The sequence below is a fragment of the Cyprinus carpio genome, chromosome A10 (genome assembly GCF_018340385.1).
Source record: "Cyprinus carpio isolate SPL01 chromosome A10, ASM1834038v1, whole genome shotgun sequence".
Lineage (NCBI taxonomy): Eukaryota > Metazoa > Chordata > Actinopteri > Cypriniformes > Cyprinidae > Cyprinus > Cyprinus carpio.
In genome coordinates, this window is record NC_056581.1 from 1,279,844 (window position 1) to 1,351,932 (window position 72,089).

Below are 72,089 nucleotides of genomic sequence, written 5' to 3' on the forward strand. Positions count from 1 at the left end.
GATTGGGATATATCCCACAAAAGCCACATCCTTTACCGCACTTGACTGTTGTCCTTGGCAATGAGAAGAGTGGTTTCAAGTTCATAGATTGCTTGAAAGGTCAGTTTCATAGTAAAGGATGGGAAATGATGAAGAATGGTTTGTTTTCAAGGGGAAAAAAAAGTGGAGAATGGGGAAATACTTTTTTTTTTATTGTACTTTGGATTCTGTTCTTTCTGTTCAGTCCAAAAGTGTTACACTACATAAATGTTTGTAAGAATTTTGAGTATGTAATGCAGTTGTTTTTACACATTTAAATTCTAGTATTTATTATATATTTTAATAATAATAATAATAATAATAATAATAATAATAATAATAATTAAATATATATGTTTGTGTGTGGTGGGAAGATATATATATATATTAGGGCTGTCAAATGATCACGATTAATCACATCCAAAATAAAAGTTTTGTTTACATAATATATGTATGTGTACAGGGTATATTTATTATGTATATATAAATACACACACATAAATTATATATTTAGAAAATATTTACATGTATATACATTTATATATTTATATTCTTATATTTTATATTATATATAAATATATTTAATATATAAACATAACATATTCTTCTTAAATATATGCATACATGTGTGTGTATTTATATATACATAATAAATATACACAGTATACACACATATATTATGTAAACAAAACTTTTATTTTGGATGTGATTAATCGTGATTAATCATGTGACAGCCCTAATATATATATCTTCCCACCACACACAAACATATATATTTAATTATTTACATTACATTACATTACATTACATTATATATATATATATATATATATATATATAATGTAAGATGTAAAGATTGTGTATATCTTGCGATTCTAGTTTATATTTCACAATTTTACCTTTCTTCAGAATTGTAAGAAGAAAAAAAGTCTGAATTATGAGATAAAAAGTCACAATTACCTTTATTATTATTATTATTATTATTATTATTATTATTATTATTATTAGTAGTAGTAGTAGTAGTAGTAGTAGTAGTAGTAGTAGTAGTTGTAGTAGTTTATACAGTTTTTATTTTTCTATATTTGTTTATTTTTATTATTAATAATATTTCTATTATTAACTTATTAACATTTCAGTAAGTTGCCAAAATTTCAGTTTTTCATCTAATATTTATATATGTATATGTCAGATTTTTAATAAACAAGCAAACAAATTTGAAGAAATACAAATTTTATTAATATACTGTATTATATAAATATTTTATTTCTTAATTTTAGTTAACAATAACAACACAGCTCTGATACCACAATATTTCCCGGTCAGTTTGATCCAGCCTGACACATCAACATTGTGTCAGCCAATGGTGTGAGTTTGGGAAATGTTAATATTGTATGTCTTATTGATGGAATTATATATTTAATATCATCATTGTCAAAGTTGCATTTGCTTGTTTTGTTTCTGCTATCTTGGTGTCAGAATAGTGTAGTTACGGTATTTACCAGCAGGGGCTAACCGGTCAGGTTAACCAGCCAAAACTAACCAGCCAGACCCACAGTCATATTTGCCACCAAACCACTGCTACTTTTCAAATAAAAGCTGGGCTAAACGTAGATTTTTGCTTACATGTTATGAACAAGGCATGCATTAATGGCAGAACTTTCATAAACAGCCACTTCTGCTTTTCATCGGCAAGATAAACTGTCTGCATTTTTCTGGGACAAACTCGAGATGACAGAGGACCACAGAGGAGTTCAAGGGATTTTATTGGTCTTTTGGGTGGATCTGTCTGCCTGATGGGAAAACACTGAAACCTTGGAAATAAAGTCAAATCTAGCATCTGCTCAGCAAGAGAGCCGGGGAAGAAACAGCAAACACACACACAACACAACACACACAAACACTGTTTTCCTGTGATGTGGTACAGACGTCACCCGCAGGCTCACTGTGCGGCCTTTAACCAGAAGAATCATAAAATCCCACATGTTGCCCTGCCTAGAGCATTCAATCACTTTCCCATCTAATACACCTCAGACTGTATAGAGCTCTAAACAAATTAAGACAGTTTTAGTACAAATCTGCTTTTGAATGCTTAAAAACCTGTGGGTTTATGGTAATAAGACACTCCTCTCAATGTGTCTATGTACAGACTCCATTCAAAGCTGATATAACAAAGTTTTTACCTTTACAAAACTTAAAAGGATGGTTTAACCAGAACTGAAATTCTGTCATTTTTTTAATTACTGTACTTTTGTGGTTTGGAACAATATAATGGAGAGTAAATGATGAAATTTCATGTTTGGATGAACTGTTCCTTTAAGGCGAGGCATCATCTGATTGGGCAAACGTTTGTTCACACCCCTGAGTGAGAGTTGAGTCATCAATATATTTGGCTTACTCTCCTTGAAGAAAAATGATTAATTTAAAATCTACATTTAAGGTGAGAGTTATATTGGCATATTATGGAAACCTGCTTCCACTACTGAATAAAAAAAAAATAATAATAATAATAAATAAAAGGGTAATTGCTATTTTTATCTCACAATTCTGACTATTTTTTTTTTATCTCATAATTGTGTTTACATTTCACAGTATATAAAACATATATAAACTCACAATTTTTGTGAGATATAAAGTCGCATTTCTGACTTTTTTTCTTGTAATTAATTAATTAATTAATTTATTTATTTATTTATTTATTTATTTATTTATTTATTTATTTATTTATTTTTCTCAGAATTTATAATTGTGTTTATATCTCATAAATCAGAGAAAATCATATATAAAAAAAAAAAAATAATAATAATAAAATAAAAAATCCACAATTACATTTTATTTATTTTTTTATTCTGAGGCTGAAACGGACTTCCATAGCTTATAGATGGGGAAATAATAATAATAATAATAATAATAATAATAATAATAATAATAATAACTGTGACTTTTTATCTCACAATTTTGAACTTTCACGCAATTCTGACTTTTTTTTCAGAATTGTGAGTTTTTATTTCACAATTTTGACTTTCTCTGAATTGCAAGTTAATGACACTTTTTTTTTTTTTTTCACAATTTCCCTTTCATAGCTCACAATTTTAAGTTAACATCTCAATTCCAACTTTTTGTGAACTAAATGTTTGAATATAGAATGGAATGAACCAAAACTCTTAAAAAACTCTCATACAAAGTATGCATTTCATGACACAGATAAATCATTTTGTTAATGCTCATTAAAAGAGCTATAAACTTTTACAGAATTACAATTTTTTTTTTTTAAATCTCCAAATTCAAAATCGTCAGATATTTTATTTTATTTTATTTTATTTTGGAAGAAATTGGCTTCTATAGTACTTCTTTTAATCAAATTATAAATGATAATTGAAAACTTGCACATCCATTCAGCTTTTTTTGGCAACTTCCTCAATTTCGGATTTTTAACTCTGCTTTATGCGTCTCTAAACATCGCGTTATCAAGCACTGGGTTCAGCACTTCCAGCCCCACTGTGTGTGATTATACATATTTGCAATACCCAAATCAAGAGATGAAAAAATGATAATGGCACCGTCTAGACTGGCTGGGAAAGATTCTGGACAAATAACTACTACGCCAATGGACAAAACAAACACTAGAGCAGATGGAAGTAGGAAAACTGTCTCCTCTAAGTGGGTTATAAACCCATCCAAAAGCTTTTTCACTCTCAGTACAAAGTTCAGGAGTAGTCCACGTTGAGTGAGTGCACACTGTTCATTTCTTGTTTGATTTCCAGCTTTGTTATTTTCTGTTTAGAATAATGATTTTTTTTTCTCTCTCTCTCTCTCTCTCTTATGTTAAATACTTGCATTCAGACATAATTCTGATCAAATGTTGGTGATGTCTGTCTGTGGGTTTGGCGGTGTCTTTTTCTGCTTTCCTACCAATCCAAAGTTAAGCTGGAGAACTCCACACAAACAAGCGGACGAGGGACGGATTTGACACCGCATCCCTTCATTTGTCTCCTCTGCCACCCTGCCTACAATCTCAGTCTCGCTGTAATTAGGGATTCCGTGTGATCTTTCTGAGGTGTCTAAATTTGAACGGTCAATATTTAGCTATGGTGTGGCAGATTTAGTTTATGGCTACTAAGGTAAATTTAAAAAAGGAGTCTTTCAGTGAATCATAAAAAGTGTGTGACAGATTTTTTTAGTACTGTCCTCAGGCCTATTTAAACTCACTCCAGACACTTACTGTAAATATTTAAAAAGTTCAGATATTACATTTTTATTGTTTTATTAGCATACTTGTGTTCTGTGTATTATATATTCTCAGTGGTTATTCTCATTGCTACTTCCTTTGTAAGTGGCTTTGGATAAAAGTGTCTGCCAAATGCATAAATGTAAATGTAACTTGGTTATGGTTACACAGTATTTGTTTTTATTTATGATTTTTATCAGCATAAATTAAAAGCAGTACATCAAATCCTACAATGATGTATGTATGTAAATATTTATTTATTTATTTGTTTATTTATTTATTTATTTATTTATTGTGACAGTTGTGTGTGTATATATTCTCAATACAAAAAAAAAGTCAAAGGTTTTGGAAGTGTTTTATTTTTTTTTAAGATAACATAACTAATATAATTTAAATGAAATAATATATGAATATATATAGTTTTACATTTGTTATTATTATTAATATTATTATTATTAATTAATTATATATTTTTAGTTATTTATTTTATTGTATTTTTGTGATAAAATATGTCCTTTTTTAATTTACTCATAGGATGTTTTACATCATAAATAACAGTCAGTTATAGCTACTTTAAGGAAATTAATAATTTATGTGTTAATAAAATGTTAACTAAAATAATAAATAAAAGTTATTTTATCTAAACCACACTTCTATGTTTATGTAAATAAAATTAAAAATTACAGACTTGCCCATTTTAAATTACTAAAGAAAAAATTCAAAAAAAGTTCCAATGGCATCAGGCTTGTTTGGCTCAAACTGGAACATTTGGTGGACAATGGAGAAGACTTCTTGCTCAGATGTTTGCTTACTTAATCAAAAGCCGAATGATAAGAGGAGTAAAATAATGGGAAATGGGCTTTAGGTCAGAGAAAGTGAAAGGGCTAATGCTGTTTTGAGTAGACTGATTTGGAGGTCAGGTTTTGCATTCAGTCATCCTGTCCCTCTGTAAAAGTTCACACTCCGGCAGTCCAGCAGATGTTCTGATGTCTGCACTCTCACTGATGGTTTATTAGCAGCTGGGTGCTAAGAGCAAAGCTTTGATGTCAAAACAATAGCTGGAGTGTTGAAAGAGCCCTTCATACTGCCCACTGACAATGTCAACAATCAACAGGAACAAATGGCAATGGAGTTAACAGAGACTGAGTGAAATCCTGTTCAGTCTTAGTAAAATTAGGAGAATCAAACCAAAATTTTGTGATTTTTGCAACTCTATTGAAGTGTATTTCTGCCATGGAATAAAAATATCTGAAAAAAAAAAAAAAAAAAAAAGTAATTACAACTTTTATCCCGCATTTCTACGTTTTTTGTAAATTTTACCTTTACATCTTGTAGTTTTGACGTTTTAATTTCCCCCTCAGAATTTAAACTTTACATGCATTTTTTTTTTTAATTTTATTAAAAATACTGATATAGGTGATATTTTATATATAAATAGTCAGAATTGTCAGATAAAAAGTCACAATTACTTTTTTTTTTTTCTATTAAATAAGACACATTAATAACTACAGTAAACAGTGGTTAAAAATATTGGTCGTCTGGTAGGAGAAAGTTGTCTTTGCTCACAATGTTCCCTTCTGAAAAGCTAGGAATAGACTCCAAACATAATGTTTAATGTGTTCCAAACCATGTGATATCCACATCACTGAAACGGGCCACATTTTACAAAACCTCAGACTGCCAAGATTCCCATTTATGAAAAACCTGAGTCTGCTTTTTAGTGCTTAGAAGCACAACAAGGCTTTCCTTTCTCTCCCGCGAGCAGAGTCTGTCTGGCTAATGCTGGAGGAGCGTTTGGGAGCCAAGGGTCCCGCAGTCACTGCTGACTTCAAAGCCGTAACCTGAGTCTCTCTGCAACTCCACAATAAATCAAATAAACCATTCAGTGGGTGTTCAGAGGGGCGGGGGGTACTGAGACAGGCCAAACGCAAAGACTGAGAAAACAAGCAAGTGCAGTAGGGGAGAGAAAGAAACAGACAAACCCAGAAGAGAAAAAAAGAGAGGGACAACAAAACAAAAGAAAGATCAGAACAAACCGAGGAAATACAGGATGAAGTAACAGAAAGCAATTAATTAAAAAGAGAAAAAAAAGAAAAAAAACTCAAGTGATATCTCATATTTTTCTCTTATGAAGCAATGAGACTACAAAGAGAAATCATGGAGAAAACTTTTTTCCTAAGAGAGAGAAAAAAAGACTCCTCTAAATCAAAGGGATCAAAATGACAGTATGAGCAATTTCATGTAATGGTAAAATATATGTATTTATTAAATTAAATGTACATAATCAAATTTTATTTCACCTTTATTATCTGAAACAAAAAATATATTAATTAAAGGTTATTCATAACAGTTACCAATAGATAAAAAGAACAAAATAATATATATTATTATATATGATATCATAAAGCGGGTAATTGTGACTTACTGGATGAGGCACATTTTAAGCTGTTGTAAAGTAGCTCCTATACACACACACACACACACACACACACACACACACACACACACACACACACACACACACACACACACACACACACACACACACACACACCTGTGATTGTATATTAATGTGACAAGTTATGACATTGCTTGATGTAAACAGCTTGGCCTAATACCCCTTCATCCACATCTAGACTTGTTAGGGACAAATCCTGCCCATGTTTCGTTTAGTATAAATCTCTATCAGTTGCATATCTCTTTGGGAATTTTAGGAGAAACATTTGATTTGATAACTGAAATTAAATAAAGATCAACACCTTACCTCTGGGAAGTGTTTATCCAACTGCACAGCTAGTCTGAATACTACAGGTCATCATCAAAGGTTGATATCCTCAGGGTTCACGCCACAACACCTTGAGGCCAGGAGGCTGTAAGAGGTTAAGGAAGGACATCTCAGCGAGGGGGAGAGCGTCCCACTGAGCCTGCTGGAGAATGCAAGGTATTTCTCGTCTTAAGAATATTCAAGAATGCAAGGGAGCTGGCTCCCCAAAGATAACATCAACCTTATATCTTGTTCATGGAGATGGGCGATTATAAGAGGCTCGTAATCATCAAGCTGACACTTAAGTCACAGTTTATCAAAGTCTGAACACTGATCTTCATACTGGGTCTTTATTAGTTTGATGGATGGGAGTGACCTTTCTCAGGTTTTAGAACAACACACACAGGAAAACGAAATGTATATCAGACACACAGTGGCAAAAAGTGTGAGGGGAAAAATCTAGAGTGCTTTATATGGATTGCAAAAGTTGGTTGGACGTGAGCCTCCTCCGCTGAGACCTCCACCCTTCGTTGGTTCATTCCCCTTTCTCATGTCCCATAATTTTATAGTTCAGAGTAAGAATGCAGCCAACTTCTGCATTGCATCACAATAGGTGGTTGGTCATATCCTTCTCTTTCACCCTCCCTAAAGAGACTCTAAAGAAATACAGACACTTAACCGGTTTCACTAAATTGAATGTGCTTAGAATCCGGTTTTACACACCTTGGGCTTGTTTTAAGACTGACTAACATGTTATAACTTCGACATTGACATTGCAGTTAGGATATGCTTGTGTCAAGTCAAGTCACCTTTCTTTGTATAGCGCTTTATACAAAACAGATTGTGTCAAAGCAACTGAACAACATTAATTAGGAAAACGGTGTGTCAATAATGCAAAATGACAGTTAAAGGCAGTTCATCATTGAATTCAGTGATGTCATTCAGCTCGGTTCAGTTTAAATAGTATCTGTGCAATCATTTGCAATCAAGTCAACGATATCGCTGTAAATGAAGTGTCCCCAACTAAGCAAGTCAGAGGTGTCAGCAGCAAGGAACCAAAACTCCATCAGTGACAGAATGGAGAAAAAACCTTGGGAGAAACCAGGCTCAGTCAGGGGCCAGTTCTCCTCTGGCCAGACGAAACCAGCAGTTCAATTCCAGGCTGCAGCAAAGTCACATTGTGCAGAGGACTCAACTGGTTGCTGTGGTCTTGTCCGGGTGGTCGTCTGAGACAAGGTCTTTACAGGGAGTCTGTATCTGGGGCTCATCTAGTTGTCCTGGTCTCTGCTGTCTTTCAGGGCTGTAGAGGTCCTTTCTAGGTGCTGATCCACCATCTGGTCTGGATACGTACTGGATCCGGGTGACAGCAGTGACCCTCTGATCTGGATACAGACTGGATCTGGTGGCTACGGTGACCTCAGAATAAGACAGAAACAGACTAATATTAGCGTATTTTAAGATTTACAGTATAAAGTAATAGTTATCTTTCAAATGGACTACAAAATGCTTATGGACTACACAAATGGTCATTTTACGCCAAATGTCATTAGACATTTCAACACTCTCATGGTCAATGCAATACTATTTTATAACATTTGAAGTAAAAGTTGGCTAATTAATATAAATTTGTACAATCTCTTTTGTATGTTTTTGTACTACCTACTGAAAATTGTACACCCCATTGAAGACTGGGTTTAGAGGTCTTCATGCTCACTGTTATTCTAAAAAAAAAAAAAAAATGTATGAAATTGCCACCTCGTAAAATAGTCATATTGTAAGATTGAGTTGGGCATTTTAATATTTACAGTATAAATTAATAGTCCGCCCAAAAAACTTTCAAATGAACTGCAAAAGTCTTTTGGACCACAAACATGGCATACTGATGACAAACATTTATTAATAATGTGAATTTGGACATACTTTTCACATATTGTTTTAAGCCCCGTCTACTAGTGTGGGTTGGAAGGAAAAAGAGGCTTTCATGTCCTGGGTGGCTTGTTTAGCTTGCATTGAAGTGCAAGAAGATAATGACAGTTTATTGCCACAGTCCATCAGGGAATTATTTGTCTGAAAGTCTAGCACAACCATAGGCAAGAATCCATATTCGAACACAGCACGTGACCAAACAACATGTATGTCAATGCTACCCTATTTGGTTTATGAAGAAAATTTTCAATAAATAGAGGCTTAAATTCTGGACAACTAGGATATTCTTCAAAGAAAGAAGAAAGAAGGTTATATGGGTTTGGAATGACTTAAGTGTGGTGAGCAAATGATGACAGAACTTTCATATCTTGGCGAATAAAATCAACACAGACATCCATCTGAATGGATGTGCATGACTCCGTCTTGGAAAACAATGGTAGTCATCCAGCTGTGTATGGTTGTGCAAGTCTTTCAGACAATAACTTCCCTGATGGACTGTGGAAGTAAACGGTCATCCTCTTCTTGCACTTCAATGCAAACTAAACAGGCCACCCAGGACATGAAAGCCTCTTATTCCCTCCAACCCACACTGTCAGAGCGTTTACTGAACAGGCCTCCCAGTTGAGATCTCTGGCCATTCTCCAAACAACCAATAACATGTTCTACCCGTCGAGCTCCCCTTGTCTCTCTTATTTATGTATCAAATATATAACTGAGCTATACTCCCTGCAACATAATAGCATTCATCACACCAAAGAGGAGTAATAGACCAATTCTACGACTTTGATAAGGAGCCAAACCAAATGAGACAGTACAAACTGTACAAACTTCATAAAAGTCCCTATGTAAAGACTAGTCAAATAGAGTAGATTTGTGGTAATGCTCTGTTTCTTTGCAGTCATGTTGTACCACATGCAAACTCTGCAAGTTAATGTCTCCCCGGGCCCAGGGAAGCTGTATGTCAACTTTGCGTGTTGAAGCCATGTGTATTATGGTGGGATAAGGAGAGACGTCATACCAAGAAACAAGCCTGAGCTGTCCATCCTGTTGGCTGGTTAATAGGAGGTCTACTGCATCAGTGAGCCTCTGGGTAGTACAGTCACATCCAGTTATTTAGCTAGCTTAATCAGTTTGGCACATGTTGATATGACATAATTTGAACCATTTGCCAGGGTAAAATTTGTTGCACATTACTGGAACTAAACACAATACCATCTCAATTGTTTGGGATTTCCAAACTAGGCTCATTGGAAAAACATGTATCTTTTGCAAAACTCCAAAAGCGTACAATACATACAATTCACTGCTGTTTGTTGCTGAAATGAACACCATTGGGAGTAAAACACACAAATTATGATTACAGTAGAATATTATTAATTAAAATTGACCATTCATTATTTATTAATTCTTTTTTGCGTTTCCTTGCACAATATTATGATATGGTATCAAAACACTTTTACCATAGTACATGACTTGTCTACCCAAGCTCACTGGAAAAACGTGTCTCCATCTACATTTCCACAAAAAAAAAAATAAATAAATAAATAAATAAAAAATTATACTTACGAATTGCTGCAGTTTCCAGTTGAAATGAACACTAGAGGCAGTAAAACTCTGATTTACAGGGCCAGAGTTTAGATTAAGAAAACCTAATTTACACACTTTTTGCAAGATTTGAAAACTGATAGTTTTGAATGTCAGCATCACATATACACCTTCATATGTATGGGTTTTCTAAGTGCATTGCAGTTGTGAGGTGAAATGCTCCGTTACGAATCCCATGGAACTATGGTTCAACGAAAAATTCAAACCCACATAGAAGTTAAAATAACATGGTTGCATCAGCGAATGTGTTTTTATATAATTTTTGCTGTCGTTAATGCTATCGGGTAGGTTTAGGGTTGGGTTTGGTGTAGGGGATTGTTATTTTCCAACACGATAGGGCATTAACCATTTAGCGACACTCACCGGACATTTGAATTCTGAACTGCAGCAATACATACCTAAAGCAACATAATAAAATTGTGGCCACAGTCACATATTGAATGTGTATTTTAGCGCCACTCACTGGACATTTCACTTTGAAACCGCCGCAAAATGTGCAATGAGGTATGTGATATCAGGATTTTAGAAAAGTCAGGACAAGCATACATTTTCAATAAGGCTGGGTTGTGATTTGTTAATGGAAACTTTTTAATGTTTGCGTCATATAAGCAGCATGGCTTTTCTGACAAAGTAAAAATGCTTGTTAGCTCACCTGGTACAGCACTGCACTTGCAATTAAAAGCAATTAGGTATGAGTTCAAGTCGCAACGCTTGATAAATGAGCTCAAAGACTTGTAGAAGCAATTTAAAATGGCATTATTGCTTCAGCAAATGTGTTTTATTTTGTGTTTGCTTTTGTTAAGATTGTCGGTTTAGGTTTTGGGTCGTGTTTAATCTAGATGTTATGTTATTTTTAAACTCAATACAGAATTAACTTTTTAGTGCCACTCACTGGGCATTTCACTTCTGATCAGCTGTGTTACATCGAACAACCAACATAAAACATATAGTCCAATTGCTTTAAGGATAAAACTAGACATGCTTTTAGTACCAATCACTGGATATTTCACTTTGAAAGTATCAAGAAACATGCAAAACACTATAATATAATTTTGTTAAAATGTCACAGGCATGTTTTTCAAATTGAACATTTTCCAGGGTAAAAAAATGTTTCAGTTTACTGGAATCAAACTGAATACCATCTCAATCATTTGAGAATGCACAATGTGGACCAGACTTTAGGCTGACAGTCAAAAGTCTGGCTTTGCAAAGTTAGATGCTAGCTTGTGAGTATATTAGTATAGGCGCACACAAGGCTAACCGCATAGATTTACACCAGGGTGGGACTACACACAGCAATGAAACACTACAAGCTGTCAGCACAGCCAGAAAGTGACAGATGTAACCAGGCCCAGAGCAAAATGTGACACAGCTAGTGTTTTGGCTATAGCCTCCTGTCAGGAAATTTAACTTGTTAGAATTGATCGCCCCAAAAAGAACATTTAACTCCCTTACGGTGCACTTATTCTTCTCACTCTTTTTTTTTTTTTTTTTTCAGAAACTTTATAAGGATTGTGCTTTGTGTTGTTGGACCATCTGCATAACACATGTCCAAGGGTTAAGAGCTTGTGATTTTATACAAAACACTTCAGTTCCCATGCAAGAGCTTTTAACATTCTTCTTCAGCTTGGCGTATTACAAAGATGAAGTGTTATAAAGGTTGTTAAAGAAATATTTGTTTTGAACAAAATGAAGCTTATTATATTATCTGTACGTTTGGAGATGAGGTGCATCAAAACTGGCTTGCATAAACCCAAGACACTGTGACTGATTCATGGTCCTTTGATCTGACCTTGATTGCGTGAATCAATACAAAGGTATGCTTGTTTGGAATGGAAATGTGTCATGAAAGAACTCTCATGAGAGATCCACAATCTGGACATCCTGTTTGTCAAACTGATAAATAGGATCCAGAAACCATCCTCATACAGTGAAAGAGGGTAAGTAGAAGGGCATTGTGAAAAATAGGAATTACTGATCATCTTATATTATAATATCAGTACACAGTAAAAAGCTGATGTCAAAAATGCCAAGTGGTATAAATATAAAGTAATAATATATTTACTATTTAATATGTGTTATTTTCTAAAAGCTATAAGAAAAAAAAAAAGAATAGTTTCTGAACCGTAATAATTTTTTAAGGGTTATACTATTTGATTCTAAAGAAAATCTCAAATAAAAACTAAAAGTAAATTAATTAATTAAAACATACTATTTATTTTAAAGTAACTAAACCATGTGTTTGTTTACTGAAACTAAAGGTAAACTTATTATTAGGTGTTTTCATTAATTGAAATATACTGAAATAAAACAAAACATAAATATTTTATTATTAAAATTATTATTTAAATAAAAAATAATATTGGCAGCTAATTAAAATAAGATGAGTAAAAAATTACTAAAGCTAAAACTGAAGGAAAAAAATAAAAAAAATTAAAAATTAATAGTTAGCCTTATCTAAATAATAAAATATAAAAGCACATAACAAACTACAAAATTAGTTTAAATTAAAATGAAAATTGAAAACATAAAATAATATGTGTGTGTGTGTGTGAATACTATAAAAGTATATAAATAATGTTAAAATAACTATAGCCAAAATCATTTTATTTTGAGTTTTTAATTTGCCAGTCAAAAAATAAAAAAATAAAAAATAAAAAATAATTGTGACATTGACACATATATATTGTTTTTTCTATCATAATGTAAAAAAAAATAAAAAAATAATAATAAAAATAAAAAATACAGATGCTCAGATGTTGTTGTTATCAGGCTGTAATACAAAAGCGCAGATGTGGTGGTATGTCTACTGCCAACAAGTTCCTCTGCTCTCTCTCCAGGACGGCCGAGACAGAGGTAGAGTAGGGTAGGGGGTTGGGGCTAGAAAGTGAGGTTAATTGGTTCCTTATGTCAAACTACACCAAGTTCTCTTCTAAATAACAGGGCTTTTTGTTTCAAATAATGGCTTTTCCATGCTTTTCCATTTGCAATGATAGAAGGAGAAACAACAAACTCAGGAATGAAGCGATCAGTAGTTCACATTGCTTGTTGCTTCTTCTGTCAGGTTAATTTTGGTGTCACAATGCAGTGAAGTAAAACTGGATTTTTACATTTTATGAAGAAAGTGAGTGTTGCAAAATGCACTGCTACAATGCTAAGATTTTGTGGATGGTTGCCAGGGTATTGCTGTGTGGTTGCTATGATTTCTGAGTGGTCGTTTGGTGCTTGCTTACTAGTCCAAGTTAAAAGAGCCCAACTTCAAGGATGTTTTGAACCATTGATAGTCTGATAGTGGGTGAAATCTATGAGTCTGACTGCTTCAAAGAGTAATTAATGTGTAATAACAATGCAATTAATATAATAACTAATACAATAACTGTATTAACAGTAATTCTTGCTCAAAAGCAACCAGTAGCTTTATTTAAAACCAACACAAGGAAAAGATTTTTATTAGATGGCTGGATAGCACCTGTTTGCTCAGCTTTTGACTTGATTGGTTGATCAAAAACATGGTAAATACTTGGGGTAATATAGACCAGACCTCAGATGTCTTTGAAGATCCTGTTTTATGCTTTTTTTTTTTTCAATGAAGCGTCTCTCTTCAATTTTTCCCCTACAGAGAGAACAAAGAGATAGAACGGTAAAACCGAAGCATCCCGGTTTATGCGCACTTATATGGAAGGCATTAACTCAGAAATTCCTTTGAATCTGTGAGTAAACTGACAAGATGGTGCGACTGGGAGTTGCAGTTGGCTTCAAAGGGATTCGCCAATCCTGCCATGACCCCCAGGACACACCCATGGTGAGGTATCGCTAACACGCAGTGAAAATGTGATTACTGACCTCACAGACTCAATAACTAACATCTGTAGAGAAAGAGGCTCAGTGTGTCACTCAGCCGTTCCTCAGCTGGGAGAAATGGTTCTGCCAGACAGCTTTTAGTGATTGGCCACATTTCAGTGAGAAAATGACAACGCAGGAATTTCTCAATGTTCTCAGCAATCCAAGCACTTCCCATTTGAAAGACCATTTTAGCTGGTCATCTGCATATTTTGTAGTTTGGATTTTGCTTCACAGCATACAGTCCAGCAGCAGTAAAGCCTTCACTCCAGGCTTTACTGGTGGTTACACACTGGACAAGAAGCAAAACAGCATTGTGGGTAGGACAATCCACAGTTATTGAACACTGGACAGTTCAAGGCGGCAGTCCAAAACTTGGAATCGAATCACCAAACAAGCAAAAGTTTACTCAAGAATCAACAAGGTGATGTCGATGAGTCTGGCGATGGATGTAAAGAGAGTGCTAGTGAGTGATTAGACCTCATAGACTTGCTTGGACCACAGGTGTGTTGACTGGAGCAGAGAAGTTTTTCAGTAGGAGTCCAAGATTGAGAATTTGCAGTGTGGGAGGAAAACTACCCAATGCACACCTTGCAACAGGTTCAAGTTGCTCATGCATATTTGCCATATTGACCAACAAAAAGGTGCTTAATTTTAAAGTGAATTTGGGAGCATTTTATATTAGAGGCCTGTTCGGCATGTGTATATAAGTACTTGTCATAGCAATTGCAGTAAATGGGTACTAACCCTGAACATACCCCTAAACCTAACTTCAGTGCATGTAGGTACCTTATACTACCCAGTATTTCCTTGAGAAAGTGCACTGTGAGTACACATGCACAACACATGTACACATGGTTCACAAAATCTGCCACTAATCTTGAAAAATGAAGGCACTGGGGCAGTTTTCATTAACACTGGATCCAATTTAGGTGACTGAATTGAATTTTATTTGACAGTTTGAGGATATTTGGTTTATTTTTTTTTTTTTTTTTTTCATATTTCCTTTCTATGTTAGAGAACAGTTAATATCTTAAATTCAAATGGGCTTCATTCAACAGTACTTAGTGCATCTATTGACTTCGTCTTATGTGTGGATTATTTGGAAAACAGAAGCATGCTGAACGGATTAGTCAAACATCATTATTACCACACGATGTACAATTTTGGAAAAAAGCATTTACAGCAGATGACATTTTAAAACAACAAATAATTGCTTTATTTCCACACAAATAAAATTTTTAAAGCACTTCTAGAATCTGATCTGAAGTGACTTAAGTTTGAGAGTGTTATGGACTGTATGCCTTGACTATGTGCTGTTGTGATTTGCTAGCAAGATGTAAGCATCACTTCTTTCAGCTTGACAAAGTCATTACAGCATACACGTGGGAGTTGGCTCATTAGTCTTGTTTGACCCAGTTCTTAGCTAAAGTGCATTTACTACAGATTCCAGTAAAACATTTTCCAATCAAAGACGCCTTCAGCAAAGGTCCTCTGTCATTTAGCTAGGAATCTATTAAAACACCATAGCTCATCGCCTCTATCTGTAGTTTATTTAATCTGTCACTGACAGCAGTCTGGAAGGTTGCCAACCCCTCCACCATATGACCTCCTGTTTCCTCTCGCAATCTCACCCTCATGTTCTGAACTCTTGTTCTAACTATTCGGCCGGCCTGTTCTGGCAGAAACAAGAGACACCAGGTCTCCTGTCAACTCCCCTGGCCCTGGAATACATGTTTAGAAATGTCCCTACTCCCTCTGAAAAATATGGAGCAAGAAGTCAGTGAGTTATGACATGCCTGGAAGAATGAGGAAAATGTGACTGTGGTTTCAGTGTCATGCTGGCGCTGTCATGCTAATATGATAATCTAGTTGATTTTTAATTGTATTTTTTTTTTTTTAATAAAATCTCAATAAAAAGCTTATTACACTGGGCAGTGCAGCAAGGACATTTGACATTTCCATGTTATGAATGCACTGAACAGACAATCTCACAATGCTTACTGCAGGAAGAAACATTGGTGCTATTGGCTCGAAGCTTGACAGTTTATAAAAAGAAAGAAAGCTTGTTAAACCCAGCTGTAAGTCAGATGTTGCTTCTTGGTATGCTGTTGTGCAAACTTCAGAAGAAATTGAACCACAGTTTCATTTTAACAAATGATTGCAATGTAAAACTGAACCACCTTCATGCGAAGGGCTGTCTTGGAATCATGTACAAGAAACAAGAAACGTTTTCTACTTCTACGTAACATGAAACAGCATTTGTATATTTATATAAGTGGTGCAGTATTTTAATGACACCTCATTTATTTATTTATTTATTTTGCAGGGACTTCATTTCCGGGACTTCGGAGAACAATTTCTAAAACTGAAAACTGCTCTTCCCAACTTTGGCCATGTTTAAACCTCTTTAAGATCTGTCTGAGTTATTCCAATTAGAAGTGTTCTTCCAAGAAACAGTGCTGTTCCCATCTCCCACTAATATGAATCTCAGTGTCTTTCCTTCAGCCACTTTCAGTTAAGAATATTCAAGTGGGTTGTTTAAGTCCCTGGCTGATGGGAAAGTAAATTGTCCATTAAATGTAGACTTCGGAATCTCGTCGGACATAGTAGGTCATCCAGGTACTTTTCACCTATACTTCTCTGTTTTTTTTTTTTTTTTTTTTTTGTGTGTGTGTGTGTGTGTGTGTGTGTGTGTGTGAAAGGGTGCTTTCATCCATGATTCATATAGCTTTCTTGTATTAGGTTTTGTGTGAAAGTGTTTTTAATATGTGTTGATAAAGCACATGAAAAAGTGTGGCATGAAAAAAAATATGGCACAGACTCAAAGATGACGACAGAAGATGTGAAACAACACATGGTATGTTGTATTGAAAGAAGCAGGAACCAGGGCCAGTTCTAGACATTTGGAGGCCCTAGCCAAAATTCATGTTGAAGGCCCCCCACCCCCAATAAAAAGCACTTGTAACAAATATGATTCCTAACCTTTTTATTTATACAGCATTTAATTTTAAATTGTGTTTAAACGTTTGGACACATTACTTTTTTTTATGTTTTTGAAAGAAGTCGCTTATGCTCATCAAGCCTGCATTTATTTGAAAAATACAGAGAAGAGAGAGAGAGAGAGAGAGAGAGAGAGAAAAAAAAGTTATATTGTCAAATATTATTACAATTTAAAATAACAGTGTTCTATTTTACTGTACTTTAAAATATAAGCTGAATTTTCAGCATCATTACTCCAGTCTTCAGTGTCAAATGATCCTTCAGAAATCATTCTGATATGCTGATTTATTATCACTGTTAGAAACAGTGTTGCCTAATATTTATTTCATAACCTGGAATCCTTTTTTCAGGATTTTTTGATGATTAAAAAGTTGTTAAAAAATAGCAATCTAAGAAGTCTTATAATAAAAATAGAAGTATTTTCTATAACTTTTTTTAATCAATTTAACACATCCTTGCTGAATATTATTTTTTTCTGTATTTTTAATCAAATAAATGCAGGCTTGATGAGCATAAGAGACTTCTTTCAAAAACATTAAAAATAGTAATGTGCCCAAACATTTGACCGGTACTGTGTCTTTATCTAACGTAATCTCTTTTTTGTTGGTTGAGGTTGTTATTATTAGTAGTAATTGTATTATTAGTATTATTTTAAAGTAATTTGTTCAGTAATTTATTCACAGTTCCTGAATAAAACTTCAGTAAATTAATATAAGTGATTTTATATTTTTTTCTTAGCTGGGTACAGGCAGGATTTCCTCCATTTACTGACTACAGATATAGTCATATTATTAATATAAATGATAAAATATTATGTATTGCATTGTTACCTTAAATATACACTATATATACAAAGATCAAGTGGAAGTGAAAGAGACGATCACTACTCAGCAGAAAAGAAGTTGAGAAGTAAAGAAGATTTGGTGGTAGTGGTTGATTTCTATTGTGTGGAAAAAGATGGGGCCTGTGTGTGGCATGCCGTCAACTCTCTGTGTTTTCTGTGATGTTTTTAGTGTCCTTATTGGCTTTGATGTTGTTTTACTGCAACTCCCTTATTACTTATGATTGCAAACAACTGATATTTTCTGAGTCTATGCCCAAGCAGCTTGAAACCCATGTGACCCACGATGAACTAAGCAGATATTGCTTCTACTCACCACTGTAGTCTTCTGACCCTTCCGGCTATCCGCACTGGTAGATCTACAATATTGCTGGCAGGTGACGGTGGAGAAGACACGGAAGACGGGCAGGTGTTGCCATAAGGTTAAAGAGCAGGTCAGATGGGTTTTTGAAAAATCTCTCTTTTGCAGTTTATAACGTAGCTATCCTTAAATGAAAACAATCTGCAAAGTTGTTAATCATAAAAGTGCATGATAAAGATATTGTCTCTCAAAAGAGAGAGTCGGTTCTGAATCGTCTTAACAAGTCGTCATATTTTCGAATCTTTTGCCTGTTACCGGTGTACGTCACTGGATAACACATTTGCATAATCCCCGCCTGCCCGCGAAATACGAACAGAGTCTGATCTGCCCACAAACACTTTTGCTATTAGTGCGTTTACATCATGTTGAGAAGACGCGGTGTTCAAGGATACCACAGAAATACAATTAGAGACTTTTGTTGCTCTCTGAACCATGACCTGTAAGTAGTACAATTGATACGTTAGGTGTACATTTTCAATTGAGTGCTCAAAATATATTTTTTTTGTGCCAATATGTGATGTATACCTAGTGCAGCTTTAGGTTTCCAGGTAAAGCACGATATTACTGTCTTACTGAAGTAGTTCTAAAAATTCGCAGTGAACCTAAGAATATGTCGATTATTGTAGACTGACGTTGTTCTAATTACTTTGTTTAATAATAAAGAATGTAGTGTAGCACACAGACTTTATAATAATTGTGTAACTGCTCTTTATTGTGCTGCACTGGCAGTTACAGGGTTAATGCGGGAGAGATGAGTGATTTCGGCTGGTGCTCCTGTGATACAACTGTTCTGCGTTCTGATTAAAAGTTAAGACCAAGCGCCTTTTGTCTGTCGTTCTTCAAACATTACAGTAGACATATTTTGGTTTAAAAAACTGTATTGTTTAATCAGTTAGTCACGTTAGCACTCGGCTAACGTATCCACCTAGTGTTCACAGTTTAGCAGCTAAACTTTAGCTGTGGGCAATATTCGCTTGCATAAGTGTTTTTGTATTTAATGTCATTATAAAAACGGATTGACTACATTATTGTTTTATGTAAAGGTGCTTTGTCAATGGTAGCGCTGGCTAACTGGCTCAAGGACTCATCTCTGTGCCAATCACAACAGGTTTGGCCAGCTGACCAATCAGAGCAGAGTAGGCTTGAGGAAGGGAGGGGCTTGCTCCGAACTTGCTTGAAACGAATCATTTCCTAATCATTGGCAAATGACTCTAATATTAAATGTATATTCTGAGAAAATTACAATGTTTTCTGACCTTAGATGCATTTAAACCTGATGTAGGGGACTCCAATACAATATTGGGACACTTTAAAATACCATCTGACTGGCTTCAGGCTACTCTCTCCGTGCCGTGACATCCTGGTATTCGCTAGACGCGGACTGGTGTCTGCTGGTATTGCAACGATCGCAGAGTTACATTAGGTGTATTCAACCAGATTTGATTGACTCTTCTGACTGGTCTCTGCGATGCATCTCCCCGCGGGTTCGGCAAAAGAAGGCTGACAATTGCATTCTGCCAGCTCAGCTCCCCCAGCTCAGGATGGCTCTCCCCAATGCCTGCTCACTAGTCAACAAAACCTTCATTTGGAATGACTTCATTGGCTCTAACGTGCTGGATTTTTTCTTTGTGACAGAGTCCTGGATAAAACCAGATGACTTAAAGGGGACCTATTATGCAAAATTCACTTTCACACGTTGTTTGGACATAAATGTGTGTTGGCAGTGTGTGTATACAACTACCCTATAATGATAAAAATCCACCTACTCCTTTTTTTTAATTCCCATAAATAATAAGCAGTGTCTCCCAACGACTTGTTTTCAGAATTGCTGCTAATGTGACGTCACATTAGCCAAAGTCTCCGCCCACGAAAGTTGACAGACACTGCCGTTTTAACATAGAACTGCCCTGAGCGAGTCCACAGCGAGTAGTATACAGCCCGCCATTGATGCACTGACGAGAATGTCTCCCAAGCGCTTTAGGTGTTCTGTAGCTGGATGTATGAATCCACATAGCTCTCTCCATTTACTCTCGAAATCTGATCCACCGAAGACGAGGTGGATTCATTTTGTTTTTGAAGAAAATGCTTCCTCAGTGCCCGCTGTTCGTGATCCAATTACACATCCAGAAGAAGTAAATATTGCGCGTTAGTTCTGAAAGAGCTTCTTGGCACTCTGTAAGGCTAATGTTGCTAAAGCTACATTGTCTGTCTGTTTTCACTGATGCTGCCTTCACGTGCTACCAGAATGATTATAAATAGGAAAGTGGGAGTTCAAATTGCATATGAAAGCAATGTGAAGTCAACCACTGGAAAAGTGGGGCTTATAAAGTTAGAAATAGCATGCGTTGGCACCATGAGTTATTTTTAGCGCACCGTGCTCCCATCTGTGTAATTCATAAAGTGCATTTTTTATGCATCGGACAATCAGATGACTGACTTTCAAAACCGAGTGCTTTTTCTGTTAATAACAGATAACAGCCTATAGCACCTGTATTGCCAGAGCTTGAGCTCTTGCTAGCACCTGTATTGCCAGAGCTTGAGCTCTTGAAGCTCTGCCCTCTCATTTGCATTTAAAGGGAAAGACACGGAAATGGCGCATTTTGGCTCATACCCTAAATGTGGCTATTTAACAAGCTATAAAAAATTATCTGTAACGTATTTTGAGTTAAAACTTCATATAAAAACTCTGGGGACATCAGAGACTTCTTTTACATCTTGTGAAAAGGGGCATAATAGGTCCCCTTTAAGTCCTTTTTCTGAATTAGTGCCTCCCGACTTTGAATTTTTAAATACTCCCCTTCGAACTAGTCAAGGAGGAGAACTGGTGAAGATTTATCCACTTCTAATCTTATTAGTTTTGAAGCAAAGTTAATCCATTTGGACTCTTTTAGACCTGTTTTGATCATTTTAATTCATCAACCACCAGCAACCAAAAATAATTTTAATGATGAACTTGCTGAACTTTTGGGTGAAATATTGACCAAATATGATCATATTTTAATGCTGGGTGATTTAAATATTCATGCCTGTTGTGCTGCTAATGCCTTGGCTAAGGACTTTTTTAAATCTTATGTCCTCTCTGAACTTTGTGCAATAGGCAAAGGCCCTACTCACTGCGTCGGTCATACATTAGACCTGGTGTTGACCCATTGTCTGTCTATCGCTGAAATTAAGACATGTAATGCCCCTCTTTCTGATTATACACCTGTGCTATACACAACTTTGTTGCCTTCTCCATCATGTACGACATCAACTCAAGAGTGCTGGTCACGTGTTTTAACTGCACAGTCCAGTAATGACTTCTCTGAGTTCTACTTAAAAGGCTTACCAACCTCTTACTCTAGATCCTGTCATCTCTAACATGAATGTTGAGGATCAGGTGCATTTTTTAAACAACAGGTGTTTTAATATTTTAGACCTGATTGCACCATACAAGCTTATTAATTTAAAACACAAACCACAGCCATGGATAAATAGTGATATTCGGGCACTTAGACAGCAATGCCGCCAATGTGAATGCAGATGGAAGAAAGTGTCCTAATACTGAGGGAGTCATTGTGCACATTCCAAGCGCCAGGACCATCTCTTCCTGAGGAGTCCGCTATGGAATCGTGTCTCCAGCAGTGCAGAGCTTGCTCAGGAATGGCAGCAGGTTAGTGTGAGAGCATCTGCTTGCACAGTGAGGACAAGACTTTTGGACAACGGCCTGGTGCCACTTCTCTCCATGAAAAACGTCAGACTTACATTCTGCAAGAAGTACAAGGATTGGACAGCAGAAGACTGGTGCAAAGTTATTTTCTCTGATGAAGCTCCCTTCTGACTGTTTGGGACATCTGGAAAATCAATTGTCCGGAGAAGAAAAGGTGAACACTACCATGGGTCCTGTGATGTGCCAACAGTGAAGCGTCCTGAGATCATCCATGTGTGGGGATGCTTTTCAACCAAGGGATTGGGCTCTCTCATAATTCTGCCCAAAAACACTGCCATGAATAAAGAATGGTATCACAACATCCTGCAAGAGTGTCTTCTTCCAACGATCCATGAGAATTTTGGTGATAATCAGTGCATTCCCCAACATGATGGAGCAACATGACTGCTCTTTGGTTGTCAACTGCAATAACAAATATCCTCACTCACAGAATCAGACACTGACTGCTGCTTTTTATATAGCACATTTCTCATTATGAATTTTGATACCACTTGTTTCTTTGCTCTGTTGGGTCGGTTTGCTTTCTCACCATGAGCGAACCGCTCCAGAGTCTGTTTGCAATTGGGTAGAGACCACCTCTTCAAAGAGGTCTCGGTACGCTTGTTTGGTCCGCTTTTGGTGCACACCTAAGTGCAATTGCTGCATTCACACCTGCCCAAATGAACCGCACCAAGAGGGACAACAAACTCTAGTGCAATTCAACCAAACTAAATGAGGCAGGTGTGAAAGCACCCTATGTACATTTTGTTTAAAGCTGTCTTACACAGTGTTTGAGTATGCTGTGTGAACTAACAGTGCCTCTGTAAGAGAAAATATCTTTACATTATTTTTTTTGTATTTTTTTTTTTGTATTACAGTTTCACAAATGAATCTTCAATAAAGAAAATATGAACGTAAACTTCACCTGTGACCTTTACTGGGGCTTTGTTTAGCTCTCTGTCAAAGCACTGCACAAAACTGCAAGCTGGGGGCACACACTTTTCTGGTCCACTGTACTGAAAGTTTTTACAGCAGAAGGTCCATTGTTGCTGACAAATATACATAATTGATCGATCAGACAACAAAATCTCCCAAAACCTCCTTTGTCATCTTTTGTAAACAAAACAAACAAACAAAAAAACGTATGAAAATAAATCAATTAGTAGTATTTATAACTAGCTGTGTGTAAAAGCAATAGAAGTGTGTGTGTGTGTGTGTGTGTGTGTGTGTGTGTGTGTGTGTGTGTGTGTGTGTGTGTGTGTGTGTGTGCGTGTGCGTGTGCGTGTGTGAGTGAGTGATTGTGAAGTCACATGCTGGTAAGTGTTTTCATTCTACGGAAGTATGCTTGTTTGGATAGCGTAAGTACATTTACAGGCTTGTTTACGGTTTACTGGTAGAGTGTTCTGTGCACTGTTAAACAAAGACAAAGAGAAAGGTAGAGAATAGGTCGGGAAAAGGACAAATACATGGCAGAATCATCTAAACACATCCAAATACTGACATACAGTATAGTAATTAAATAATACTAATAGGAAGGTAGGCCTTTTACAGTATATACATATAGGGGTTAAATTGGGATTTGATATGTGAGGGGGCTCTATGGTTTGGGTCTATATATATATATATATATATATATATATATATATATATATATATATATATATATATATATATATATATATATATATATATATATACACACACACACACACATATATATAGGTGGTGTCAAACGACTAATTGTGATTAATCGCATGCAAAATAAAAGTTTTTGCTTACGTAATAAATGTGTGTGTGTACTGTGTATATTTATTATGTGTATATACATACACATACAGTATATATTTTGAAATATTTACTTGTATATATTTACCCCCAGCCTAATTTAAACCCTGCATTTATACAAGAGTAGCAGTGTGATATGACTGATATAACACCACTGCTCACTGTATTTGTTGGGTGCATCTTACAAGCGGTTGTTGAAATTAAAATAACTCCCTTGTTTACAACCCTGTTTCAGTCTCTTTCAATATTCAAGACTTTACTGCTGTGTCATTCATAAAAACAGTCGCCATCTAATGGCGGAACAATGTAACTAAAATTACCATCACACACACACACACACAAACACACAGTGTTTTTTCAATACTAAATGCTGTTATTATTAAATATTAAACCATTATTTATACAAACTATTATTTATTGAATAATCACATGTCATAAACAACAACAGCCATCATAAGATTAAACTTTAAAGTTTAATACTGGATTGTTAACAGTTTCAATGTCAAAAAAAATATTTGAGATGACCAATCAAATCAAAGTAGGCTTTATGTTCACAGAATATAATCTGGGACCTCAGTAATTTTAAAACCCTGTTATAATGTTATTTTCTGAGAAATCACATTCACACAGATGTAAAGTAAGGTAGCTCATTCGCTGCTCATAAACTTTGTTGAGTGAGCTAACAATGTGTTTTGAATTACACGCACGCCACACCAGAGCGCGCCTACAGTACAGTGAGGGTTTGCATTTGCGCGTCTGCGTGCTTGTGAGTGTGTGACGTCACTCACTCACTCACTCACTCACACATCTCTCTCTCTCTCTCTCTCTCTCTCTCTCTCTCTCTCTCTCTCTCTCGCTCTCTGTGAGAGTGTTGCCGCTGAGTCTCAGTGCAGCGGTTGTTCTCTGAGTAACGGACAGAGGTGAATTACACCAGCTCACATGCGCGCGACTGCGAGGGAATAAAATGAATATACCGAACAGCCGTGGACTAAACAGCGCTAAACTAGAGTCGAGCCATCTCTCCTAACCAGACGCGCCTGTGAGCTTTTTGTACTTTTTGAGGAGTTACAAGTGAGTTTTGGAATAACTTTGGATTTCACTCTCTCTACTGCAAGTAAGTATCAAATGACAAGTTCAATATCTGAAAATGGTAAATGAGATATGCTGTCTCGTGTCTCTCTCTCACCGTATAACCTAGTTATTATTATTATTATTATTTTTTTAATGTGAGGCAGATAAACATGTAAACTCAGCAGATGATGCACATTTCTGATCTCAGAGACAGTTACGCGTGGCAGTGTCCGACAGAAGAGTGAGGAACTGAGGTGTGGGGGGGGGGGGGGGGGATAATCATAATAGTAAAATAAAATCTTGATTCATTTTTAACCACTAATTAATGTCTTACTCATATGAGTTTAGTGTTGCATAAATGTGGAGATATAAATCAGACTCTTTCAAGGTTTTCATTTTGCGTGTCTGCATAGGTGCCACCCCTTTCCCAAAAGGTGTCAAACTTCAGTGTTTGCCCCAATTTACACTAATACCTCTCCCACTTTTCCACATAGACTAAACTCTCACAAGAAGATGGTAGTATACCTAACAAAAGGGGAATTGTTTCATACTGTGTTGTGTGTAGGTACTGTTGTAATAACCCCTTCTGGTTTGTTGTAAATTCAGATTGATAGCAGTCAAACATTCCTGGCCCTTCTGGCCGGCCTCCAAAAAACACGCCTTGGAATAATGCATTCAGCCAGAACAGACTCAGGTCTATACACAACAAGCGTCTTATCAAAGTTTTCTGATGCTGTTTCAATTCTGAAATGTGACTTACTTTGCTGTAAGCAGTATATAAGGTGTAGGTGTGTTTGGTCCTGGTCTGAGTCCGCTGTGGAGGATGAACATGACAATCAAAGGCACATTTATTTTCATAACTGAGTCATGATGTCGTCTCTCTGTTATGTAGTTGTAGTAAGATTACAAATGAAACCACAGTTAAGCTGCCTGATGACATCTTATTTCTTGCAGAATATATTATTAATATACAGAAAGCAAGTATTCGAACTAATTGTGTTAAAAAAAGATACTTATAGTAAAATGTATTCTTAGATTTATTTTGTATTATTATTATTATTATTATTATTATTATTATTATTATTATTATCATCAGGTGTATTTATTTATATGTACACTAGAGGTCTTCATTTATATATATATATATATATATATATATATATATATATATATATATATATATATAAACTTTATTATATTATTATTATTATGTGTGATTATTTTGCATGTGCTTGAACTCTAGAGGTCACCTACTCATTTTTCATATAATTAATTTATATAAAAAATATATTTATATGAAATTAAATTTATATTATCATTTAGATTTAAATTAAATGTATAGAAAATTAAATAAAATGTTCAGACTATTATTATTATTATTATTTTATTTTTTATTGTTGTTGTTTAACTGGTTTTTATTTTTTAAGTTATTTGAATTTATTTAGAAGTCGAAAGATTCAGCATACCTATTGTCATTTTATATTATTTCTATATTTTACATTTTAAAATGACAGGAAAGTTATCAAATGGAAATATGAGGATGATGTATTGACCAAAATAAAGCGAAATATTATATTTCAGCTTCCTGTGATGCAATCAATTGTATTTGAAACTTTTGACTGATTTTATTTGTTTGCCGAAAACATTCAAGCTGGGCCTCACCTAACATTTACAGAGAGCAATACATGCATCATGAAAGTATAAAAAACAGCAAGTTTTTTTAAGGCTTTAAAAAGGTAGACTTAACAAATTTAGTGCCAGGGTTTTAATATATCCATTGGCTGGTCTGCTGCACTCGAGACAGAGACAGGAAAGCCTCTCCTTTACAAAAAACACCCATGGCTCCCCATCACCTCCCAGATCAGGACTGGGTGCAGCTGTGCCGTGCAGAAGAGCTGGGATGCCAGTTCTGGTTCCTGCCCTTCCTGCTGTGAGTCAGAGCTGCTGAAGGGAGATATCAAACTCCAAAATGTGTTCAGTGGCCTTCAATTTGCTGCAGTGGTGCTCTCTGAATAAATAAGTGGAATGGGCATGGCTGGGAGGTCCCGTGATTCAACAGAGTGCATGGTTGTGCTCTATTGTGTGCTATTTTAATGGCCACCCAGTCAACAGTATAAATAAGACACACTCTTTTGATATATGTGATCTTTGTGGTGTGTGGTTTGTTGCTTTGAATGTGTGAGAAGATGCAGATAAGTTCAGCTACAGTATGAGGTTTACTGTTTTCTAAACTGTGTATTACCTTCGTATGATAATGATTTGTTGTGTCGTTGGTGTCAAGCTGTTATTCAGATTGTTTAATGTCCTAACTGGAGTTTACAGCGCCTAGTCTGGTTAGCTTCAAAGACAAAGTGTGAAGGAGTGCAGTGTGCATTGTGGTAGGCAGTTAGAACTTTGTGATAACTTGCTTACTTGTAGAAGGGTGAAAATATTTCCAAGTTAAACTGACCAATACAAACCAAAAACCTTTATTTAAATTTTTCAATTTTTCAAGATTTTTATTTTATTTTATTTTATTTTATTTTATTTTATTTTATTTTATTTTATTTTATTTTATTTTATTTTAAAGTTTTTTAAATGATCAAATTATTGCCAAGAAAATTAGGCCCACTCTTTCATTGCAATGTGTTCTGATGTTTGTTTTTTTTCTTAAATAAATAAATAAATGCATACATACAAAAAAAAAAAAAAAATAATATATATATATATATAATATATATATATATATATATATATATATATATATATAATATCAGTGGATCAGTGGTGATTATCTTCTAAAATACAGTAATTTTAACCAGTTTCAAATAAAAATAAACAAATAAATAAAGTTCTAGAGATTTTTCACAACTTTAAATCAGCATTAATTAAAAAGAGTGAATAACATGATATAAAATCAATGCTATAAAATAATATTTATTTTAATATATTTTTTATTACAGTAATAAAAAAAATGATATCTATTTATTATTTGATTAACCCTATTAAAGCATCAGTAGTCAAGAATATAGGCCTGATTGTTACTGATAGTTAGCATGTTGTAATATGCTCAGTTATGAGTCATAAATTAAACACTGAAGTCAGCTTAATAACATCGCTTATTCAGGTCTGAAGTTGGGTGTTTGGTAGAACAGTGAATGACACAGGAAGTCTCTCATCTCATTCTGTTGTTTAGGCTGTAGGAAGTCCAGAGCGTTGTAGTTTTAGTTATGTATAAGTTTGAACCTACTTGTAATCCTTAAGAATGAAAACTGGTAAACTATTTTGAAATTCAAGGGTGAGCAAAACAACAGAACTACGTCAAGTGAGCTAAAAGTAACTAGATTACAATAACAAATGCAGCTGCAGAGGTGAATCACTGAGTTGATTGCCAATTAGTAGTATGTGTTGGCTATAAACTAGCTTGTAATAATTTTTAAAGACAGCTCTATGTTTTACAACACCAGAATTACATCATGTGTCAAGGAAAACCTGATAAGATGTATATATATATATATATTATATATATATATATATATATATATATATATATATATATATATATATATATATATATATATATAATGTTATAACTCTTTCTTCAATTCAACACAAATGAAATGTTTCTGAAGAATGCTTCTGCTGCTCTTGAATGCTCATCATGCATTGATAACATTAGGTTTGACGTCAGTGATGACAGGTGAACCAGTGATGTGTGATTGACGTCAGACCTGGTGTAATGCATCTTGACTTTCTGATATTTGGCACGTTTCTCACGCAAACCTTCATACAACTCGGAATAAAATATATAAGCCATATGGACTTCATTTATGATACTTTAATGCTGTTTTTTTGTCATTTTTGAACTTGAAAATATCCAATATTATATATTCCTTCTTCTTCTTCTTCTTCTTCTTTTCCGAAGATTGAAGTCATGTGGGTTTTGAATGTAGGTGGATATATGAAGATGGAATTTTCATTTCTGGATAAACTATTGCTTTAATAGAGATAGATGGATACTTTACAGGATTGGTTCTGAAAACCGCAAACGTATAACATCAAAACTGAACCCTTGTGAGCCACTCTGAGTAAAATCTGAGCAAATTTATGTCAGGGGGCTGCCATTTGGAAACCACTTGTATCTGAAAACCATGTACAATGAAGGATAATCTGGAGAAATGAGTAGGAAATCTAGACCCCTGAGTAATGGGGAAAAAAAAGCTGTTAAATCATCTTTTATCCTGTTTGCTTCATCCAGCTGAGTTTGCCAACTGTTAAACTCTGATTTTCATTATGATTTGGGCAGTCATCTTGTGGAAATCATTAGGGCTGATGATTGTTTTGCAAGACTATAACTTCAATGAATGTAAAACCTCCAGGTGCAAAAACTGTTCTGTCATGACATTCCCATAATTCAGGAAGATAATGCAACCACGCACTGTTGAACATATTCACCAGAATGGTGTAAAACAATTCCCACACCCAGATTTTAAACTGACTGAACCATGAAGAACCAAATGTAGATTTCATCTTCTTGACTTTCTTGAGAACTGCAAGATTGTATGCTTGGATTGTGTGGTATCTCGCTACACACAGTTCAATGCTGGCCAAAGACATTTCCATAGAAGTGTGATCATTAATTAAGTCAGTTGCAGGTCAATTCACCCCCCCCCCCCCCCCAAAATGAGGTGATTGTGTTTTATATATAGTTACATAACAGATTGTTTTTTTTTATTTTTTATTTTTTCATCTGAATGTATTCCAATAACCTTGTTACCACAGCTGATCAATTTGGTTTTAGAAGTAAGACCAGCAATGTAATTAGAGGCAGAAAGTGTAGTACTGAGAACTCTTTCCTTTCACCATGATACAAAACATATTGTGAAGACCTGAAAACGATGGCTCCTTATTAGTTTTCTGATGGTGCCAGACTTACCAGTATGATGAGGGACCACAAAAGGATGTGAAAAGCAATCGAGGATGTAACAATGAAGAGTTAATCTGAAACAGGTCGTCCAGAGCTCTTCCTTGCCCATGTGGAACTGGCTCTACGGCCTTAGAGAGTACAGTTTTTGGTGTACCAACCACACTCTATTTATGTGGTTTCTTAACTTCAAGAGGAGCAGCTGCCTTCTTTGGATTGCAGCCTTCTTGGGCTTCATCTTTGTGGCGCAGTGTGCCACCACACTAACCAACCCCATGCCCTCAATTCTTTAGTGGAGTGCTGCCACCAAGAGAATTTACTTTGGCATTGCTGTAGACCATGGCTGTCCAGTCCTGCTCCTGGAGGGCCACCTTCTTGCAGAGTTTAGCCCCATCCTGAACATCCAACACACTTTCCTGGGAGTTTCTTGTGAGACTGAAAACTTTGATTAGCTGGTTCAGATTTAGTTAAGGTTGAGGCTAAATTCTGCAGGACTGTGGGTGTCCAGGAGCAGAACTGGAAACCCCTGGTTGGCACATGGGAGATACTTCAAGAGAAAGAAGTTGCACTGCTTTAAGACACCGATCTACTGACAGTAAAATTCAAGTTCAACACATGCAGCAGTATACTGTTAGCAAACATCCCAATGTCATATAAGCTGCTGAGAGCGGCATTTAGATAAATATGTAATATGTGCTGCACACTTTCCTCACAATCATTACAACTCTGCTTTAGACTATAACAGAGCTCTCCAGTGTGCTCGTTTTGCCCTCAACAGACTGAACAGGAGAAATGAACAAGAGAAGATTTCCACGTAGAAGAAGGCGGAGCTCCAGAGCCACACCTACCTATTAGTTAATCGTCACAAACCACTGGTAGTCTGAAGGTGTTTACCAGCCAGAGTGACCTTTCTGCAAACTTTCAAACTCCCTAAACGAACTCCAAGTGAACTTTGTTTCGGCCTAATTTGAAATGCTGCCCCACCAGTTTGTTCGTCAGTTTCGCCTGGTGTATATAGGGGCTTTAGGCTGAAGAATGGCTCTTGCATAGTCTGTTGCAGTTGTCTCTGCTGGAATCTAAACCTTACAGTGGTTCATTTCCCAGTTCCATTTTTGTCTTACTTCTGTTGACACTACCATGTTTTTAACTCGTTGGTTGGCTTCGGGTTTAGGTGAAGTTACTAGAAGTGAGCTAGGATATGTTTTCTCTGTAACACTTTACTTTAGGGACCAATTCTCACTATTATTAGCTTATTAGCATGCCTATTATTAACATATTGGCTGTTTATTAGTACTCATAAAGCACTAATTCTGCATGACCATATTGTACATCCCTACTCCTACCCAATACCTAAACTTAACAACTACCTTACTAACTATTAATTAGCAGCAACTTAGAAGTTTATTGTGGCAAACGTTGGAGTCAATGATTTGTTAATAGCAATAATTGGACCTTCAAATAAAGTGTGACCGTTTTCCCATTTTCTCTTTTCTTGTGTTTTAGAGGAACATTCAAGGCCACCTAACAGCAAGTACTAACATCTCAGGCCCAAAAAAGACAACCAGACAGTCAAACTGCCCACAGATCTCAGCAAACTATTTCTTTGCAGTCCATTGACACATTTGTGGTGCATTTTGTGGTTCAAGACTCCAACCGCTTACTTTAGATGACTTTTTTTGTGGGATCTGAGGTTAAACTGTAGCTACCTTGTGTTTCGGGATGGAGGATGCTTCCAAAAAAAGGAAGCTGGTGGTGGGTGATGGTGATAGATCAGTGAACACATTCTTGTTAAGCAATAACAAAGCAAATCTGTAATTTTGTAGTCACTTCCTGAAGCAGTGTGTAATAATTTTGATAGTTACGTATATTTTAAATATTTAGCACATCTGCAACCAGGTCCAAATTGAACCTGAGGGCCAAGTCCATGGCAGGACAACATGCAAAACAGGTTCTATAACACTTGTTGTCGAGAACAGGGTTGCCCCAATCACCAAATAAGGTTGCAATTTTCAGACTGAAACAAACAACTTCTTCTGGAAACTTAGAAGTGTGTAAGGGTGATATTGTGATTTTAGATTGTGGATGTAGAATTTTGGATTCTAACAAATGTTTCGTGACAAAATGCATACAATTATATGGGAATTTTCAATCAATAGTTTTGCCTGTAGTCTATGACACATTGTTTTGTAATATATATTCAATGCAGGATAACCCTCAAAAAGTTTGTGAACATGAAATCTCAAAATGAGTTCTGAAAATGAATTTTTCCTGGATTGTTAACAGCTTGCAGATGCCTACCTTATTATGGGCATACATTAGCATCGTTTCAGTCTGAATCACATTGGAGTATTGCCTTGCAGAGCCTATGCATCAATGTGAACAATTTATTCTTTGTAACAATCCAGTTCCATTGCTTTTTTGACAGGATGGGTGCAGAACAATGTCTGCATTGTATTCTCAGACAGGCAGGGGACCAATACTGAAATGGATTGAGGCTGGTGCTCGTTCCTTAACCTCATTCTCAGAAAGTTTGCCTGCACAGTATTTATATTGCATAGTAATAGTGCATTTGATGCTATTTTATATTGATGATTATGATATGGGTGTGGCTGATTTTCTGGAAAGGTGTTCACATGAACACTCTTGTTTAAACTTTTTTATTATGTAGATATGCTTCCAAGATTGTCATTAACAAATCACTAAATACACAGGATCATACATGTCATTTAGTGGTGGATGTATTGAAACCAAAAAGTATTTACGCACATAAAAAAAGCTCTACGTGGATGAAATCATAGCAGAAAAATGGCATTATTGTGTAAAGTGAAATATTTTTGAGAAATATTTGGAAGAAACAGCAAATAAAAAAAATATATATTTATTTATTTGTTTGTTTGTTTGATGCATGATTTGTTTGTTTGTTTGTTTGTTTGATGCATGATGCATACCTCTTAAGCAACACTGTTTAAAATAAATATTTACTATCACAAAATGTTTCCTTGAGTCATGGTCTTGCACTGTGGTTTTAGCAGGAAACGCTGTGAAGATACAATGCTATCAAATGCACTCAGTCAAGGCCTTTCTGGAATTTCATTTCCACTGTCTTTATCCATTGAGGATGGGTGCTACAATAATGCTGAAACTGTGGCTTTAAGCATTGCTTCAAATGAGAAAGGAAGTTCATAGACATTTCTGCACAGACCACTCTTGTTCATTGCCTTTAGTTTAGAGAGATCAGGGGCCTGAGGCCATGTGATAAAACACATTGACACACAATGACAGGATCTGTCTGTTTGTATCCCAGCACTATGGACCAATGTGTGGTGATGATAGGTTTGGAAGCACACAATAACTGTGGAAAGGTCATCCACTCTCGCTTGGCATTTGAAGACTAAACAACTGATAGCATGTTGAGCCTGAGATAGCTGAATATGAGCAGAAAAAAAACTGTGTTTTGAAGTTTTAGTAATGGCTAAAAGAAACTTTTGTACTGAAAAAGGTTCAACAGTTTTATTTATTTATTTATTTATTAAATATATATTCAGTGTAGCCAGGTTTTCAAACTATATTTATTGTTGTGACACGTTATTCATAGTTGAATGGTGTGTTTGCATGATTTTTTAAGATTGAAAACTAAAGTCCTAATTGATTTTGATTGCCGGGAAAAGAGCGACCACTAGGTTATTCAAAATTTCTGCTTTGGACAACATTTTCAAAAGTAAAGCATACTGCAAAATTCTAATAGCTTTATTCATGCAATTTAAAAAAATGTTTATTGGATATTATATTAAATATTATAAGACAAATCTTACCACACTGATTCTTGATTTTTTTTTTTTTGTAATATATATGAACATGACTGTATAATAAAGTGCTAGCCACATTGTTGGGGGGCTTATTACAAGTTAACTTCTGTGTTGGATGTACCATGCATTTTAAATACTCTTGTGCATGGTCACAGATCATACATCAACACTTTATTTCAGAATAACCCAGTTATTGTGCTATGGCTCTAAATCATTGGCCTCAGTGTACGGGTGACATATCTACCATCAATGTAAAATTACAAGCCATTAATTATGCAAAACTTTAAGCCATGTGTGACTTTCATTAGACTTCATGCAATATTGAAACTCTGACATGTTTTGATCTTTTTCAGAAGCATAACCTTTCAGGATGGATGAAGGACAATGCTACTACAACGAAACCATAGCCTTTTTCTACAATCGTAGTCAGAAGTATCTGGCCACAGAATGGAACCCCATAAGCAAGCTAGTGATGGGACTTGGGATTACAGTATGTATTTTTATTATGCTAGCTAACTTGCTTGTAATGGTGGCCATCTACATCAACCGTCGATTTCACTTTCCAATCTACTATCTCATGGCTAACCTAGCAGCCGCGGACTTCTTTGCGGGACTTGCCTATTTCTACTTGATGTTCAACACGGGACCCAATACGAGAAGGCTAACAGTCAGCACGTGGTTGCTTCGCCAAGGCCTCATCGATACGAGCCTAACAGCCTCAGTTGCCAACTTGCTAGCTATAGCCATTGAGCGCCACATAACTGTGTTCCGCATGCAGCTCCATACCCGAATGAGCAATCGACGAGTAGTTGTAGTTATCGTCATCATCTGGACCATGTCTATCATCATGGGCGCCATTCCTAGCGTGGGCTGGAACTGCATCTGTGCCATAGATACTTGCTCCAACATGGCTCCCCTCTACAGCAACTCCTACTTGGGCTTCTGGGCGATCTTCAACCTGGTGACCTTTGTTGTGATGGTCGTACTATATGCCCACATATTTATGTACGTACGTCAGCGAACCATGAGGATGTCCCGGCACAGCTCGGGTCAACGGCGGAACAGGGACACTATGATGAGTTTGCTGAAAACAACCGTGATTGTATTGGGTAAGTTCTGCTTTCATTCAATGATTCATCAGTAAAGACTCCCAGGCTTGGATGTTCAAACATCTTGCAGAGTTTAGCTCCAGGAATAAATTTGGGAACCACTGCTCCAGCATATGGATCAGGGGTAGCCAACCCTGCTCCTAGACGGTCACTATCCTGCAGATCCTGCAGACTCATTATTTCATTATTTTGGGGCAAGCTATAATCTGAGTCATTTGTTTCTTGTTTCACATACTATCTGAGTAGGTACTACATCTGATGCACAACAAACTTTGCTATTATTAAAAAGTTGATTCTATAGACTATAGTCTGACTGTGTAGTATGAACATAATCTGTCATGTTAGCTTTGTCATGTGACCTGTGGCATCAGTTGCATCACTCGCTGACATTCACAAATCCTCTTCTGTGGCCTCATGAGAAAGTAAAGTGTCCATCAAATGCAACCTATATGGTAGGGAAGTAAGCATATTTTGACGCATGAACGGTATGTGAAATGTCCAGTTTGGGTCAATTCTCACACTGTTCCACTTGCAGATAGATTGTATCTACATAAAAATAGCAATCATATCCTTTATGGTGCAATCATAAGCAGATGGTTTTAAACCACAATGACTTGTTCAACAAACAAACTGCCGTAACTCATTTTTAATATTATTTGAAAATGGTGGGAAACCTCATGAAGGTCAATTCTCTTGACTATCAAATCAAAAAAACAAAAAAAACATGAAACGATCATTAATCCTTTTTGGTCTACCGCAAGTGTCTACATTGTGGATATGAGCATCATGGAGCCAAATTGCACATGTTCTCTGAGAATCTGTCCTTTAACGATGTCAGTATGACAGAAAAGTTGCTCTGGGGATCAATTTGTTCTCTCCAATTCACCCATTGACATTTTGGTGAGATTTCATGTGTCCACTTCCTGTCAAAGTCCTTCAACGCTAGTACAAATTATGCACCAGGCTCCAAGCTGTGGTTTAAAACCACTAAAAAGCCATACATACTGTATATTATCAGCTTTACCTAAATGCTACATAATATGTTACCCTTTGCTCTATTGTGCCAATTTCAAGTCAACGAACAATGAAGTCCTTTAGTAGTCTACAGCTGAGGGCCCGTCATAGTGGTCTTGCAGCCAGTTCCACTGTTTGCCTTGCACTGCTTGCACTGCATCAGTGTCATGCCTCACCGGCTCCTCCAGTGAAGCCTGGCCTGGAAAAAAAAAAGGAACCCAGTCATGGTGCAGCATCCCGCTGCATAAGCACTGAGCAGGAAACAGTACTGTTCTTGTTCGGACTGGTCAGAGCTTGTCTTGAACCTCTGGAGAGAATGGAGAGCAAGGGGTCTGGATGAAAGCACGGTTTGTAGACTGTTATCTCAACCTGAGGATAAGAAAGAGATGTATATAACTATTCTTAACGTGCAGTAGTTGTTACTGTGTGTAATTACTGTTTAAATAGTATAATCTTTTTAAAATATTAAAATGAGACCATAAATAGAACAGCATATTTTATTATTATTATTATTATTATTATTATTATTATTATTATTATATATTATTTTATTTTTTACAAATATGAATGTTGTACATAGACTGTTAAAAAAAAAAAAACGACATCTGACAAAATAACTCTGGACCTGTTATGCTGATATTATTAATTCTCATAAACCTTTGCTCTGGTCATCTTTGGCTTATTCTGTAACATTTCACAACTTCCACCTACAAATATATAGAAGCAAACTTATGCAGCAGGAAGTGGTTACTAAAAAAAAAAAAAAAAAATAACCTTAAAGGTGTGGTCAAAAGAATACGTGCCAAAAAAGACAAAAGTCTGCTAAAAAACGAGATGCTTTAACAAGGTTATTTCAGTATTTGTTAGACATCAGCACATTTATTTCCCTGCTCTATCTGCATCAGAGTTTGTTGTATTTCCAAAATTCTCTTTAGTACACTGCTTGTCTAATTATAAATGAGTCAAACTTTTGTCACACCGGTTTGCCTGCTTTTCTGGTGAGATCTGGCAACGCTGATATTCACTATCACATCAGAAATTCACATTTCCATGTACTATCCACCAAAAATAACCTACTAGGAAACAATAAGAGGCTTTATCTCCTTACTGTTACAAATAACTTCCACATCCTAAAATGAAATCAGTTTTGTGGCTTCTCAAAGGCATGACTCATCACTTATTGAGAGTTTCTCAAGGGCGTATGAAGTATATTAGAATAACATAGTTACAGTGATGATGAAATCATTGGAACAGTTTCCGCTCCTCAAGAAAACGAGACATCAGGACTCATGTGGTGTAAAGCAGCAGGGCGTTTCATTCGGAATACATTTTGCCAGTGTTGGCTTTTTATTTCTTTGGTTTCCTGCCTTATCAGCATTAATGGATCATATGACAAATTCAGATATGCTTACAAGGCATACAGATAATTAAAAAAAAAAAACAAAAAAAACAGGAATTTTCAAATCAATGTTTCTGTTTTTCCCTCATGGTAGTATCATGAAGGCAGTGAAAAGCTGTCCATTGAATTTCCAACAGTGTGCATCTATTGCATTCAAATATTTGCTGGATTTACTGGCATCTCACCTCTTGTGAATTTCAGAAACTGCCATAATCGTAGTTCATGAGAAATATAAACATCACACCCAAGAAGCAGCATTGTTTTGAAGGTTATGGAAGTTTATAAACATATCTTTTCATCAACCATTTGTAAAAATGCCACTAAATCAGATTTCTTCAGCTCTGTCAGATATAAAGACAAACAACTAACTTTGTTTGCAGGTGATAGCTTTACATTCACTACACTAATACAAACCATAATATATATATATATATATATAGTATATCAAATTTAAAATAAAATAAAACAATTAGCCAAACACATTGACTTCGAACAGTGAATACAATATAAGTTAATATAAAGTTTTATATTTGAGGAAAAACATAGACTAAATAGGGATTACATAAAGATTTCATAACAGGATTCTCACAGACTTCAATATGTAAATATCCGGTTAGAAATCTGGTCTGTGTCGATTCCCAGGAAAGTCATAGGAAAAGCTGTTTAAACGAGGAGGGCTGAACAAATGAATATGCATTTGCCAAATCCTTCAGTCCCAAATCTGCTGTTAACTATGCAAAGCATGCACTAAGCACTTCCACAGGTGTTGCCGTCTCACTGATTTCCCATCAACCTCCTGCTGCTGCTGCGTTTTTTTGACCACAAACATTTGGCCATGTGTTGTCAAGTTTGCCAAAAAATTAAAAATTAAAAAATTAAATAAAAAAAATAAATAGCAGTTGTTTTGCAGAGATGACTTTTACTGGTGGGTGGTTAATGATGATAGACACTGATTGTTTCTGGATTCTAAATGTTTCTAAACATTCTAAATTCTAAACGTATCTCATATGAGTCAAGGTTTGTCATGTGACAGTACATCATACAGTGCTGTAAAATCACTACATAAATCAATATAATTGCTGACTAGTTGCTCAAATAACAAATCTGTTTGATTCTCACAAACCGTGGTCGTTAAAAGTTATCATCACTTGTAGTTTAGACAGAGAATCAGATGTTATTTTAGTAAGTCTTCAGTGGTGTGTTTCCCGTACAACTCAGTGCTTTACCGTAGTAACTTATCTGGACATCCGACACTCAAACCGCACTGATTCAACAAAAGAACTGATGTTAATGACATTGTCACGCAGGTGAAGTAATAACTTCTGCTAATTAACCATTGTAAATAACAAAGATGGCATCTGGGGACTACTTCACTTTTTTGGTTCTGTCCTTGTTTTGCTCTCAATGTGTTTGATTCAGTCGTGACTTTACTCTTACATCATACTCCAAAGTAATAGAGCATATCCACTCATGCACACTCTTCACAAGCACAGCCTTCATTCTCTTGGCAAACTTAAAGTTGAAATCTGTATATATAATACTGATATCAATAAATGAAGTTTATTAGAGTTTTTGAATGATTTATAAGTTTATAAGTTTATAAAAGACTTTAATATGTTCATGAATTGGACTACACTGGTCATGCTGTATGCTTGTTTTTGCGTGCAGCCAGTGAAAACAACAAAAATAAAATTTTTCTCCTTGCTTTACTTTATGGTTCCTGGGCCTTTTAACTAAGTACTGCAACAAAACTACAGTATACTCTTTTTTTCTGTACTTATTATGATTTTAGTCCACTTGCCACTTCATTTTGAATTTGTAGTTATTGAATGATTTCCTCATGTTGATAATGCATGTACATTCTATAACTTTTCTCACATGTCCCAACAAACCTCTACAGTGAGTCAGTCATAGTTTTTACTTTTGCAGTCATAGAGGTCATTCACACAGAATGTATTTTTCTATTCAAAAAACACCAAGAAGTCTAAAAACTTCTTTTAACTTGAGCACTGCTTTTATATAACATTGTGTCATGGACTAGACGCCACAAAATATGCAAAATGTAGATCCAACATGTCCATTAAGAGCATCTCTACATAGAAAACCAATGGACAATTAGTGAAGTGGAATGAAAAAACACTTTCTATATGAACATCTCCTTACTCTAGACATTTCCAGCACCAATCGAACACACTCAGTAATAAATAGTAGTCATTATCATGGTATTTATTTTAGGATATCTGTTCCAAAAAGTGTAAACATACTGAATAATTGACAAAAACAATAAATCGCTTGATTTCCACTTTCCAAAACAATCAAGTCATACTTTCCTTTAGATATGGCCAATTCCTTGCTGGTGTCAAGGAAAGCCATAAAGTACTTCCCAGACAAACCCAACATTCACATGACTTGGCAAAGTTGTTTTGCCTCTGGACCAGAATCTCTTGCAGTGTTTGTCTGAACACCCCAGTCATTGTGTCTGATGGTGTTAATAAGCCTTAGCGCAAGTAATGAATTGAAATCCTGCTCTTAGACGTAGCAAAGCTTTGAGCAGCTGCCCACTGAACTGCTTATTCAGCTTGAATGTAGAAGAGAGTTTTAATGTAGGGTGAGGGATGTCTTTACGGGCTTATACGTCCATACTAGGGTCGACCAAAATCATATTATCAAAATGTGTAGCTACATTTATGGGATTTTTTTTCCTCCTCCAAAACAAGCTGATTCTCACTAACCTCCGTTTCAAATTAGTTTTCTGGTCTGTATGTATATATATATAAAACAAGTTCTCAACGCTGTTTCATTCTCACAGCTGAACCCACAGAGAAGTGCTTGTGATGGAAACCATCTTCATTTCAAGTATATTTTTATTTAGAGATTCGTTATTCAGCAGAACAATGAATCTAAAATGGCATTGAGGTTTCAAGTAAAACAAACAGACAGGACGTTTTGAGTCGTTGTGGTGCAAAATACAATTTTGTCGAGTCTCTGACATCAAACGCAGTCTTCGGCCCCCCTCGCTCACGTCTCTGGGTTTGTTCAGAGAGAGCAAAACATGTGGCAAAGCTGTGCTGGAAAGAGCTTCGAGTTTATCTAACTGCTGAGAGTCTCCACATAGCTTTCTAGTGATGTAAACCATTCAAGAGCAGCTGCGTTCGACTAAAAGAAGAGTAGTGCTCTTGCAAATTATTATTTTTTTCCTGCAAAATAACAACTGTAGCCAAAATGTTATTTTTCAGTAAACACGTTTTGGTTGTCAAGTCATGTTGGGATAGATTCATGAGAAAAGAAGAAGTTTAGCACAAAGAAAATACACTATAAAGTTTAAGCACAGGGATGCAACCCTGCCCTTCTGTTAGTAATGGGGAAGGCAGATATCGCTGCCTTATGAGATGCAGGCTCTTTCAAAACGTAGTGCACTGCCTATATAGGAAACTACCTTCTAAGGAAGCATCCCTGAAGAAGACCATAAAACGCTGTCTTTACACAAACCACATGCACTGAAGAGAGAGAGAGAGAGAAAACAACTATGAAACTTAATAAAATTTCACAAATAATTACAAATAAATGGCAAGTAACATATTGAATTAATTGTGAACTTTTGAAGTAGAAAGACTGAAATTGTATTTTCTTGTAAAACATGCTCCAATAATAGTTTTTATGTTTTATTTACAATAAAAATAAAATAAAAATGTTTTTATTTTTTTATTTTTTATTTACAGTTTAGGAGACTTGACTTGCAACTGTTTATACAATTTGCCATGTTAAATCAAAACTTGACACTGTCCTCCAATACTCATGAGTCACATCCATTTTCTCTTGTTTTTCAGGTGCTTTCATTGTGTGCTGGACGCCTGGTTTGGTGCTTCTCCTGCTGGACGTGGTCTGCTCCAACTGCAATGTCCTGACCTATGAGAAATTCTTCCTTCTTTTAGCGGAATTCAACTCTGCCATGAACCCTATCATATACTCCTACCGGGACAAGGAGATGAGCATCACGTTCAAACAGATCCTGTGCTGTCAGCGCCAGGAGAATGTGAACGGCACAACAGAGGGTTCGGACCGGTCTGCGTCCTCCATCAACCACACGGTCCTGAGCGGCATGCACCATAAAGACCATTCAGTGGTCTGAGGTTCAACACGGGCCGGGATCTACTTAGCATAAGCGAGAAGAGACTGTGAAAAAGGCATTTTCATCAGCAAAAGACTTGTGGTTATGAAGTTTTCTGTGCTGTTTCTGTCTTTATAATGTTTCGACATGATATTGAACTATTTAAAGGCTAATCCAAGAGGATCTAAGTTTAACAAAAATCGTATTTGTTCCCGAAATGCCTTAAGTATGGAAAGGTTGAATGAGTATTTTTTGGCTAGTTGTAATTTTTTGGCCAGATAGTTGTAAATCGAGGAGTTACGTGATTTTTTGTCTTGTACAGCAGGTGTTGAAGTGAAGGGCGTAGTAAAGTGTCCAGTGAATCTGTTCTCAGTTTGCACTAGAAAGAAAGAGTGCACATAAGGGGCCGCTGGGAAATAACTTTGGTGAATTATGTAAAGTACTTGTTTGCTTTTTGTTTTGGTTTTGTTTTGCACTGCACTGCAGGTTCATCCCTATGATACCAAGCTGCCACCAAACTGTACACCCAAAAATACACTACTGGTCAAAAGTATTTTATTTTATTTTATTTTTTGGTCTAATGATTACCAAGGCTGCATTCGTTCAAAAATACAGTAAAGCAATAATGTTAATGAATTTGGGAAAATTTATGGAAACTGATATATTACTACTCAGAAAGTAAGATTAAGAGAGAAAGAGAGGAGACATAAATACTTTATACTTCATTCAGCAAAGATGCTGACATTTTCAATGATAAAACATATTTCTATTTCAAATAAATGTAGTTCTTTTGAAACATTTTTTTTCAAAGAATGAATTTTCACACAAATATTAAGGAGCAAAAAATTGGTGAAAGCAAACTTAATTTTCAGAATTTATAATAATAAGAACCGTTATTAATAACTGAGAACCAATTCAATTCAGATTTGATCACAGACATAAATTACATTTTAAAATATATTCAAATAGAAAACAGTTATGTTAAATTGTAATAATATTTCATAATATTAAGGTTTTTGATGAGCATAGAATTATTATTATTTATTTTTTTCATAACCGTTGACCTGTAGTGTATGGGGTCCAAAGAAGTTTAGAATGTAGATGAGTGATTGAATTTGAATTTCACATGACAAGGACCATTAGATATTGATGTGAATCTGGGTATACTTATACCTCAGTAACTTGAAAAAAAAAACAAATAATTTACTCAACAACTTTATCTTTTTCCTGACACACCAAAAATGTATAATATCATTCCCAATAATTTTCTACAGGGATCAAGTCCCATGCCTTAAATATTTTTAATCTTAAAGTCTTTTTATTAATTAATGAATTATATTTAGTTTTCTATACAAGGTATTCTGTACACTTTTCAAATGATAGTACAAATGAAGATACATTTTATGAATGTCCAATATGTGGCCACATAATTGACTAATTAATTTAAGTGATGCAACATACCTTATGTCATGGCCTCAATCAAAATCAAATGTCATCATGTTGAAAGAATTGAAACATTTCTTATGGTTCAACATGATGGAAATTAAATGATCAGAAACCCCTTTACTTCATATACCACCATATGTACTTATGTATATAATGTGTATATATTCATATGTTAGTCAAAAAGGGAATGTTTATTGTTTAAAGTTAAACATTTGAACCAAGGTATAGCTATTTTTTCGTCGTCTTTAAAATCTAATCCATTCATACAAAATAACATTTTGGCCAAACATGGAAGGACAGGTGTTTTAGTACAGAAGTGTAACACTACATACAGTGGCCCGAAAAAGTATTTGAATATTTAATCTACATTTAATGATAAATATGACACTTTTTAAATATGACAACTCTTATCTGTACTATGTTCCTTTGTGAACTGAAGGAGACCTTCAGACATTTGCTAAAATAACTTTAACACCTGTTGACTGAATTACCAAAAAAATAAAAAAATAAAAAACCTTCTCAAAAAAAAGAACGATACAATAAAATTCATATAGAGCAAGTGTGACTTGTACGTTTTCAAAAAGTGCCACTATAATGCTAACATCTGTGAAATTAACAGTTTTATGCAGTATGGCATATTGTTCATAAGAGGGGAAGTTTTTGTACACTATGACGTTTATTGAAAATGAATCCACTTTAATATGGCTGAAATCTGAAGATTTGCACACTTTGACAAATGGAGGAGTTTTGGTTGAGATGCTATATTTCTAAAACATATCAGTATTATCAGAAGTCTTACAAAAACATACTAACATTGCCATAAGTGTTACAGTGAAAATATGCATTGATTCAACATGGACGCTTGAGTTTCTTAAGAACTGGTCATGTAATTTGTCTTACCAGAAAAACTACCTATAAAAACCTCTTTTTTTATTTTTTCGCAATATCCGAGCAGCAAATGTTCCAGCCTTGTTGTGAGTCTTTGCACTGTTGCGAAAGCAAGTTTGAAGCAGTCCAGTTCTTCAGAAAAGACAGCTGTGCTTGACAGGTCATGGGCCATAGGTTCATTCTTGGTTCGAAAAACGACAGTGTTTCCTTTTACATTTCAGCAAATGTGACCATTTCAGAAAAGATACTTGTTCCCTTATGAAGTCTGAACTCTGAAATCCTGTATGGTAACATTCACTTAACAATGTCATCCAATTAGTGAACCTTCCTAAAATAAATCTGTAGTCAAATCCTCATCTGGTGCATCATTTACCAAAGATGTATTTTATGTTTTTAATTTCAAGTTTATTGTTTTGCATTCACGTGATGGACTTACTAAAATACACATGCTGACATTTTAATCATTTTGTTGTATTGCAAAGGAAAAATGTGTTAGTTACCCTGTAGTGTCATGGCTTACAGTTGACAGATATTTTCCAGAATTACAACAAAATGGAGTTTTCCACATTTCCTGCAAACTGGTAGGAAATCCTCGTGTTCAGAGCGAGCTGATGAGTGATGGGGATATTACTCCGTCAATGCTGATGTCACTAATCTACAAGAACTATAAAAAACAGACCCATTTTTGGCCTCTATAAGGAACGTGTGTTACATATGTAAAACAATCATGAAAATGCCTGGTATATGAAACATATGGCCAAAGAGATTCCACTGGGCCAATTGGACTTCAGTTTTTTCTTGGACATGGCCAAGTCTATAAACCAGAGCAGCTGGGGTCGGAATTCCTCTGTGTTTGCGTTACTCTTTAGTCATGTGTGATAGTAGACATGCAGTTTCTCAGACAGCTATCATGAAGCTGTGAGGGAGAGCAGTGAACACTGGGATCCAACTGTCTTAAATTACTAGTGAAAATAGTTGGTAATACTTTAGATTAGAGAACACTGTTCACTATTAACTTCTTGTTTATTGGCATGCATATTACTAGCATATTGGCTGTTTATTAGTATATATAAAGCACATATTAAGGCAGAGGCTGTAGCTCATCATTTAGCCAACCTTACAAATATTAACGGTACCTTTTTAAACTTGGACAAAAATGCATGCATGCATAATGTGTTGTTCATTAAGTAAATCAATAAGCTTTTACTATGAAATGCAAGTAGGTATCCAAGTACTACTATTCTGAAATGTAGGAGTCCACGGCTACACTAAGTTGTGCTTTCAAGTCCAAAATAAACAAACCAAAATGGGAACAGCCAACCTACTGTCCACTTCCCAGGTTTATAATACTCCACCCTCTCACTCAAAGACCCTGTGTCATACCCCAAAACAGACCGAACCTGGCTTGTGATGGTTTAGACAGAAACTGAAGGAAAAGAATACAGCTTTAGCAAAAGACGATCAGGATCTCATCTATATCTCGGGTTGTTATTCCTAGAAAGCAGTGAGATTAGATGACGATCAAAAGGATGTGGTTTCCTGCCTTCTCCTGAGAAAATGACCCCATGAAGCTCATGTGTCCCCACTAGAATTTATAAGATCCCAATGTCTCAACATTTCAAAAAATAAATAAATAAATAAATAAGAACTCAAAATATCTCAATATGGATTCAAACATTGCCCATTAATCTCTTCCCAGACCAAATGCTCTCACCTGGTAAACATTGATTCATTCATTCTTTTATTTTAGCTCTATTTCAGTTTTTAACCCCATCCTATTCTATATCAGGATTTTTATTATTGTTTTTATTATTGTATTATAGTAAGAGAGGATCAGCTGGAATTTAGTGTTTTTCCCCAAGTTACATCACAAGGGTCAGAGAGAGTGTACGGTTTGAATAGAAATCACTGAGGCCCAAATTCACCCGCTCGGTTGTGTTGCGGCCTCTCCGGCTTCCAAACGTACTGGCAGGAGCCACGGCTCGTGAATCCATTCGTCACTTGTTTTTCCTGGCCTGCTACTATTGGGACATCTGTGCTTTTGCCTTGCTTACTTCTTGAGGTTTCTATAACAGCTAAAAACATGGCAAAGACAATGTATTTCTAGGATTATCAGATGTGACCTGGCATTCTGAGATGATAAATGCTGGAATAGAGAAACAGTCCCACACATGTTGAAAGTAAATCCTTCACCATCCCTCTTCATTAAATGCCAGCGTGATTTAATACTGTCTCAGCAAGTTCCTGTTTTGAATGCTTAGAGCAAAAACCAGCTCAAATGCAGAGAAAGGTAGTGCCATAAATCAGGCTCCATGAGGTCATTTTAGTTCCTGTAGTCTGATACTGCCCCCTGCCTGCTACCTGAAATAAACCACAATTTTAAACTGAAAAACAACCTCATTATATTATTACATTTAATCATATTTGATGTTGGCAGTTACATTCATATACTATGAATGTTGCTTTTTGAATTGTGGATTGGTGTATTTATTTACGAACATGTTTTCAAGACAACAACCAGAGAAATTTAAAAAATAGTTTAATTTCAAGCAAGTCATATCCAACATATATTCATATAGCTAATGAAACCACTATATTAAAAGAGCTGCTTAAAAAAATGTGTAATAATACAATAATGACATAATAATAACACACACACGCAAAAAGTCAGTCATGCTATGTGTGCATAATAACAAATTCCCAAAGCATTTACTTTTTCTTAGATTTTTATTTATTTATTTATCTGTCAGATGTATGGACATGCTGAACTGAATTGAAAATTTAATGGATGAGTTGTACCAGATAGTGAAGTTTTCAGCACACATGGTCACTGCTTAAATGGAACATTTTGTCATTAACCCCTTACCCCCATGTCGTTCCAAACCCGTGAAAGCTTCGTTCGTCTTCAGAACACAATTTAAGATATTTTGGATGAAAACCGGGAGGCCTGTGACTGTCCCATAGACTGCCAAGTAAATAACAGTGTCAAGGTCCATAAAAGGTATGAAAGTCATCGTCAGAATAGACTGGGTTATATGAAGCGACGGGAACACTTTTTGTAAGCGAAGAAAACAAAAATAATGACTTTAATCAATAATTCCATTGTCAATGGTCTCCTCTGTGTCTCTCCATATAACCGTTGGCTGCATATGCTCTTCTGTATCATCCGCGCCACAAGGATGCACTGTTTTCTTTCAAATCAAAGCTAAATACACATAGAAACAGTGCATCCTTGTGGCGCGGATGATACAGAAGAGCATGCACAGGTATTCTGTTGATGACTTTCATACCTTTTCTGGACCTTGACACTGTTATTTACTTGGCAGTCTATGGGACAGTCACAGGCCTCCTGTTTTCATCCAAAATATCTTAAATTGTGTTTTGAAGACGAACGGAGCTTTTACGGGTTTGGATCGACATGGGGGTAATTGATTAATGCCAAAATGTTCATTTTGGGGTGGAGTATCCCTTTAAGTACTGTTTAGAAAACATCCCAGAATGCACCAGGATGTTTAGAGATTTTAGTGTATGCCGTGCTACAATGTAAAAAAAGGGTTGCCAGTTATGATATATTTAACATTTTTTGTCACTACATAATTCCCATATTTCATTTCCATAGGTTTTATTGTTTTGTTGTTATGAAATGTGAAAACTAATCATAAGTAGTGACTAATGGGACCATCAAACAGATAAATGAAAAATGATTTTAAGCAGATCTCTTTGTCTCAATTTATGATAATACACATTAGTTAATACCAATTAAATCTTCATGAATTACGAGGCATGATCTGAAGAAATTGTTAAAAAATATATTTTGCATACACTTCTCTACAATATTTTCTGATACATTGTTTCAGTCACTTTTACTTACTAATATAACTGAGAACACACAAAGAAACATCTTATCTTGGAATATCAGTTACTGAGAAATTAACAAAACTATTCAGTTGCAACATAAACTAATAAAGTGATGATGTGCCACTTTGGAATAAGCTATTCTGATAAAATGTTTTAAATTTAAATCAAACAATGACAATGCTATTCAGTTTGAAGAACTATAACATGTGCTTGGATTAACTTCTTTTAAGAATGTAACTAAACCATAATTAGATGCATAGTACTTTTAAAATTTCTCTCAAAATAGATACAAAAGTGAAGAAAAGTAGAAAAAAAATCATACTGTATATCTCTGCTTGCAGAGATTTCATTCTAGATTCTTGCAGTGACTGAACTACATCCACCTTAGTACTAGATGTAACCTTCAATCCTGATCCTGTTTATCCAAATCACCTCGAACCTTAACTAGCACTCATCTGATATCTGCTGTACATCTGCGTCATCGAAAGAAAACGGTTGAGATCATATGAATATATGCGAGCAGTCATCTTCAAAGAGTTTGAGGTATCAGTATTTCTTAAGGTGTGTTAGCCTTTTCAGTCGTTTTAGGCTAAGTTAACCTTCCTCAATGTTCCCCTGGGTTCTTTAGTATTTGTGGGCACTTAAAGGTTTGCCAGTCTGTAAGGTCTCCTCTGGGTTGTCTTCAGCTCTTGTGGATACCTTAAACGTTTTATCCTTCTTCAAGATCCATCAGGGCTCTTTGGAATTCTAATGGAGCTTTTTGGTTCTTTGAATTGCATTTTTAGAGATCCTCAAGATTTGAGAATCTGGTCATGCATTCTTTCTAAGATGCGGTGAATGCTGGCGAAACTAGGCCGGTCAGTGGGATGAGTGCTCCAACACAAACGCATGAGGTTGTACAGCTCCTGTGGGCAGTTTTCTGGACAGGCAAGCACATTTCCATCCCTTACATAGTAGATGACCTCCTCATGGGCCATGCCGTAGTAAGGCTGCATGCCATATGAGAAGATTTCCCATAATACCACACCATAAGCCCACACATCTGACTCGCTGGTGTAGCGGTTGTAGAAGATAGATTCAGGTGGCATCCAGCGAATTGGGATGGCATCATTTTCACCGGCTTTATAGTAATCAGCCGCATAGATATTGCGTGAGAGACCAAAATCTGCAATTTTCACAACAAAGTTTTCTGCTACCAAACAGTTGCGGGTAGCTAGGTCACGGTGCACAAACTTGCGTTCTGACAAGTACGTCATTCCTGCCGCCACCTGCTTGGAAATGGAGAGCTGCTCCAAGCAGCTGAGGGGTGGGTAATGCTCAGGTTCCAATAAGAGACTGCTGCTTGTCAAGGTATGCCGACTTAGACTGGGCTGCTGGGTTGGAGAGCGCCGTCGCAAGAATTCATTCAAGTCCCCATAGGCCATGAATTCAAACATGAGACACATGGGCTTCCCCACCGCACAGACTCCTGCATGACAGATACACAAACGATAGCCTTAGTTACACTTCCAACAGTTGATACCTAACCAAATATATCCTTCTGTTATTCTAACACTGGGTCGAGGCATTGAATCTGGTTCTGGAATGCCGCAGAGGGGACTGAGAATCAATCTATTTTAAGGCTTTTTCAATTGTTGTACCCTTGAGGAAAGGACATACATGTAATAGGAAGCAGATGTGGTTCATTTTAGGAAAGTCCTCAAGCAGATGCATTCTAAAAGTGTGAGCCTTTGAAGGCATACAGTTGTGATACATTACCCAAGAGACGGACGATGTTGGGGTGATCAAACTCAGCCATGAGTGCAGCTTCTCTCTGAAAGTCATTCTGCATATCAGCTGAAGCTTCCTCCTTCAACATTTTCACTGCCACCATGGTGAATGGCTCCATCGGCAAAAGACCAGGGGCTCTAAAGGACAGAAGGGACATTGGGAACTAGTAGCTACAGTTTGCTTGCATCACATTGCACATTAGTTAAAATTTGCCAATCCTGCCGAGGAATTTGTAGCAATACAAACATGGAAGTTCAATCCCCCAGGCTACCCTATGCTAATAGGCTACCTTCACTGATCTCAAACAACATTTCTATGTACTGTACTCTGTCACAAATTGGCAAACAGTTCATAAAGCCTTTCGAAATAGTTTAAACGGTGATGCCAAACTTTGGAAACAGAACCACAATGGCAGCAACTCAAAAACCAGCTTAAAATGCCATTAAGATTGCACTTCCTGTGCTGAAGGCTCCTATGTGTTCCTGGAGAAGTAAACACTTTTCTAATGAGCGTCTATAAATAACCTCCTGAGCAGGATTTGCTCACACGAAAGTGTCTAAAGGGAAGTTTCATATTGAAACACATCACATGTTTACTAGACCTATCCAAGATCCTATTTTTACCCACTGATGTACTTCCCAGGGGTCTCTATATACCTGATATCAGGACTACATGGCTGTTTGGTCTGTATATGTCAAGCCTTTGCATGCTGATTCATTGTTGTTTTATGTTGTCTCAAGTCTAACTGGTGAGTCAGTAAAGAGTTTCCAAGAGTTTAGTCATTGTTCTCAAATCTGGGTTCACTTAATCATTTACATATTATAAAAGTTCACTCTAACAAAACCATACAAAATAAATTTTGTGATGGACTATCCATATAAACGGACATTAGCACCACTGGTGTTACATTTGGTTGTACCATTTGCTAGCTCTCACCTTGCCTGAAATACCCTACCGAAGGCCCCTTCTCCGATGTCACGGACATATTCAATGTTGTTGCGTGGGTATTCGAGACTGAGGAGCTTGGAGTTGAGAAGGAGAGGCAGCCGTTGGTACATGGGGTTGGGATGAAGTCTGTCCAACAAGAGCTCTGAGGGGAGGGTGGTCAGAGTAGGCGTCTCTAGCACCCTACTGAATATAGATGTACAAATGTTTTGTTTAGATGGATTTAGCTAATAATTTAAGTAATGCAACTTCCAAAGCAACTTCAAGTACACTTTTAGTGAGAGTTCCCAAAAGTAAAGGTGTTTAAAGCTAAATTCACACTACAGGACTTTAAATGTCAGCAGATTGCTGTTTAGACTACATGACTTGATTGTCTTTCTTGAAGTCGTTGTGGTGTACACACAACGTAAATGATCCGCAACAGGGAGACACACTATTACAACAAACTGACAACAACTCTGTCACCCAATGACTCTATCCTGTCCCCAAACCATGTTTTGTCACGAAAACACACAAGACAAATGGGATGAATGGGAATGACACGAAACAACAAGTGAAATAGGAGTTTATTTTAAAATGAAGATCGGGAAGAAATTAGTGCTGCAAGCTGTTTGCGTGATGAAAAAAATTAGCTCCATTTCTTGATTCCAAATTTTTCTTAAAACCGTGTTGCTGCTGCTGTTGTTCTTCCGCTGACCTCAACCCATGCCTTGCTCTCTCATTGGCTGTAGCTCATCACGACACCTGCCACCTCGTGATGAAGGGCCGACCGGTCCAAATATTAAGCATGCTAGATATTTGTCTGCCATCTGCGAGGCGTCAGCGACGCGTCAGTGAGCCTCTTTGATGCGTCGTTGAGAACTTCAAAAACAAACATAAAATACCCTTGATCATCCGCTGATTTTCCCCTGATCACAGCTGGACCTGTCGGCGAGCTCGTCAAGGCTTAAAGTCCTGTAGTGTGATCTTGCCATAACTCTTCCTGCAGAGTTTCACTAACCAAGATGTCCAGGATTACTTGGACATTACAGACAAGTGTGTTGGAGCAGGATTGGAGCTAAACTTTTTATGACGGTGTACCTCCAAGAGATGGGACAGCCATCCCTGCTTCTAAAGGGCTACATTCCAGCAAATTTTAGTTCCAGTCCTGGTTCAGTACACCTTCATTTTCAACTAATCCTGAACACCTTGATTTCAGGTTTGATTAGTGCTGAAGCTAAACTCTGCAGGATGGTATCCCACCAGGAGCATGGTTGGACACCCCGTACTAGATTAATTTAGATTACCTAGGGTCAGATTTGGGATTGGGACCATGATTATTTAATAGGAATGTTGTTTCAGGACCAACAACTGATGTTGATACCAATGCACTCCCTACTTGGTACATCTTGGTGCATCCTGTTCCTGAAAGCCTACCTTTCTGCAAAGTTCAAGTCCAACCCTGATCAAACACAACTGAACCAGCTAATTAAGACTGTCAAGAGCACTTGATAATTAGAGACAGCTGTGTTTGAGTATGGTTGGAATGAAACTCTACAGGCACCCCTGTCCTTCATCAGCCCTCATGGATCCCACTTTCTAAAGGTTTGAGCCATCCACCTTTTACCAGTGCAGGTAACTGTACTGAATGATTATGACTTAAATGAGACTTGTCCATTTTTCACCTTTTCCTCTTTTGCCACATTTTCTTTCGTCTGTGGCACATGAGGATGAGTATGGTAAAGAAGGCCGCCCCAGCGAAGCCAGAAATGATTAAGATGATAACGCTCATTGAGTAGGCTGTAGACACAGGAGGAGGTGGGTAAAACTGGATCGGTTTTGTAATCGAGGGTGCAGTCTTCACACTCATAACTGAAGAAAAGAAAAATAATATTGATCCAAATTAATATTCAGAAAATTCCAAAATTTCAGAAATTCAGAATTCAGTTTCTGACAATCTAGGATTAGTTACTCCAGTCAAAAAGAATTTTTAATTTTCTCAGCGTTGTTCTAATTGGTCTTATTTATTAGTCAGATATACATTTATATACCTTCTCCACATTTGGGCACCAGACAGTACTCCCAGCGTACATAAGGGTTTGTGGTGTAGCACCATGGCCTGTCACTCTCTCCGCCTGGGTTACGACAGTAGTTTTCTGCATTTCGCAACTCAGGAATCACATCTACAGAGAGTCTATGTTGATGGGGATACTGAGTGGGGGAAAAAAGAGAGCGGTCAGCAAAGACACTCAAACTTCTGTGGCTAAATTCAGTATTCCCATTATCCCTGATATGTACAGCTTTGCCACGTTGAAACCCACTGCATGCATTAAACATTTCCACACTGTTTTGAAAAGAGACAAAATCTTCTCCATTCAAAACATAATTTCAAAGGAAACCTCTGGATTTGCATATTTCATTGGTTTTGCTCTAAAGACATTCATATCTTCTGAAGGTCACTGAGCATATGCTAACATGCAGCATTTGGACTGTTTAGGGATATGTTATGGTTAAAATTAATATTTGTTCATTAATATTCAATTTTAACCCTTCGTCCAATACTATATCTTAGCAATGATGATTATATTTACACTTTTCAATTACACATTTGAGTTTTGAGTTTGTACGAGGTCAAATTCTTCTCAAGAACAAATTTACATATGACAATAGCATATCTTTGTCAAATCTATTGTTATTTGCTATAATTGCCATAACCTTTATTGCATGACTGCATTAACCATTGACACAACTTTGACAAGCAATATTATCTACAACAATAATCTAAATCAATGCATAAAAAGTTCCTTGTCTAGCTACTAGCTAACATTACTTTCCCTGCTTACTGTATGAGCCTAAGTGACATCATCCTTTATGAATAGCAGACAGAACTAGTTATTAACATTATTTTGATGAAAGATTATGAAAATTAAACATTCTTCAGAAAAACATGCCCTGAACAATCACACAAAATAAGAGCAGGAACATTTATTTGTCGATTTTGATTTTATGTTGACTTTCAGACAAACATTTACCTGCTGGTTCCATCGCTGACAGGGAATTGAAGATGCTGTCATGTTGTGAGATCCTTGGTAAAATCTTCCTTTGTCATTATAACATGTTGCTAAAGAATATATAAACTGTAAATGGTCAAATATACTGAAATGTGTGCTTTTATGATCATTATTGCAGTTTAATAATAATAATCATAAATATGCACTGGAGTTTAAAGGTCTGTTAGTAAACATGCATCTGTTTTTGCTCATTTAAAATAATGTAATAATTAATAATAATTAGTATTATTAAACTAATTTAATTAGTAATTATTCATTCATTCATTCCCAGAGCAGTTCGCATGCGAGTGTAAATACAAAAAATAAATAAAAAAAATTGATATTTCTCCTGGTTTTAGACCCCACAATCCGTGAAGAAAACAAAGTCAAATTCTTACTTACTTGTAACTTGGTCTTTATTGATATCTGTATAACACACACACACACACAAATGTGTTTTACATTGATTTATTCATTCTACTCATTAAGATTAGTTATTTTTTTTGTCACAAAGGTTTCTAGAAGATACACAAAGCATAACTGGCAAGCTCCTGCAATACAGAATTAACATTTCATTGCTGTTTCCCACTACATTTTACCACTCCATGAGCAAGACAACAGTTTGCAAACAGGCATGGAAACTTTTAGATGGGAACATTTACTCAGCTGTCCAACCTCTCCAACTGATCCTTTCTCACGTGCTTTGGCTATAAACCACCTAATCTTGCCCATCTACATTTGCTATCCTCACATGCCTCACGAGGCATTTCACATAAACAAAGAAAAAAAAATCTACAGCATTGTCCTGCCAAGAACCATACGTGGCGTTTTTTTCCACTAACACCATTTGTTTTCATGGGACGGATGTTTTATGAACATCACTGACAATCAGCTCCAAAACATCACAGGATTTTTATAACTAAACAAAGACTGACCCAAATGGCACCCAATGGGAAAATGTGCATCTATGTAATAGCATGTCACTCTTACCAACGTAAGGAACCACTGTACATGATGATGGGTCTGCTTGTTGGCTGGGAAGAGAGGTGCATTCTGGGAGAGCGATGCTGTGTGGGAAGCCTTGATGAGATCTTTCCTCAGCAGAATGCCACTCCTTATAACAGTACAGCTCTTTCACTGCGACACAGTGCTCCCTGTGACACAACAGCACAGAGTATGTATAATATACAGTATGTATATACAGTATATATATATAGCATGGGTGGTTTAGTGGTTAAAGCTTAGGGCTAGCATTTGAAAACTTGCTGGTTTCTGGGTCGACCACCATTGTTGCTCAAGTATGATGAGCAAACCTCAGGCTGCTCCACTACTGTGACTTGCTTTGGATAAAAGTATCTACTAAATTGCTACTTACTAAATAGTGATATGGGTCTTTTTCTGTATGTGGTGCCATTTCTGTGCCTGAGGAAAATCTTGTCATACTATACTTAAAAAATAGACTATATTTGATTATTTTATTTTATTTTAAATTACAATTCTTATTTTTAAATTCACACTTTTTTTATTTTATTTACACAATATTATATATATATATATATATATATATATATATATATATATATATATATATATATATATATATATATATATATATATATATATATATATATATATATATATATATTATATATATATATATATATATATATATATATATATATATATATATATATATATATATATATATATGTATGTATGTACACAATATAATACAAATGATTTTGTTTCTGCCTCAGCATAAAACTAAAAATAGCTATAATTAAAAAAATAAAAATAATAATAAATAAATAAATAATTTAGTTTTACTTTTAAATACTGCAGTGTGGCAACTATTACAAGAACTAAAGTATATAAAAATACATTTCTATTTTATTTATTTGTTTGTTTATCATTGCAAAAAGTTCTACATAGATTTATTTAATTTATTAAATTTATTTATTTAATTATTTATTTATTTTCATTATTATTATTATTATTATTATTATTATTATTATTATTATTATGATTATTATTATTATTTCATTTTAGGTTTAAATGGATTATGGATTACACAAAACACAGAATTTCTAATAATTATTTCCTTGCAGTTGTCGTTTTGTTAACAGGTTCAAGTCTCACAGCTCACCAGTGATGTTTCTTGTTCAGTAAAGATGCTTTTTCTGATGCAATGTTAGGAAATCTGAGAATGATTCACATATGTTGTTTTGGCTTCTTCTTGTTTATTGTATATTTTCTGGTATAAAGGTATATTCTGCACGGTATCAGCACATTTCCATTACCTGCAGATGGGTTTGGGTGCTGGTCCGAGTCCAGACGGGTTGCAGTCCTGGAAGGTGGCGTGACAGAGCAGTGATCTGGCGGCGGGCCTGCAGAATGAGCTCACCCCGTCCAGCTCCCCCCATGCGCTCTGGGCCAGGTACTCCTGCGCATCCTCTGGGTTCGGTAGAGAGTAGTTGAAAAACACCAGTGCATCTCGACGGAGCACGTTTTGACACACGTCGCCTCTGTATGTACTGCAGTAGCCAGCGCTGCCTTTGTACAGTCTAAATAAGATGAGACATTTGGTTGATCGGTTGTTGTTTATTTATGTACCCTTGTGAAAAAGTAGTGCACTTAACTGTATTTAATGTGCACTTGCAGTGTGTTATTTTAGTGTCATTGCTACACTATTGTAGTTCTGGTTAAAGAGGACATCGAATGACAATGTCACTTTGTATATTTTTTTTTTTTTTTTTTTTTTTTTTAGTTAGGTTTCTGGCATGTCACCCTCAGCCAGTTTGTTATGCTGTAATCTGTTGTCATCCAGCGAGCTGTTTCAATCTGCAGCTGGTTTCTGTGTAGATAGCTAGCTATTTGAATAAGACCACCTCCGTGCAATTCACGTGTCTTGTGTAGACGCCCCATGGAAGAGAGGGGCGAGGTGAGCAGTAGCTCATTATCATTTAAAGAGACACGCACCAAAACTAGTCACTGCGAACAGAGCTGTTTTCAACGAGGTAAAGAGGGTGTTGTTTTACACGACCTTTCAGAAATTTTAACCAAACTATGTTGCAGACGTTTCATGAAGACCCTAAAGAAACATACCAGAAAAAGAGTTTCAGAAATTTTGTTGTTTTGTTTGTATAATAACCCTGGTGTAAAAGTAGTTGTAAAAAAAAAAAATACTTTTAAATAAAAGGCCACTTAAGTGTATTTGTGATGTTTCTTTTCACACATAAATGTACTTTTAAAAAGTGCACTTTGTAATAATATCAGATTAAAAGATTTACTTTAAAGTACATTTTAAATAATTATGTTTTAATATTTTTTGTCATGCTTTAAAGTAGACCTATTTTAATGTATTGACTAACATATTAAGTAACAAGTAAAAAGATTTGTTATAATTTTAATGCGATAGTTAATATATATTATAGTTAATACATTTTTAAAGGTTATATATTTTAAATCTACTAAACTGCAATTACAAATGTGTAATTGTAAATATATGTAAATACATCACTTACAGGTTTTATTAAAAAAAAAAAAAAAAAAAAAAAACTTTTATCCATATTTCAGCAGACATAGAAGTAATGAAATTACATGTAAAATGCATGTAAAAAAAAGTCCTACAGAAGTTGGTACAAAAAGCGCTTTATTTCAAATAATTGCATTTAATATAGTTAAATTTTCTAATGCATTTTCATTTAATTGTAAGTAACATGCAACTAGCTGTCTGAAAACATTCCATTCACTTCACACTTTTAAAATATCATTTCAGAAGGAAGTACTCTTAAAAAGCATGCTTAAGAGAAAAGAGCACATTTAACTATTTTAGCCCCAGAATAGGACCTAGATCCCTACTTCAATGTACATTTTTTACTCATTTAATTGTATTCCATATTAAAAATAATAATAATAATAATAATAATAATAATAATAATGATTTGAGGCATCAGTCGCATGTAGTATAAATGGTACAGGAACAAATCATAATACTGAGAAATAACACTGATGCTTACTCTCACAAATTGTGTTTATGACATTTTGAGTTTATGAATCTGGAAGTAGTCAAAAAGTAACTTAGCCCTCATCGTTGACTTCTACTAAACAGAATGGCTGTTTAGGACTCAAGTCATATAAAGATGTCCCCTCAAGGCTTCCATACATGACTGTGTCCCAAGAGTGCGTGCTGACTCATGTACACACAGCAGAACTGACAGGAATAAAGTGCTGTTCTCACAATTAGTTCATTCTGTTTAACTTCGCTGTAATTGCATCCAGATGCTAAATCTGAACTGTCAGATAATAGCTTGGTTTATTTAAGTTCATGTGTAATTTAGACCATATGGCATGTCTGGTTTTACAGCATTATCCAGCACACGTGTATGCTTGCATTTATCATTTCACTCAACAGAGACATAATGATCCCATTTAAGTGGCTCTTTCCAGTGAAACAAGCGTAAACGCATGCTTTTGACAAACTTCTGACTGACTTCATGAGTAGTCAGCTTTAGTCATGCAATACACTTTGAGATCTGTTTTTCATTAGTTTTAAATTATGCAGGTTTCTTATCATTTGTATTTTCATAGCTCTCAGTCCAAAGACGATGTCATATTGGGAGACAAGACCCAGTAATATGATTGACTATCAACACTGAATCTTAGTGTGGTGAATCTCACAAAAACATTTCATTACAAAATCCAACTCAAATCAAGAAATTATACTTTACATCAAGAAAAGATGTTTTACGCATTATTCACATTGTAAGACCGTTAAGCACACCCATTAATTAACATTATTTATATGTAAAAATATGTATGTACAGAGTACCATTCATAAGTTTGGAGTTTAAATGTTTCACTGTTTCACAATCTTACTGTTTTTATTGTATATTTATTCAAATAAATGCAGCCTTGGTGAGCAGAAGATACTTCTTTCACACTCTAAAAAATAAAAACCTCAGTATTTTATATTGACTGATCACATCTAAATATTTCAATAGGCCAATTTAAATTTGTGTGAATTGAATTTCATACATTTGATTTGGCCAATTGAAAAATTTAGATGTGACCAGTCACTCGAAAATATTGAGGTTTTTATTTTTTACAGTGTGAAAGAAGTCTCTTCTGCTCACCAAGGCTGCATTTATTTGAATAAACATACAATAAAAACAGTAAGATTGTGAAATATGATAACAATTTCAAAAACAGTATATGTTTTTCTAAGTGAATATCTGCTAAAATGTAATTGATTCATGTGATCGAAGATTATTTTTCAGCATCATTACTTCAGTCTTCAGTGTCACATGATCCTTCAGAAATCATTTGAATATGCTGATTTGATGCTCAAGAAACATTTCTAATTATTATCAATGTTGAAAACCATTGTTGCTGCTTAATATTTTGTGGGATCCATGATATATATAAATATGTATATATATATATATATATATGTGTGTGTGTGTGTGTGTGTGTGTGTGTGTGTGTGTGTGTGTGTGTGTGTGTGTGTGTCTGTCTGTGTGTGTGTGTGCATTTATTTATTTTTTGATAATCAGAGCGTTCAAAAGAACAGAAATGATTCGATTTTTTGATTTATATTTTTTTGTAACAAATATATTTTTGATCCATTTTTATTTATTTATTCATTTATTTGTATTACAGTGAGAAAAAAATTGAGGTAATGTGCTTAAATGTCGTACAAATAATGCCTTAATACAAATAAAATAAAATAAAATAAAATAAAAATAAATAAAAAATAAATAAATAAAAAAAAAAAAAAAAAAAATGATTTAAACATTTTCTTTGTGTGCAAATATAATTTATTTTGATTTGAGGGTCCAATATAACCCAGACATTGTTTTTTCCCCTCTCAGTTGGACTAGATTAGAAAGTCCAAAAGGTCATATTGTATGTTGAAGTACCAAACACAAAATACATTCTTACCTCCATTCTATGGGGAAGTTACAGGATCCAGATTCCACCACCAGACACAGACCCAAGAAGAGAAAAGAGCACAAACAAAATCTGCTTAATGTCAGAGAGTAACACATCCACCCTGCAGGCCTGACCATTCTCCTGTGACACAGTGTTTGTGGGAAAGAGAGGAGGACACACACAGAACATGGGGGTCTTTCTGAGATACAGCAGGTGTGAGGATTAACGGCCCCTCCTGATTTTAATGTGACAGGACTCGAGAAGCTACTTCACAGAAGAAACCACTTTGATACAGCACCTTTGGACTCTATGTCTTTTTTTTTTTTTTGGACCACTTCCATAAGAAACAAATAACAATCAATATATTTCAGCAATTATGCTACATTATATCTGACTTTGCAGAATGGTGAAAAAGAATCAGGTATACCAGAGAGTCATGTAACTTTTAGTATTTGGTAATAAAAAGATCAACACAGACATATACGATTCAGTTACTTCAATAATTCAGTGCCATATTGCCTAATCGTATTGTGCACATTCTCTACATGGCTAAAGTGACTCAAGACGGCATTTGGGGCATGTTTGTGCAGGGATGTGTTTTGGGGCTTCGAGGAGGCAAAAGAACAGCTTTGCAAACAGAAGGGAAGCTAACAGAAATACTGGCAGCAGAAAAACAGCTGCTGAAACTTAGAGAGCAGTCGCTTCATATTTACACAAAGCAGCCAGAGAAGCATATGGCAGAAACAGTCGGTCACGGCGGGTGTGTGTTTACAAGACTTGTTTCATGGGCCTTTATTAACAGAAGCATTTCAAATTGATTTTGCTAAAACATTATGACTGGTGACATCTCAGCCTTACAATAATACACTGCAGTGGTAACTCGGTGCACTGTAAATGAAAACTTACAACTGTATTTTAATGGTACACTACTGTTTAAAAGTTTCGGGTCGGTATTATGTTTATGTCTCTTAAGTGCATCAATGTTTGAACAAAAATATACTTAAAACAGAAATTGTGACCCCAAACTTTTGAACGGAGATGTACACCATTGTACTTTAGAGAATCCCATAGTATTATGACATATAAATTCAAGTTCAAAAGACTCAAAAGCATGACAACCTTGTTTCTTGTTTTGCTTTTTTATCATTTTAGTTATTTACAGCTGAGTATCAAAACCATCAGTAATTATGATATTTTGTGAGAAATGCTGGGACTTTTAGGGACAAAGCAGTAGACAGGCTGTTGAATGGAGTAGGAAGCAGTACTGGAACTGACCTGAAACGGTTATTTCAGCTGTGGCTTTGACGGTGTTGGCTCCTCCGCTGTGCTGGTTAGTAGCCTGACAGGTGTAGAGAGCTGGTTCATGAACCACCGCACGCAGAACAGACACAATGACTTCATCCACCAGCGTCTCCTCCACTGACGCGCCTGAAATCTACAGACAACAAGCGAACATCAGCTGCACCCTCACATCCTATAACCATGGTGAAAATCACTGTAATGTGTGGCCTCTGCATTTTATAAAATGACAATACGAACAACAGAAAAGACACAGGAGACTATATCATAGAGGAGTCTAACCTTTTAAGTTTGTGGTCAGTAAGATGTTTTAAATGCTTTTATTTAGTGATGACACATTAAATTGATTAAAAGTGACATCAGAGGTAAATAAATGCTGTTCTTCTGAACTTTCTATTCATCAAAGAATCCTGAAAACCATCGAAATCCCAGTTTCCAAAAAAATGTGAAGCAGCACAACTGTTTTCAACACTGAATATAATCACAAATGTTTAAATCATCATATCAGAATGATTTCTGAAGGATCATAGGACACTGAAGACTGGAGGAATGATGCTGAAAATGCAGCTTTAAATCACTGAAAAGAATTACATTTTACAATAAATTCAAATAGAAAGAAGTTATTTTAAATTATAAAAATGTTTCACATTATTGCTTTTTTGATCAAATAATTGCATCCTTTGTTAGTATAAAAAAAAAAAAAACCTTTGAATGGTTGCCTCAAAAACAAACTTCTGGCAAATAATACAGTGACGCAATATAACAACTAAAAGTTAATATTGCTGCATTAATAGAAATTCAATGTGTTATCGCAGGCATATGGCTTATCCAATTACCTTCCTTTTAAAACTTTCATGTTATTATCTTTAATAGCACAGAGATTCCAGTATATGCACTATAATTGCACTATATGCACTACTATATGTATGCGTAGTTATTACAAGACAGTCACTGTTTATGTGCAGAATAGAACAGAAAAGATTAGAAGTGATGGGTCAAATGCAAGTCACATGATTATTCCAACAATTATAACAAATCCCTCTATTTATCGTTTGGATGTGTTAAGACTCCTGCTATTCTGCTAATGTGATTCGTTGAGTTTATGAGACGATCAGGAGAGCCTGTAGGAATGTCGATCACGGCTCTATATTTGACAAAGAGCTCATGCAGCTGATTTTAGAAGGCTCTTCATCAGGCTTAAGAAAACTAATGAGCCCAGAGTCCTGCCAGAACGACACTCAGACGGCTCGTTTTAATCAAGCGTCTAATATCATCAGAGATTAAAATTCATCATCTTCATCAGCTGAAACTGTTGACAGCTCAAACTGTTTAGCACAGCAATGCTATATGTATAACATGCCTTTAGAAACTATTCAGGATATTATTGCTAAAAAGAGCTCAAAAGGCAAAGGACATTGATTGATGGTACCTAAACTCTGCTAAATGACAAGTAATTAAAAGATTTCAAAAATATGCCCCACAAATACCAATAAAGGTATTAAATGGACAAATTATTTTAATAACACATTGTCATGGTTTAAATACACTTAAATGAATGTATGTTTCTCACATACACATATGTGTGTGTGTGTGTGTGTGTGTGTGTGTGTGTGTGTGTGTGTGCATGAATGTCACATTAATAAAAGGAATTAAATAATTAGGGAATTAAATACTGATAAAAAGTGCTCTGAGGTCATATGTGTGCTCGTTTAAAAAAAAAAAAAAAATAAATAATTGCTGTTGCAATAGGAAGTATGACAACACAAAAGGAACAAAATGCACTCACACATTCATGAAAGCACCTCATGTGCAAATCTAGTGCACACACTAGTGCAACCTATTACATTCTGCAACAAAATATCTTCAAAAGAAAAGCAAATAAATCCAAAAGGCAAGAACCAAATGAATAAGAAACACAAGAGGGTGAACAGTGTTGTCAGGTTTACAGAAAACAGCATAATTTGGACAGCCAATGGTTAAACTTCAAACTGCCTCAAGCGGAGAGTTCATTCTCTTCTTCAGTACTAACTGTGGTTCAACCACTTAGCTATGTGTCTATATCTATATCTTAAAACATATTGTATTAAAATATGATTGCTGGTATGCAAATGAAAACAGAGAGTGCACAGCTTGTTCAGAAGCCTGAGAAATCTGACTCTCTTGGGTTTAAAGACTTACACGCTTGTTTTCAGATAATATCTTCATGTAAGACTGCTGATCACTCTGTTTCTTTCTACCAAAATCCACATCAAAAAATGATCCCAAATAATGATAAGAGCACTGGGGTGTTTTGAATTCTTTTCTCGATCTCAATACGGCTTAAACTTGGAATGATTGTAGTCTGAATCCTGTTAATAGTGGCACAGACCGAAGCATCTGCAGAACGTCATTGTACTGGCAGCGCATTTGAGAAATGCTGTCTGACATTTAACATGAATGTACTGAGCTCTGCTCTCTGGTCCAGTAAGATGAGATGAAAGTACAAGTAATTTGCTCCGTAGAGCCAAAGCAAGCATGAAGTCGAGAGGTGAAGGGTGCCGAGGAAGATGGGAAAGAGAGAGAAATATGAATGCAAGAGGATTTACCGTATTGCCGTTTTCAAGCCAAGTTATGGATGGGATTGGGTTGCCAGTGGCATTACACTCCAACGTAACCTCCGATCCGATCTGAACTTTCTTCTCCTTGGGAACTTTCAGTATCTTGGCAGGAGCTACAGGAGAGTCAATGACAAATAAGCAAATGGAAAATCTTTTTAAAATCAAGCTTAAAGCACATCAGGTGACTAGAAATGTAGCCGTTGTGCACACATGGCTTTACATAGTTTTGCATTGTGAATGTAATAAAAATGTGATGTGGTAAAACTATCAACTTAAAGCTAATACAATTTTACCCTATTATGAAAGTGCACTAACATTGGCCAATAAATAAATAGGGTCATTTAAAATATATGTTTCATGTATTTTGTTCAAATATCATGAATTATTAAAAGATAGATCATTAAGTCTTGGGGAGTTGCACCACTTGACATTGTACTGGACTAATCTCGCCTTGTCATAAAAAAAAGGTCAAATATCATGATATTTTAAATGACTAATTTTTTTATTAATATATATATTTGACAGTTAAAGTATTTTTTTTTGTCTTATAAATATTACCATTCTGTCTTATAGATAATAACAGATTTCATAAAACTAGTCATTATATATATTTCAATTGTATTTCATTTTGATAAAGACTTTATGTCCCCCAATTAATTTTAATAAATAAAATCAAATAAAATGTACTCTTTTTATGTTTTGTTGACTAAATTAGTAGACAAAACTAAAGAAAGAAAGAAAGAAAGAAAGAAAGAAAGAAAGAAAGAAAGAAAGAAATCAAACAACTACATAAATAAGCAAGCATTATGTCATTGATCCATAAACATAAAGTGACCTCAAAAGTATTTGGACACTTAAGTAACACTGAAATTGACAGAATGTCATTGCATTAGAAAATGCTGAAAATTACAAGAATATTTGAAAGAGGATGAATGCTATTTTATGGCAAACCTTGAACTTCAATAGTGACTGGTTTTGAGTACACGATTCCAAAACTGTTCCTGGCCACACAGCGATACTGACCAGCGTCCTCTTTCTTGATGTTGTTGATTTTTAGGGAACCAGATTCCAAAACTGATATACGACTATTAACCTACAAGACACAAATGGCTGAGATGTTTAGAACCTTATTTTAAACCCTATTACAGTCTTACTAACAAACACTGGAAAGAAAATCGAATGTTAATTAATAAGTCAAGACGTTCAATTTACATTTATCAGATCATCTCCTTTAATCCAGGATATTTCGGGTTTGGGATATCCTGACGTTAAACATGGCAACACTGCTTTAGACACCACAATCAATGTCATGTTGGTAGGATGTCTTTTGATTTGAGGCTCTGAAAAAAATAATAATAATAAATAAATGAAAGTTCATTAAAGAGTGACTGACAGTATCTTCATTTGGATATTCTATTATAAAGTTCAAATTCACACTTCTTAGCCACTTCTGCCAAAAACGTGGCTCATTAATAAATCAAGTGTTAAAAATGTAACAGAAAATTCATGTGAATGCACACTGTGAAATGAAAAATTGCATGAGCAAACACATTCTCAATGCTCATAGTAGTTCTGATATAATATTGTGATGACTGTATGTGAGTTATGAGAGCACATATGTAAACATACTCATCTTTAGCTGTAAAGCGCCACAGCTCTTGGCCGGTTCTCCAATCCCATTGCTAGCAACGCAACAGTATTCTCCATTGTCTGAATCCTTTACATTGGGAATGATCAGAATTTGGCCACTTTCTCGTATAAAGTACCTGGAATCGTAATACCTGCATTCAAGAAGTAGAAGTTGAACATACTTCACAAACCACTGGTAACCTGAGCGCAGTTTGAGACTTTGTTGACTATACAGGAGAAGCTGTTTTGTTTTTGGTTTTTTTTATGGATGGCATATAAGAATCAAGTTAATGTAGAAAGTTCAAACCGTATTGGGTAGTTATTCCGCGTCCATGTAATGTCAGCTTGAGGGTATGAATCAACCTCACAGATGAAAGTAGCATTATGATCCAGAGAAGCGTCCACTGTCTCCAGCAGTGTTGTGATCCTGGGTGCTGAAATAGAGAAGGAAAAAAATATTTTTATCATCAGATCATAATAAAAATGTTAAGTTAATGCATACAAAGAGGTATTTTTTATTCACCTTTCAGTAATCGTGTTATGTAATATAGATAGGCTTACAAGAAATGCTTTTTAGCATTTGACCCTGAATAATTATAAATCAGACATTGTCACGGTTGTGAAACTTCTCTTACACAAGAAAATATTTTACATTCTGAGTGCTGCTCGGCACACCGCAGACAGCTGAGGGTCACGGCGGGAGGACATGTTTCCAATGGAAATAACTGTTTGAATGCAGTGCTGCCAGCACAGGCCTGATGTTATCCTATAAATAAATCCAGCTGATAAGAAACACATCCCTCCCATGTCTGAGGGCAGCCTGGATTTTATACGTCATTACTCAAAAAAAAAAAAAAAAAAATGTCATATGGTAACATGGACCATGATAAAACCAAGGTTTTTTTTTTTTTTTTTTTTTTATGGTTTATCATGTTAATTTCATGTTTCTTGGTGATGTTCTTACTATGATAAAAACAATTTTTTTGTTTGTTTGTTTATTGTTTATCATGTTAATTCCATGCTTTTGGTGATGTGTTTACCATAATAAAACCATGTTTTTTATTTTATATATATATATATATATATATATATTTATATATATATATATATATATATATATATATATATATATATTAATGTTTAATGTTTATTGTGGTAATACCATGTTTTTTATGGATGTGTCCCAAGATAAAAACTTTTTTTTTAACTTCTGGTTTTGGAACATCGACCATGAAAAAATCATGTATATATATATATATTCATGCTTATTGTGGTAATACCTTGTTTTTTAAGATTAAAAAAAAAAAAAAGAAAAACATGCTTTGTTGTTGTTGTTTTGTTTGTTTTGGATGTTTACCACAGTAATAACTGCTTTTTTTTTTTTTTTTTTTTTTGGGGGGGGGGGGATGTACCATGATAAAACCATGATTTTTTGTATGTGTACCATAGTAAAACTCACTAAATTTTGATAGATGTATCTTGTTGCATGTGCAGAATGACAAAAAAAAAGCATATTCATTCATTCATTCATTAAAACAAGACTTAATTTCTCTATTATTTTGCTTTTCCAGTAAATGTATCATCATTTAAGAATGTTTACACATTTGTACTGGAAAATAAGAAAAATACTGAGTAAGAAAATACAGTATTTTTTTGAAGAATAATACTGTCTTTTGGGATTTGTGATATGGTGATAACATGGAATTCTTTAAACTTCAGTATCACGGTAACACCATAGTATCACAGGCAGCATGGTTTCACTGAATTCTAAGACCCCTTATTTTGAATAAAATCTAAAGCAGATAGAAAATCAGTCCCAGAATACATTATTTCATTGCTTATTACTGTTTCAGTAAACACATCCTTCTATAGGGCTTTTAGGAGCAAAGTTGATTATAAATGTGATCAATTAATTAGCCTTATACTTACAAAGATGCATAATATTAAAATCAACATTTGCATGCTATGTATATGTGTAGAAGTACTGTGCTGTTAGCTTAGCAAAGTGCTAACATCAGACACACAAGTCAAGTCTCTTCATAAATAGTGCTATTTGTATGCCACATGGAGTTGCAGCCTATCTAGGGTGCTGTAGTCATTTATAAGACTAGTTTTATTTCATGCTGCCTATTTATGCAACTAGGCAGCTCAGGTTTTTGGAACAGAATCAATGTTTGTGCATACATATTTCATGAGTGATATTTAGTCTAATTTTAATAACAGCAAGATCAGCCCTTTGCTATTAATTTGCAATTGACATTTCAAGCAAACTTGATGTGTATGTCTGAATATTGCACTTTTTTGGTTCTGAAATGTTTGCTCTTAAAGTTGCATAATGATCTTTTAAGAACAGCATTAAAACAGCATTAAATAAAATTCAAGGTCAGTTTGTTGAACTCCCTGTCTGTCTGTCTCGTGATAAATATTTTAACTGGAGTTTAATTGTTTAGTCTGGCACTTTTATGTCAAGACCCACCAATTCCAGGAAGTTCTCATTTTTTCATTTTTTTTGCAATCACACTTGAACGGTTTAAGATATTTCTTCAAAGATAATTTTTTTTTTTTTTTTAAGGGAAACGTGACAAGATAAATAGCACTAGCTTTATCTGCCTGAATACTCCAAAAAAGTTTTCCAAATTTCTCCTTTTAGAACTGGAAGCTCCTCTCACATTCAGACTAAACTAGACCAAATGGATGCACTATACTGTGCTCACTAATGTAATTACTGTAGGTCCCATGTCACATGTATGATGCTTGTGCTATTTTCAGTTTTGTTATAATACCAGCAAGACTATAGATGGAGTGACTTTTGTTGTTGTTGCTCTCCAGTGTTATTTTAGTATTATATTATATTATATTATATTATTTAAGCTAAGTTTAGTTTCTTTTTAAGGTTTAATAATTGTATGTGCTCTTCTAAATGATATATATATATGATTTCCATTAAGCTTTCATTTAACAACTTATCTATTTGTATTTATTTATTTATTTGTTCGTTTGTTTGTTAAGTGCTTTTGCACTTTTTGCTTATTTAACATTTCTATTTAGCTGTTTTATTAAGTTAATTAGTTAGTTAGTTGTTGTTGTTGTTGTTGTTGTTGCTGTTTTGTGTACTTCAAGACAAGTCAGTTGCCAATACATGGTCTCTAATTTTAAAAAAAATAAAAAATCATCTATTTTATTTTTATTTTATTTTATTTTATTTTATTTTATTTTATTTTATTTTATTTTATTTTATTTTTATTTTATTTTAGCTATTTCAATTAACAAAAACAATGTTTAATAGCTTTAGTTTAACACTGTTCACCTGCTTAATTCTGGTTTTACTTGTTCTAACTACATTCAATAACAAATGATGAGAAACAATTAAATAATATTTTTAGCAAAGAACATATGCACATAACAGAACCGTTTCAAGGTCACTAACATTATATTTAAGTGTATGCTAATAATATTAATATCATTGATTGTCATTGAATATTTTATTGAATTTTCATCAATGGAGTTTTTTTTTTTTTTTTTGGGGGGGGGGGGGGGGGGGTAGATGGTACAGTTACATCATCTTTCAGAATCTTGCTAACCAGTAAAACCAGTATGAAGCTGGTCTGGCCTGCTGACAAAACCCCTCTAAAAGCATTCTGGGAGACCAGCTGAGTACTATATATTAGTTTAACCTTTTTTTCCATGAGGGAATGCAAAGCTCTTGTCTTTTTAAGGTCTTTTCTCTGTCTTGTGTGCAGATGAGTAATAGTGGTGAAGCTGGAGCCTCATTAATTTACAGCATGACTGTGCAAACCTGGTTTGCTGTCGGCTGTGTTTTCTCACGGGGATGCATTAGCACTCCGCAGGAACACAACGTGCCAATTTCCAGAGTGTGAATCAACGGATATATCACCTGTTCCTCGCAACAGCTTCCAAGCACATCATCATCCCGACCTGTTAGTGACAGCTCATGTTAAGACGCTGCTCAGAGTTTTATGTAACAGACTCACTCTCCAAATGACTTCATTTACGATAAATCAAGTATTCTTTTGTCCAACTATTTGGAAAAGGTGTAACATCGATTTGTTTGTGTATGGCACTCGCTTTGATATCTAATGGAGTGACATTCAGACATTTTGAAGTGTGACTCAAGTGGCCAAATATGTTTGGAGGTCATTGTATGTAAAATATTGAATTTTATTTATTTATTTATTTACAGAAAAAGCCCAACAAAAATGTGTGTTCCACAGCTCATTGACAGCCCGATGATGTGTAGAACAGCTACTGATGCTACTTATTTAATTGAGGTAGTGTGTACGTCAATATCAAATTCATACCTTACCATCTGATCGCATACCATTTTGGCATCACCTACTGAGAGTGAGTTTCATCTGGTTCTGTTCCAGCTTTCAAAATGCACACTGGATATGGAGTAGCAACACTCCCAAATGTAACACAGTTAATGTAGCCTGGGTCATATTTCCTTTGTCCTTTCAGAGGTTTTCAGGAGGAAGCGTGTCAGTGTTGGCATTCTGCTTTACTTCTGCCAAGATACAGATGAATTTGGGCCAAAATATCACAGAATTTGATTAGATGCAAACTTTGACTTCAACAACTAAAATATTTAAATGTGTGCACAAATGATAATGTTTTGACGCCAGGCTACTTCTGTTATATGTTTGCTTGTATATTGCATGTTCGCCAATGTGTTTCTGGCTATATTAAATACAGAATCCAAATCTGGGTATATACCTTTATCCAAATATTCAAGCCTTCAATATGTATCTAAGATGTTACCTTAAGTATCACGCCATACTTAAACAATCTAAATCAATATTCGCCATCTTAACCTCTTGCATATTCTATAAATCATTATCGCTGTGTTTGTTACAACAAATGATTTTAGCATACTGTCCAACACCAACATACTGTACTAACGACCTCACACATTATTTAAAGATTATTAACTGCAGGAGGTTATCTCAGGAGAAACTGTTGGCGTACAGTGTATCTTCTCCATCTGGAGCTCTGTGAAAGCTTACGCAGGCTCCCAAAATCATCAGAAGCATTTCCAGTGGAAGATACTGAGGCTCAAAGCTCTGGGGTCACAGCTTTTCGGTTCTCCAAAAGCCATATGTCACAAATTATAGTTCGGGCTTGACGTGACCTCCAGTTTAAATCATAAAGACACAAATCAAAACCCATCTGTCAGTGATTCTGAGACTGATACTGTAAAGCACTGTAAATTATTCTACAAATGTGATCTTTATGTAACTGTTTTTCTCAAATAGTAAAGAAAACTAAGCTGTAATAAATTATTATTCACTGTGGATGCAAAGACGATATGAGAAAAAATAAATAAATAAACATTTTAATTTGATTGATTTGAAAATTATAGGTTAGCATTTGAGCATGGTATGGTGTGCATATTGTGGAAGGAACATGCTGGATGCTTCCGTCCTCTGCTTTAATCTATGATGACATGAAGTATTTATTATGTGTCACCATTGATACTATTATTATTACAAAGCAGCACATGTCAGAAACAGCTCCTTTCACAACAGACTTTTGACACTTCATCCATTATTGCCATGAATAAAACAGATATCTTATGTAGCGCTGTCTTAATGTTTATGTGCATTTTACATTTCGCTGAATTATGTCCTTTGTTTCACACCTGCTTTTCTAAAAATCCTAATAATAGACTGTTTAACAGCAGGTTCAATTGTGACAACTTAACCCATGTATTGTGACAACGGACTGTATGTTTTCAATAGAGATGGAAATGTTAGTTTTTGTTTTGTTTTGTTTTGTTTTGTTTTGTTTTGTTTTGTTTTGTTTTGTTTTGTTTTGTTTTGTTTTGTTTTGCGTTGTGCTGTGCTGTGTTGCATTGCTTTGTTTTTTTTTTTTTTTTTTTTTTTTTTTTTTTTTTTTTTTTGATTTGGTTTGGTTTGTTTTGTTGTTGTTGTTGTTGTTGTTGTTTTTAATTAGCACATAGCTAAACTACTTTGTGCATTGAAACCACTCCTTTGCAGTTTTAAAAATGAAATGAAATGAAATATTATAAAAAATCAAATCAAATCAAAACTGAATGTCTCAAATATTTGACAGCCCAAATGTGTCAGACTCTGACTTTTTGTTTGAAAGTGAAAGTGAAAGTGACGTGACATTCAGCCAAGTATGGTGACCCATACTCAGAATTCATGCTCTGCATTTAACCCATCCGAAGTGCACACACCACAGAGCAGTGAACACACACACACTGTGAACACACACCCAGAGCAGTGGGCAGCCATTTTATACTGCGGCGCCCGGGGAGCAGTTGCTCAAGGGCACCTAAGTCATGGTATTGAAGGTGGAGGAGAGAAACTGTACATGCACTCCCCCCCCCACACATTCCTGTTGTTTGTTTATTTAATTTTTTTGTTTGTTGTTTTGTTTTTAAGCAAAATACAAAACAAAATAAACTTTTGTTTGTTTGTTTATTTATTTTTTTGTTTGTTGTTTTGTTTTTAAGCAAAATACAAAACAAAATAAACTTTATTCTGTAAAATAAGTATAATGAACTATGCAAAAAAGCAACATCCCCAGCATGTTTTATATTACACATTATGTTGTCAATATTAGAACTAGAGTGAAAATGCACTTGAGTTTTAGAAGTTGTCATTTTTAGAAAAACCTCATGATCCATGTTATCCAGCTTGATTTGAGAATGTTCCAAAAGAGCATCTTGTGCTTCAGTGGAATCAACAATCTGACCTTTGATACATGTCACAAATCTAGAAATATACATGTCACAAAACTAGAAATATTTCAGAATGTTAAATGGCACTACCATTTTTAACTCTATTTCCATTTTTAATTAAAAACAAAGCATTTGCAATGAATTCACACTGTGAAACTGGAATTCGCCAGATCCGTAATAATAATATTAATAATGTTGTCCTAATGATCAACAGACTGCCTCAGTTCACCATGTGGCTAATGCTTGCACAACACAATCAGAAGCCGTGACTCACCTCTCTGGAGCCCTTCACACAGGCTGAAATACACCAGAAAAACTATCAGTGGAATGTTTCTGAGGACCTTCATGTTCACCTCAGAACGTTCTGCTTCGAATCAGCTTTAAAATCCATTGGTCAGCCTCATATCAAAGCTGAGCGATGCAGTCGCAGCAGATAGTAGAGTGTGTGTGTGTGCTGCAGACAGGCCCTGAGATCTGTGCACTCAGCTCATGACAGACAGG

General features: G+C 35.3%; 2 protein-coding genes across 2 annotated transcripts; one reads left to right on the forward strand and one right to left on the reverse strand.

Moving 5' to 3' along the window:
* Nucleotides 1-24,920: 24,920 nt before the first annotated feature.
* Nucleotides 24,921-44,156, forward strand: LOC109097482 (lysophosphatidic acid receptor 1-A-like). The gene is made up of 3 exons (XM_042764673.1): nt 24,921-25,170; nt 34,190-34,945; nt 41,186-44,156. Exons 2-3 carry the CDS (start codon nt 34,207-34,209, stop codon nt 41,485-41,487), a joined length of 1,041 nt encoding a protein of 346 aa, XP_042620607.1. The 5' UTR covers nt 24,921-25,170; nt 34,190-34,206; the 3' UTR covers nt 41,488-44,156.
* A 3,040-nt stretch (nt 44,157-47,196) lies between these two features.
* On the reverse strand, nt 47,197-72,061 carry LOC109097485 (muscle, skeletal receptor tyrosine protein kinase-like). The gene is made up of 17 exons (XM_042764674.1): nt 71,863-72,061; nt 65,169-65,295; nt 64,862-65,013; nt 64,445-64,572; nt 64,184-64,325; nt 63,221-63,345; nt 60,612-60,771; nt 59,346-59,352; nt 55,703-55,966; nt 54,393-54,556; nt 53,805-53,828; nt 53,385-53,473; nt 52,404-52,563; nt 52,038-52,224; nt 50,365-50,559; nt 49,417-49,565; nt 47,197-49,126 (listed from the first exon to the last, which is right to left on the reverse strand). The coding sequence occupies exons 1-17, from the start codon at nt 71,933-71,935 to the stop codon at nt 48,450-48,452; spliced, it is 2,823 nt and encodes a 940-aa protein (XP_042620608.1). The 5' UTR covers nt 71,936-72,061; the 3' UTR covers nt 47,197-48,449.
* Nucleotides 72,062-72,089: the final 28 nt, after the last annotated feature.

Bases quoted from the DNA above. Each gene is read 5' to 3' on its own strand.
- LOC109097482 (XM_042764673.1), top strand. From the start codon at position 34,207: ATGGATGAAGGACAATGCTACTACAACGAAACCATAGCCTTTTTCTAC. The intron at 34,946-41,185 runs GTAAGTTCTGCT...CTTGTTTTTCAG, and splicing joins AACAACCGTGATTGTATTGG to GTGCTTTCATTGTGTGCTGG.
- LOC109097485 (XM_042764674.1), bottom strand. From the start codon at position 71,935: ATGAAGGTCCTCAGAAACATTCCACTGATAGTTTTTCTGGTGTATTTC. The intron at 65,014-65,168 runs GTTTGAACTTTC...TCTTGAATGCAG, and splicing joins CGGAATAACTACCCAATACG to GTATTACGATTCCAGGTACT. The intron at 50,560-52,037 runs GTGAAAAATGGA...ATCTATATTCAG, and splicing joins ATGTGGCAAAAGAGGAAAAG to TAGGGTGCTAGAGACGCCTA.